Here is a 72,089-nt window from a genome sequence, read left to right as displayed (position 1 = left end):
GATTACATCACCCTATTATTTTATATGTATATGGTTATAAGTTTGTTTCATTGATTAGTTTATATATATATACGTTGGATAGTGATTATATCATTTCATTATTTTTGTTGTATATTGATGACATCACCCCATTATTTAATATGTTGGTTTCATTGATGGGTGGTGGTGACCGCATTGCTAAATAGTATACCCGATTCTTAAATGAATATAACCCAACACCCTGCATGTACAATACTCAATAATCCAGACCAATTTCCGTGCTATGCACAGGCTGAACCGATCCCCAACTTGAAATCCATGTTTGAACTTGAGAACCCTGATAATTCCAGAATTGACAACCAGTACGGAAACGGCGATAACGCACTCTCTGGAAATTGAATGAAGGTGATTCCAAAGCCGATGGAAACTAGATCCATGAGATTTCATTTTCCGTGTTTTAACTGTTACCCGAATCTGAGCTTACGAGCCCTGTTTTGACCCGTGAACAGACCCCTATTACCATTCACAGAAAAACCGAACAGAATGCACAAAAATGCAACTATCTCATTCACCAGACCTTGATTTGCACCAAATCCAAAACCTGAGTAAATTAGACTCATAGTACTTAAATTCTCATGTTTTCACCTTCTCTAGATTTTGGGCCTAAGATCCCCATCCGGGCCCGTGGACAGAACCGATACGCTGTTTCTTGGAAAACAGCAGCACGCCAATAGGTATGTGATAACTTACAAACCGTATGTCGAATGGATGCAGGACCTACACCCATCTCTTTGTGTTGAAAAGATCTACAAGTTCAGTGAAGGAACCCAAAAACAGAAGACGTAGGAAGCCCGAGAGATCTTCTAACACTATGAAACCAAGAATGTTAGAAAAATCTAACGGATGACAAAGTAAAATGTCCAGAAACCAATAATGGTTCTTTGATTAGGTGAACCAGAGTCAAAATCGGGGAAGTTGGTGGTATATACAATGAACCAAAAACCTAAAACTAAGACTGTCTACATTCTTAAATCATTAAAATTGAAGTAATAAAATGTTTAGCTTCTAAATTAAAGAAGGATACCCATGTAGGTGATATGGACGAATTCACAAGAAACGAAATAGAAAGGGTTCTCATAGATTCGACGGACACAGTGCATTGTGAGTGGAATATCGTCATATTATTGAGTTTTACCGCATTTTATGATTACACATGTTTCATTGCATCATGATTTATGTTTAAGTGAGATGTATTATATTATATGCCTTAGAATGTTTTAGATGATATATAAATACATGATCTTATTTATAATGAGATTTTAAGGCTAATATGAACTACATGAAAGAGATATAGAAAGAAATGTTATGGACTCATGGAAATGGAAATGGAAATAAAACGAAAGGAATGGAATGGTAAAGAACCCAAGTGACTATCACCCCTTTCCAGTAGGGGGTTAGTTACTGGATGAGGTGTACAGATACTAGAGTGTGATCCTTCCCGGGGTTACGATGCTCGGAATCAGGAGTAGATCATACCTAGTGTGACAGACGTCCTCCCCGGGGTTACGATGCGCGGAATCAGGAGTAGACTATCCCTTATATACCGATGAGATTAGTCCCTCCCAGGGTTACGATGCCTGGAACTAGGGGTAGACCTTACGTCAATGGTAGTTATGATGACCTCACTTTCTACGTATGAGTGGTAGATCACAATGACCAGACCAAATTAATTAAATGATTTGTCTTAAGAATTAAAAGATGTACTATATTTTCATTGAGCATGTTTTTAGTGTTATTTTCAAATGCCATGCATGATTATATATCTATGATCAAATGTATAATATGTTTCAGATTCCATCATCCATGTTTCTTGCATCATAATATGACTATTCTTCTCACGGGCTAGTTGAGCTCACCCCTCAATATTTTACAGTTACAGAGCAGGTTCATGTGGAGTGTCACTGTACGGAGTGCGTTAAGAAAGCCAGGGGAAAATACTTGATACTTCCCGAGTAGTTGATTACTAGTCTAATGATGTTTAGACTCTTTAGTTTGTGATGGATATTTTGATATCATTCGGGGAACGTCGACATTTAGATAACAATTGGGCGTCTTTAAATGATTTGACTTATGGCATTTTGATTCGAGAAACTTTTATGGTATGTAATATTCCATTGTGATGTAGAACGTATGAAGAATTAAATATGATCCTTTGAACCTATGGTTATGTAAATCTAAAAATTATTTTAATTGTTAATTGGTGACAAAATTACTTAGAATAATTAGATTCTACTGTGACACAAGGAAACGAAAGGCATAGTTTCTGCTGCAATTCTAAGATATGCGATTGATTTATTTTCGTTGCGTATGATGTAAATGTAAGTGAGGGGGAAGACCTGTCGTTGTCACACGGCGGTCCACGAGGGTCAGCACCCATATCTCACCAGGATTTGGGGGCGCTACACTCGGTGACACATGTCTATCCCATCCTACATCTGACAGTAATACATGAGGGAATCAACAAATAAGATTCTTCACCGATGCACATTATAATATGCATTCGCATTCGTATTCCAACATCAACATGTCTAGGCCCGCATACCCAATGCGATGACCCTATGATAAAAGTGCCCAGCCCAAACCCTAGTCGTGACTACCATTATAAGTAAAACTTACCGACACATAATGCTCAAAAGTTTATATCGCATATGATAATATTACACCAAAATGTATAAATGTTCAATACAAAATAAACCAAACCAAATCGGGTTTGATGGACACAATAATCCAATAAAATCCACCGGTCAAACCAATCTATGACAACTAAAATCCAATACATGCTTTCCTTGACCTGTTCACAAAACCTTCAGAACTCTGAGAGCAAAGTTGTTAGACCCCAAATATAATTATTATGAGATTATGAACATGTTCAAATAAGTAAACAAGGTGGGATACACGCACACACTCATGTAATGGGATATCTACTATGCAAACATGAAAAATAATTAAGCAAGAAATAAAATAAATAGCTATTGAGTGCTACCAAGGCATAACTCAAGTAGAGTCATGTTATCCTAGGCATGATTGTCAAGAGTTGGAAAACCATGTCCAGCTATGGATGATCTTCATATCTCCAACTGACAAGCAAGATAGAGGTACACACACATGTTTTTTGTCTCCATAAGGCATTTTTTTTTTTTTTTGACATCTTTTGCTTTTGTTTTTTTTTTTTTTTAGCATCTTTTGTTCATGCTTTCTATCTTCTCAATGGAAGCTCACATGACTTGGATGAACTACTATTTTGCTTGGAACCGATCAAATGCTTTTTGTCCTCAACTCCAACTTGCTATCATGTTGTGAGGTCTTCAAACACAACCAATGTTGTCCACAAAATTGCCAACAGTGACAATAATGCCAAAGGTCAACATAGGATTCTACCTCTTGGCAATATATTTCTCCATTGCAACTTCCTAATACTTTAAGCAATACAAACATAAATTTTGTCTTAGAAGGCAGCCAAAAACTTCAAACAATACACTTAGTAGAATTACAGAGAAGGGCTCTCAAGCTGTTCACCATTTATAAGGAAATCCATTGAAACTCAACAAAATTGTACATCTTTTGCATAACTTTATAGCCCCCCCCCCCCCCAAAAAAAAAAAAAAAAAACCTTGAAAAATATTAAATAATTAAGAGTGAAGAAAAAGATAACAGAGAAAGAAGAATATCCTATAATATTGTAACACCCCAAAATGCGCCTAGGAGTTTAGGTCGTTATCGGTCCACAAGATCGATAGTCTTAGCGAAAGGGAACCAGTGTGAACCCAAAAAAAAATGTCATAGCTTCAAATTTTAGTAGGAGCATATCTAATCACAACCATTCTCATAAATACGGTGGAAGTCTTAAATTTAAACCATTAATCCTTATTACAGATTTACAGTCATCCTCAAAATCCCAAAATAAGACCTTAATAAAATTCTTCCTTAAAGTCTCAAAATAAAACATTATGTCTAAGAATTTTCTAAACTAATAAAATCCTTAATATCCTCTAACAGAAAATATAGCAGGGTCCGTTATTATTTCCATGTGGCTTCCCTTCTTTGTCCACCCATTCACCATAAGCGAGTTCAGGTTCTATGGATTCATTATCTGGAATTTGTAAGGGGTAAGCTTTCGGGAAAAAGCTTATCAAGTAGGCACAACATAATAACCATTCGAGTATTCCAAAATTACAGACACAAATTGAGAAATAGCAGTAGTCAAGATTAGATGGAAATCATGATAATAACGGAATAGAAGATCATAACAAAGATGAGATCATGTTATGCTCATGTTATAAAATAATTTTCTTCTTGAACATTTCCAATTAATTCTTGGTGAACATGAAATATGGCCCCATGACGTAATACAGCCCGTAACATGATACAAACTTTAACCATTTTTAGGTTCCACCAATGCCAAATTCTTATAATTATTCATATATCTTTCAGGATCATGACATAGTGCCTCGTAATGTGATACGGTCTATAACATAATACAACCTTAAACACTATATCATCACCCCACAAATGCCAAAATCTTATAATTAATCATACATCCTTCAGGATCATGACATAGTGCCCCGTAACGTGATACAACCTGTAATGTAATATAGCCTTAAACACTATGTCATCACCATTTGGTATAAATCAATAAATTCTTTATTTCAACCCAAATGTAGGAGAACATAATCTCCAACTCACGTATTAACTTACAAAATACTTTCATAAGATTTCTCTCTTTAAACAAAAGCACAAAGAATAAAACACAATGCTATAATCATCAGATAAAACTTCTATGGTAATTAAACCATAAGATAGATTCGCTGAAACAAACAAATCGAGATCTGAAATTAATCATAGTTTGGTTCAAGATGGATTTACATAAATCAGCATTCTAATAGGAATAGATCATTTAAAGATAAAATCGAGAAGACATGGATCATTAGAGATAAGAATGAGAGCATCGAATCATTGGAGATTAAATCAAATAGGCATATATCATCAAAGATAGAAATCGAAATAGGCATAGATCATTAGAAATACAATCGAATAGGTATAGATCATTAAGGATAGAAATCAAATAGACATGGATCAATAGAAATGAAATCGGATAGGCATAGATCATTAAAGATGACATCAAATAGAGCATCGAGTCTTTGAGGATCAAGAATGCAAGCATGGAACTTAGAAAATGTACTTACGGTTTGAAAAATTCAAAATAATAAAATCCTAACCCCTTTAGATAAAAGGTCTTCCACACCCAAATCCTACTTCCTTTGAATCACCCAGCCTAGGCTTGAAAGGCGATCCAAGCATGTGCAAATATTGGTGGGAAAAGGTATGCTTCTTTCCCCCTCTTCTTTCTCCTTCTTCTTCTCTTTTCCTTTTTCTTCCTTTCTCCTTCTTCCTGTCGGCCCGAACCCGCCATGGCCCGCCCTGAGCCCAAACAAGGTCTGAGATGAGATATTTGGCCCTGAGGGCGGGTCAGGGCTGAAAATTATTGGTCCTATGTTAGGATCAGGTCGGGGCCACGGGCTAAACTTGGCCCGGCTCAACCCAACCCTGATTTAAGTTATACTATAAAATATATATTGATACAATATATACATTATAAACTTTAAACGTCACCCACATTTTTTTATATAATATATTATATATGAAGACAATAAGTGATATAATACATTTTATTATAGTGTTATTTTATGTAAAATTGATAATGTTCTCTCTGGCCCATTCCAGCCAACGGAGTTCTTTCCCCCTCCCCATGATCAGGGCCAATCAGAGTCAGCCCGGCCCGACCTTGAGGGCGGGTCAGGGTTAGATTTTTCTGGCCCTGAGTCAAAGTTGGGGCAGGCCCAGCTAAGGGGACTTAGTGTTGGGCTAAGGTTGTATAAAGTCCGGCCCAACCAGACCCTGTTGCAACTATAGGTAGTAGTATAATTTAGGGGGTTAAGGGTAGAGGAGGGTTCCTTCCTAGTGGGTCTCTAGGTGTCACTTTAGGTATAGATTTCTTTCCTATTTTGTCTATAATATAAAACTAGAAAGTTGTTTAATTAATTGAAAAGCCATCCATGTGCATTGCTTGATTAAAGGAAGTGGGATTTCTACATTTTCAAAGATTCTCCTTCCCTAGTAAAACTTATGATTAATATTTCTTTCCATTACATTAGCCTATATCATATCATACCTACTAGTTAGATTAAACTCAATATTATACATATCTCATACCATTAATATTTCAAGCACTCAAATCATAGAAACTCAAATCAGAAACAGATCCTCTAAATATTTATTTTATAAGAATTTAACTAAAAAGACAATAAAATTGTAGCATAGACTCTTTGACTTTGATAAATCAAATATTGACTCTAGACTGTCACATCATCCTCTAGGGTTTAGGCTATGACCAAACTATCCAAAAAAACCAGAGGTATTACTAATATATCATCTAGTGAGTTGGTAGCTAAGTGATGGAGAAGACTTGTTGGCTGACTTCAGTTGGAGGGACGGGCTTCGCCAAGAACCTAGGCCTATCTTCTCCGGCCATGATAACCACGACTTTTGGGTCGGTGGTGTCCGTCGGTTGAGTCGTGGGGTTTGCCAGATTCTCCTTGGTTTCACCGTGTGACGAGTAATTGGCTGATGACTTCTTGCAAAGGGAGCAGGTGACAACGATTGTGAATGCGAAGATTACGAGACCCAGCATCGCTGCTATACTTGCGTATAGACGGTATGGAGCTGGTTGCAGGCTTCCATCAGCAGCGGCAGCGGTGGTGTTTGTTCGCCTCTCTCTCTCTCTCTCTCTCTCTCTCTCTCTCTCTAGCTTTTCTTGTGCAAGATGAAGATGTACAGGTTGTCATTTATGCCCTCCTATGAGAGGAGCCTACACACCTGACCGGGCAGGGAACTGAGAGTGAGAGGAGAAAAATTCTGTTGTCGGAGCCTTTTATGCTTAGATTATTTCTACAAAATTACAATAATGCCCTTTGTGTTGGAAACAACTGCTATTGAACTCTCAATCTTTTGAGATCGCATTTGAAGGTAAGTTTCTCCATTCAATTCAAAATCATATTTATTTTGCTTTATAAGTGACTTGAGAATCCATTCCAAGGGTATTTATGTAACTTCTTCCCAATAAAAAACTCATGTATCAAGAATAAATGTTGGTTTTCCTCTTCTTGTTGACTGTTAGATTACTTGAATCTGGCCCCTTCTTAATACATTCTCAATTACCACAAAATAAAACAATCTTTATGCCGCCACTAAACGTGCTCCCCAAGGATAAAGTATTCCTTAGATACTTTCCCCATTTAGTGCATGCTACTGCCTGATGAAACAAGAAATATAATTAAGGCAATGACAAGCCCGCCTTTTTCTTCTCTAGAATGACCCTTGAGTACTCGATCCAATTGGTTCCTCTTCACAGCTACATGCCTAAACACTTTTATCCTCCTGGATCCTAATTAATCCATCAAACTACCCTTTCCAGTTCTTTACCATGGTTTTACGTATCGGTATTATCTTATTGCCTATATCGGGTGATACATATCGCTTTTACTAATCATCGATGCCAATATCATGCTAATATTGTTTTCGTGAGACAGTATGAACAAGGGTTAAAACAATAGAAAAAACCTTTTTTTTTAAAAAGGAAAATTAGAGATACGTTCAATCTGTGCCGATATCGTATCGATATCATATCTTGCAGGCGATTGATACCCGAACCGATATCGTGCACTAAAACCATGGTCTTCACAAGCAAATAGAGTATCTTCAATCCATTGTTCTCCATGAATCACATGTTTACATTATAATTTATGTGGTGCATATGATGCATTGTTGGATTTTATCTAATTAAAATCATGTTTTTAAGTTGGAAAATAGAACTTCTTTTCCCCTTGTTTTGTTTTGGGTATCAGTATAGTTGTTTGAGCTGACGAACAATAGTTGTAAAGGTATGGAAGCCTTTTAAGAATAGTCCCACAGTGGTTTTCAACAAGTGGAATGTCAAGTTTATAAGCATCCTTGAGGCTTATAAGGGACATAGGCTTCTAAAGGGAAGCATGCCTTCTCAAAATATTCAAATATCAACATACGTAACCCTTACATGGTCTTGTCCATTGAATTGAAGGGACACACACATTCGTATATGTATGTTGTATGTATACAACATACCTGTATGGCTGTATGTACCTACTACACACTAGCTGTTTTGTTTAACAAAATTTCATAGATTTGAGTACAGTGTTCTTCCTTCAACCATATACATTTTTGGACAATTTTACCCTTCTTTCTCTGATCATCATGTCCATGCACAATCTCTCCCATTCCCTCTCTCCCTTTCTCTATTCCTCCTTCCCCTGATCTTCCTCCTACCCACCTCTCTGCGAAGAGGACAAAGAAAAAAAAGAGGAAGAAACTCAATATCTGGCAGAATTATGTATTCCGAATTGGAGAGACAACTGAGATGAATGTAGAAGTGAAATCTGCCCTAACACAATACAATGCCATGCTCCAAGAAGAAGTCTCCTCCACTTTTGGTTTACGGTCTCGACGATAATACTTTTAATTCTTAAGCTCGAAGAGTTTTTGGTAGTCCACACAAATTCGGCCAACAAGACACACAGTTTCATTTCTTTTCTTGCGTTGTTCAATTGTTGTAGAATGGTTCATTCGCGTGATATTGGCTGCTCGGATTTTTCGATGCCTTTCATTCGGGAGATTGTTCTAAAGAAATAGACATTGAGTCCTCGACAAGAGGAGAAGAATTTGCAATGGAAGCTAGTCGCAGCAAGGGCGGGATGAGGCACAACTTTTAGCAGAAATCAATCCTTCATCGACTGAATCCTACTCTATACTGGAAGTCTCTTTTCGATTCCTGCCCTTGTGAACGCTTCATTCCCATCATGAAAGTTGCAGGGACAGCGAACAAAATGGATTTGTTGTTGGACAAGTGTGTGTCCATCAAACCCGATTCGGTCCGGTTCAACCCGGTTCACCTTTGTATTGAACATTTATACATTTTAGTTTAATATGGACACATGCAATACAAACTTTTTGACCATTATGTGTCCATAAGTTATACTTAAAATGGTAGTCACGGTTTGGGCTGGGCACCCTTATCATATGGTCGTCGCATTGGGTATGCCTAGACATGTGATGTCAGGGTACGAATGCGAGTGCTCACATGTTTGATGTGTGCATTGGCGAAGAATCTACTTTGTCGATTCCCTCATATATTACTGCCAGATGTAGGAAGGGATAGGCATGTGTCACCGACACCCTATACCTGAGGGAACCCTGTCACTGCAAAGTGTGATCGCATTCTTTGGTTCATCAATGACTGAGACTCAAGCGAGTCAAAGCCGGTGTTCTGGGAATGCGTGAACACTTTGTGAGTGAAGGAGTTATCCAACACGGTCACCACTGCCCGATTGGGGAACACCAAGATAGAGACGCCTGTGTATGGTCGGATCGAGACGGATCCGATCTGCTTTTGGAAATGGTTTTGCAAAATTTATTTTACATAAAATGATACATTATTTATAGTTATTTCAAATAAAGTGTTTTATCGAGTTTTGCGGGACCCGATCGGATGCACAGATGCTCTTATATGGACATGTACTATGGATTGGGGTTTGGCAGTACATGTGTACATGCCTTAGATTCCATAAGGATGGTGTTGATTAGTGGGGGGTTTGTATATGATAAATTGTTATCATATAGGGAGTTATTTGGAATTTGCTAATTTAATTGGCTCTTTATTTAATTAATGGATTTGGTGCTAATTGTAATTATCCATTAATAATTAAATAAAGAATCTAATTAATACTTTCCCTATTAGATTCTGCTTCTTCACCTGTGTAGCACTTTGAGTTTAAACAAAACTGCCAGACTGAGAGAGAGAGAGTCAGACTCTCACTAGGGCTCTATTAAATCTATTTAGGATTTAATTAAACCCTATTATTATAAATAGGGGACCAAAAACACGCAGAAGAGCAGCTCTCCACATTTTTGGAGCAGACACTCTCTCTCCTACGTTTTTGGTTTCTCTCTCTCCCTCTTATGATCTCTCTTCTTGTTCTTGCTTCTCTCACCTGTGTTTGAGAGTTAGGGTTTGTGAAACCCTAGATCTATGCTAAGGAGTTTGAGGGCATCTGAGATTGACGTGTAGAACCTTGGTAGCACCATTGGAGGTTCAGATCTATTTGCTTGGACCGCTCATTGGAGGAAGAACCACTGTCTATTGGAGGAGCAACACTTGAGGCTCACCAGGTTAGCAGTTCTTTATTAATTCCTTCTGTTCATTGATTATTAATATTTATGGGATGCGAAAGAAACTCGAATCGATTAATTTCCACTGCGCATTCGAGTATGGGATGGATCCCTCTTGCCATGTGATGGACTAGAGACGAATTTCTCCGTCCCTATTGTGATAATTAATTTTATGGAATGCAATAGGGAAGGAGAAACCCTAATAGGGATGCACCAGGGTTCCCATGGGCGACCATGGGAAACCCTAAAATTAAAATGGGGCACCCATGGGACACCATGGGTTAACCTAGGGCGTGCAAAACCCTAAAGATAAATATCTTGGTCTCCCTAGGGAACCATGGTTTGATCCCTGGACCGTTGTTTGGCCAACAGTGTGGTATCAGAGCCACCTTTCCCACCCATGAATATTAGATAATTAATGGTTAATATGATTATCATGAGTGGGATGCAAGTTGGCACATGAGTGGTTAGGATATGGTTGTTGTAACAACCTTCCCATGTGCACATGGGTAGTTACAAGGTTGTTAGTGTAACAACCTACCCATGTGATGATGGATTTGGTTTGTTTTGTTTATTCCAATTATTGAAGCATGTATCCAATTAGGTTGTGATTACTAATTTTTATTTTAAAATTTTTTAATCATGTTCTATATGGGGGGGGTGGCACACGCTGCCAAGCCTCTACGCACGCCCTTCCCCATGAACCTACCCTTGTACGCATCCCCTTGCGGGCTGCTACCTGCGGGCCTGCAGGCTGCTGTTAGTGGGCCCTGTGCCTATGGGCTGCGCAGGGAGTGCCTGCAGCCTGCGCAAGTGGGCTGCATGCACCCCCCTTGTTTTCCCTCCAGTTTAACAATAAAAATAAAAAAATAAAAAAATAGATTTTTCAAAACAGAATTTTATTATTTTGTTTTGTTTTTGGAAGATGATGATGGGTGAAGAGATTCCCTCTTTACCCACTTGCAATTAAAATGCGATTTTAATTTTATGGGCTTGGATACATGTTATCACATGCGATGTGGTGGTTCAATAATTGAAGGAATCCATGCTTTAATTTTTGGTTCACTTGCTTTAATGCTCATGCATAAAATTATATTATGATGTGATTATGGGAATGGCATTCTAATAAATGGATGGATTATTTATGTATGTGATACATGGGGTTATGGGTGGATGTGATGCTTCTCTCTCTTTCTCTCTCTCTCCCTTTCTTTTTTATAAACAAATGTACTCCACCTCATGGGCAGCCCAAATGGTGGGTTGGTTTCTCCATGCGGGGTTTCTTTATTATTATGGAAAGGAAAGTGTATAGAATTTTTTTAGGTTTCCATTGTAATTTTAGAGGAGTTAGGACTCCCAGGGCATGTAGATGGTGATCCACATGTGACGCTCAAAGCTTATGGAGATGCAAGTCACCTACTTTGAAGACGTGATTGGGCGGAGGAGATGATCGAGGCGTTGCATCCATGACATGATAAATGCACCCAAAGTTATTAGTTTTATTTTTATTGGGAGGGTTCTTAATTGCTTCTGATAAAAATGCCGCCATCCCATAATCACTTTTAATTAATGTTGATTAATTATGTTGTTTAAATCTATCCATGTATGTGAGAGTTAATTAGTCCCTCTTTATTCACAATACATGTATGATATGGACTAGTCTTAATCGGTAGACATCTCCATGGCCTCCTATTGAAGATAAATGTAGAAAGTGTGTGACATGACCCCGCATAAGTCGACAGGACATTGCCAGGACCTCTGTCACACATTTATCTATATTTACCTCTATCTAGATACGTTAGGGTATGGATAGTGAGAGGGCACTACGACAATGAGCCATCTTTCATGATTTCATGATTCTAACTAATGCAATAGGTAAGTACATGACTTGGGTGTATGTCAGCCGACAGGATCTGGACATGACACCCAGGTGACCGAAAATATTGGAAGCCCATGAGGCGGACAGCTTAGTCCACACTACCATGGTGTGTATAATGACTCCCGACAGGGTAAGTTATGCATGCAAGGGTTGTAGGTATCCAATTCATCTTTTGGGCTATGAGGAAAACCCAAATCATGAAAGACCATTGATGTGTGTGTGCTCAATTTATTATTTTCAATGGTCATTAATTAGCATGTGGTTATTTACTTGTGCATGTGTAGATTAATATACGATGGTTGCCGTTAATTCCAACCTGTTAACACTCATTAGCGAATACAAACTTAATGGTACAAACTATGTCGATTGGTACCGGAACATTAAGTTACTCTTGACTGCTGAAGGACTGTACACAGTTCTAGATGAACAAGTTCCTCCTCAACCCGACCCAAATGATTTTGAGGCAAATGAAGAGATGCAAGAGTTCCTCATGAGGGATTCCAAGGCATCACTCTATATCCTAGGATTGTTGGAAAAGTCAGTTGTAGACTCAGTCAAGGATATACGCACTTCTGGGGGTAAAATGGATAAGCTTGCTGAATTATTCAACAGGCAATTGACACACGCACATTCTGATGCGGTGAGTCAAATCCATAACTCCAAGATGTCCCAGGGGACTCCAGTGATGGATCATGTAATGAAAATGATCAATCTGTTTGAAAAATTGGAATCCATGGGGACTGATTTCAGCCTGCGATGCAAAACTGATGTGATCTTAGCGTCACTCACTTCTGCCTATGCACCTTTTAGGATGTCCTACAAGATGTCCGAGAAGGAGATGGAGCTCACCGAGCTTGCTAATGCACTGGTAGAGGCTGAAGCGTCCTTGAAAAAGGACAAGGCTGAGGTCAATGCAACTGAGACAAAGCCTTCTTCAAATGAGAAGAAGAAGAAAAATGGAAGTAAGTATAAGACCCTGAAAGCTAAGGGTGGGAAGTCTGGCAATAAAGGCAAAGGCAAGTGCTCCTATTGCAAGAAGGAGGGTCACTGGAAAAGAAACTGTCGTGCTTACCTGGCAACTTTGAATGACAAGAAGCCGGATGAAACAGAGGCTGTTAAAGAAGGTACATGTGATGTTCATGTTCTTTATGAGTCTAATTTGTCTTTTGAACCGACCAATTCTTGGTTGGTGGATAGTGGATCCACTGTTCACATTTGCAATGATTTGCAGGGGTTCAAGGAGACAAGGAACCTGGAAAGAAATGAAGTGCGTCTTCGGATGGGCACTAGAGCTGAGACCATGGCGTTGGCTGTGGAAACTTTTATTTTAAATTTTAGTTCTGCTAGTTTAGTTTTAAAGGATTGCTATTATGTACCCTCTTTCAAGAGGAAGATAATTTCAGTTTCAAAACTTATTTTGGACAGATATAGTTTTTCCTTTAATTTTAAATTGATTATTTGTTTTAATAATCCCTTTGTGGCATCCGGATATATGCAAAGTGGTTTGTATTTTCTAGATTGCCATATTAGAACGAATGTTGTTTCAAATATTGATTTGAAACGGAAAGCAGCTCTAGTGAACTCAACATATCTGTGGCATCTAAGATTGGGTCACATTAATGTGGACCGAATCAGTAGATTGGTGAGGGATGGGCCCTCAGAGAGTTTGAGGGTGGAACCATTCCCCACCTGTGAGTCATGCCTTCAGGGCAAAATGACCAAGAAACCCTTTAGCAATAAAGGTGCTAGAGCCACAGATCTGTTGGAGTTGATACACACTGACGTGTGTGGACCCATAAACATGCAAGCAAGATATGGGTATGAGTACTTTATCACGTTCACCGATGATTACTCTAGATATGGTTACATATACTTGATGCGGAGGAAATCGAAAGCCTTTGATAAATTCAAAGAATTCCAAGCCGAGGTCGAAAGATAGCTCGATAAACACGTCAAGTCCTTACGATCAGATCGTGGAGGGGAGTATCTATTGGATGAGTTTAAAGAACATCTCATATCCCAAGGGATAATTAGTCAGCTAACTAATCCAGGCACACCACAATAAAATGGTGTATCTGAACGACGCAATCGGACCCTATTGGATATGGTCAGGACGATGCTCACTTATAGTGAGCTGCCTCTTTCTTTCTGGGGGTACGCTTTAGAGACAGCGATATATATCTTGAATAAGGTTCCATCTAAGTCTGTAGCCAAAACACCCTTTGAGTTGTGGAAAGGGTGAAAGCCCAGTATTCAACACCTTAGGGTATGGGGTTGCATAGCACATGTGCGAAAGCAACAGACAGACAAGTTAGAATCCAGGACTTCGAGATGCTATTTCTTAGGCCACCCCAAAGGCACGATAGGCTATTATTTCTATGACCCAGTTGACCAAAAGGTCATTGTAAGTAAACATGTCACATTTTTTTAGGAAGAAATGATGACCCAGAGGTCCGAACCAGTAGTCATAAAAGAGCTATCAGATGGCTCAGAAACGTCACTTCCAGAAGTGAGACCAACTGACATACCTGCTGAAATACCAACACCTGAGGAACCTCAACGCAGTGGGAGGACTATTAGACCACCCACCAGGCTAACTCTTCTAATCGAAGAGGAAACAATGGAAGAGTTCCACATGGTATCGGTTGAATCGGATGATGATCCGATGACATACTCTGAGGCTCTAAAGGATGTTGATGCCACTAGGTGGCTGGAAGCAATGCGCTCTGAAATCGATTTGATGCATTCCAACAAGGTCTGGACTCTAGTCGATCCACCACTTGGCGTCAAGCCGATTGGATGTAAATGGATCTTCAAGAAGAAGAAGGGCGCAGATGGAAAGGTCGAGAGATTCAAAGCGAGACTGGTGGCAAAGGTTTATACCCAGAAAGAGGGTACAGACTATGAGAAAACATTTTCACCAGTACCAATGATGAAATCCATCAGGATTTTATTGGCTATCGCAGCACACTTTGATTATGAGATCTGGTAGATGGATGTGCAGACTACATTTCTAAATGGGTTCCTTCAAGAGGAAATCTACATGGAACAGCCAGAGGGGTTCTCTTCCTTGGAGGAAGAAAGAAAGGTATGCAAATTGCAGAGATCCATTTATGGGCTGAAGTAGGCTTCTAGGAGCTAGAACATCAGGTTTAATCAATCAATCAAATCGTTTGGTTTTGATCAAAACATGGATGAACCATGCGTTTACAAGAAGATCAGTGGGAGGGCAGTATATTTTCTTGTTTTATACATAGATGACAAATTGCTGATTGGTAACGATGTGGGATTCCTTTCAACAGTAAAACAGTGGTTATCCACAACATTTTCGATGAAAAACCTTGGTGAAGCTAGCTATATCCTTGGGATCAAACTCGTAAGAGATGACCAAAAAAGGATGCTAGGCTTGTCACAGGCTACCTATATAAACAAAGTCTTGGCCAGATTTAGTATGGAGAACTCCAAGAGGGGAAGTGTTCCCTTCAGGCATGGAGTCAGTCTTTCCAGATCTCAATATCCTCAGTCTCAGACGGACATTGAAGAGATGAAGAAGATTCCCTATGCCTCAGCAGTAGGAAGTCTAATGTATGCTATGTTGCGTACGAGGTCAGTCGTTTGCTATACAGTAGGTATTGTGAGTCGTTACGAGTCTAATGAGTGGAGATGTCATTGTATAGAGGAGTACAAAATAGAAATCTACAGCCGATCCCTATTTTTATGAACACCTTGTATCATGTGATACGGCTAATAAGGTGTTTGGGTTAGGAAGTTCCTAACATTTTTGGAGTAGTTCCTAATCTTGTGAAGGGCCCCATTCCCCTGTTATGTGACAACAGAGGGGCCATTGCACAAGCTAAGGAGCCTAGGGCTCATCAGGGGAACAAGCACGTGTATCGGAAGTATCACCTCATCAGAGAGATTATCCAGCAGGGTGACGTGAGTATCTCCAAAGTGGACACAACTGAAAATGTGCCTGATGCCATGACAAAGGGTTTGTCACCAGGTGTGTTTGAGAAACACATGGAGGGCATTGGTTTAAAATGTATGGGGAATTGGTTTTGATGTACAAGTGGGAGATAGTTGGACAAGTGTGTGTCCATCAAACTCGATTCGGTCCGGTTCAACCCGGTTCACCTTTGTATTGAACATTTATACATTTTAGTTTAATATGGTCACATGCAATATAAACTTTTTGAGCATTATGTGTCCTTAAGTTATACTGAAAATGGTAGTCACGACTAGGGTTTGGGCTGGGCACCATTATCATATGGTCATCGCATTGGGTATGCCTAGACATGTGATGTCGTGCACGAATGCGAGTGCTCACATGTTTGATGTGTGCATTGGCGAAGAATCTACTTTGTCGATTCCCTCATGTATTCTTGCCGGATGTAGGAAGGGATAGACATGTGTCACCGACACCAGCACTGAGGGAACCTGTCACCGCAAAGTGTGATCGCATTCTTTGGTTCATCAATGACTGAGACTCAAGCGAGTCAAAGCCGGTGTTCTGGGAATGCGTGAACACTTTGTGAGTGAAGGAGTTATCCAACACGGTCACCACTGCCCGATTGGGGAACACCAAGATAGAGACTGCTGTGCATGGTCGGATCAAAATTTGGATCGATACCGTTTTGGAAATGGTTTTGCAAAATTTATTTTACATAAAATGATACATTATTTATAGTTATTTCAAATAAAGTGTTTTATCAAGTTTTGCGGGACCCGATCGGATGCACAGACGCTCTTATATGGACATGTACTATGGATTGGGGTTTGGCAGTACATGTGTACATGCCTTAGATTCCATAAGGATGGTGTTGATTAGTGGGGGGGTTGTATATGATAAATTGTTATCATATAGGGAGTTATTTGGAATTTGCTAATTTAATTGGCTCTTTATTTAATTAATGGATTTGGTGCTAATTGTAATTATCCATTAATAATTAAATAAAGAATCTAATTAATACTTTCCCTATTAGATTCTGCTTCTTCACCTGTGTAACACTTTGAGTTTAAACAGAACTGCCAGACTGAGAGAGAGAGAGTCAGACTCTCACTAGGGCTCTATTAAATCTATTTAGGATTTAATTAAACCCTATTATTATAAATAGGGGACCAAAAATACGCAGAAGAGCAGCTCTCCACATTTTTGGAGCAGACACTCTCTCTCCTACGTTTTTGGTTTCTCTCTCTCTCCCTCTTGTGATCTCTCTTCTTCTTCTTGCTTCTCTCACCTGTGTTTGAGAGTTAGGGTTTGTGAAACCCTAGATCTGTGCTGAGGAGTTTGAGGGCATCTGGGATTGACGTGTAGAACCTTGGTAGCACCATTGGAGGTTCAGATCTGTTTGCTTAGAGCGCTCATTGGAGGAAGAACCACTGTCTATTGGAGGAGCAACACTTGAGGCTCACCAGGTTAGCAGTTCTTTATTAATTCCTTCCATTCATTGATTATTAATATTTATGGGATGCGAAAGAAACTCGAATCGATTAATTTCCGCTGCGCATTCGAGTATGGGATGGATCCCTCTTGCCATGTGATGGACTAGAGACGAATTTCTCCGTCCCTATTGTGATAATTAATTTTATGGAATGCAATAGGGAAGGAGAAACCCTAATAGGGATGCACCAGGGTTCCCATGGGCGACCATGGGAAACCCTAAAATTAAAATGGGGCACCCATGGGACACCATGGGCTAACCTAGGGCGTGCAAAACCCTAAAGATAAATATCTTGGTCTCCCTAGGGAACCATGGTTTGATCCCTGGACCGTTGTTTGGCCAACATTTGTTGCACTTGGAGAGGTCAGAGAGTGATGGTTTAGAGATCTTCGGCGGAGTCGAAGTAAGAAAAGGTGGATTCTGGGTCTCTAATCTTAGAGTTTCTACAAGTTGAGTGTAGGAATAAGCTCTTCTTATGAATTTGGTTGGTTTGTTTTTCTCATCCACAACGAAGAACTTGTGGAAACTCGAATATTTAATTGTCAGGTTGGTTGAGGGTTCATATGGATTTATAGTGGGTTTTACAAGATGGATAAATTTCTGTTGACGGTGCTACAGTGGAATAATTGCAACAGTTGGGCTTGGGCAAGGTTGCAGGGTTGCAGAAGAAGAAGATGCGTGTTCTTGTTCGAAGAAGAAGAAGGTGAGGTGATAGAGGCTGCGATGGAAGGCTGAGGGGTGGGGTGGGGCAAGGAAAAGGCAGGGGCAGGGGTAGGGAGGCTCCGACAGTACTGCTTTGTCATGGTGGTAGCTAATTGTCGAGTGGACATGATGATCACATAAGGGGAGGTGGAGAAAGTGAAGGGTAAAATCGTAAAGAAACGTACAAGCAATACTGTATTGGACAGTTTTGTAAACCCAAACTCAAATTTTGTACAATTTTGTTAAACAAAACATTAAAACCCAAATCTAATAGTGTCTAATCTTGTAATTTTCTCAAAATATTATGCGTAATTGATCATATGAACTATTGGCGGCGGCGGAAGCGATATGATACTAATGCCATTACAAAAATAATAGAAACAAGATCTCAATGAACACATGTAATTACAAATTTATACTGGGTGTAGGTTGCCTAGAATGCACAACAGGGACTTTCCTCCAAAGGAATACAACATGAGGTCACAAACTTCACTTGATTGCATCACTCCAATGGTTGAAACCTTTGCTTGAGGAAGAAGAAGACCTCTATCCTTCTCTTCTCTAAGAGAATAATGTGCAAAATAATGCTTAGTACAATTTAGGGCTTGTGACAAGCTTCTCTTAAATAAAGGTAGTCTTCTTAGGATACCTCTATTTAAATAATATGTAAAATAATCTAACGAACAAAATCATGCAAAACAATCTAATGGACAATTTTGTGCCAAGTGGTGTGTCTTAAGGGTTAGGCTTTAGGTTTTCCTTAATTACACAAAAGAACAATACTACAAAAGACATAACTTGAAAACCTCATGTGGTGGATATTTTCAATAGACTTTTCTACCCCACACAACCAACATCTATAATAGACTTGCAATCATGAAATAAAAATCACTGTCATTCAAACGGATCCATTGCAATCAACTAAAGTAGTGTCATGACTAGTGACTAGACCAAAAAATTTTGAAAACATTTTTCAAATATATTTAATTTTAATATAATAATATACAATAACTTTTGCAAGCCCTTTATAAAACAACTACATAGGTTCAGGATTTAAACTAATCATAATCTGACAACTCACTTACTTGTATGTTCTCCCTTAACGAACTATGAAAATCTTATTGAACGTCATTCTTCTCACCATTTTTACTATGTACATCGAATAGCCGGTATATAGTCAGTCCTATCGATAAATATCAATCATTGGCTCATAACAAGTGCATAAAATATAAATGTAACAGTAAGTGTCTCTCAGCTAAGAGAAAAGTAATTATCAAAAATTTTTGTTGTCAAACACAATTGACAGTGAACTATCAAGAATTTCGAATGAGTCATTATTCAACGTATTAAAGTGCATGTATTCATATTTCATCTAATCCCCATTAAAAAATTTAAAATACAATCCTAGAACAAAGCATCCAAATATGCTCATAATTATGCTCATAATCGTAAACAAATAGTGTACTATTGAATTTTTGCACAAAATATAAACAATTGGAGCACTCAAGGACTCACTCTAAAAAACGATAAGAGGTCATGTTATTGCCTTAATTATATATTTTGTTTCATGGTAGCCACCAGCCTAGCAAGGACAAAATGGGGAAGGTCTCCTGGGAATATTTGAATCGTCAGGAGCAAGTTCAGTGGACCTGTTGGTACTTGGCAGTTCTAAAGTCCGGGCGGCAAACATTACCAAAAGAAAAAGTCAAGGCGGCAAAAATATAAATTTCTTATTGAAATAAACTTACCTAACTACCCTTAGAATGAGATATGTGGTTTCCAATATCAAATGCATTACTGTAATTTTACGAACTAAGCAAAGCATTAAAGGCTCTGTCAATAAGCTCATTTCACTGCACGTCTTCATCTTGCACAAGAAAAGCTATTGAGAGAGAGAGAGAGAGAGAGAGAGATGACGCCAACAAACACCACCACTGCCGCTGCTGATGGAAGCCTAGAATGGAAATCACCAGTCCCATATCTATTCGCAAGTATAGCAGCGATCCTGAGTCTCATAACCTTCGCATTAATAATCGTCTTCTTCTCCCTTTGCAAGTCAAGAACCAACTCGTCACATGCTGAAACCAAGGAGAATCTGGCAAACCCCACGAATCCACGGACGGACACCACCGACTCAAACGTCATCGTTATCATGGCCGGAGAAGACAGGCCCAGGTTCTTGGCTAAGCCCGTCCCTCCAACTGAAGTCAGCCAACAAGTCTTGGTAATTAGAGCTTTTCCATTATTTAGACACTAACTCACCAATCTAGTCCCCCAATGCGCAACGGAATTTGGATCAGATATTTATCTTTGTATTCAAGTTCAAGATTTTTTCCCACATCAAAAATTAAACGGGAAATCTTAGAACCGCAAGTGTAATTCTTGCTCCAGATAATAGTTCTTTTTCTTGTTCTTTTATTTTTTAATTGTATTCAAGGTTTGTCTTTGCTATAAAGTTACACAGAAGATGTACAGTTTTGTTGAGTTTCAATGGATTTTCTTGTAAATGGTGAACAGCTTGAGAGCCCTTCTATGTAGTTCCACTCAGTGGGTGGAAGTTTTTTTTAATGGCAAATAACAACACGTTAATTTGGAAAAAGTGATATGGCTGCCATGCAATCAAAGGGGTTCCTCTTGTATAATTTTTTTTTTCCCAGATGGACTATATCAACCGAGAGAACTTCTCTCTCCATATTTTCTCCAACTACCATGCATGCACCTGTCATTCTGATAGAAGAAGAGGGGGAGGAGTGAAAGGAAATTTATAATAGAGGATTAAAAGGTTAGAAAATGGAAGAGAGAGTTTCAAATGGAGAATAGTTGAAAGATGTAATAGATAATTGGATGAAGGGCTTGTATGAAAGAAACACTATTGTAGAAATAGAACTTTACAATTTTTGAGTAGGATATTGGAACTAGTATTGAACCTAGGAGTTTAGGCTTTCTTGTCAAACCTTTTGTGTTGTTATTCTCTCAAATGGGTGTGGAGATGCCTATTTATAGCCCACACCTTCTCTTTACTTTTCATAGAATGTTCTAGACATAGATTTCTCTTGTCTTTTCATAGAGCATTCTAGACTATGTCTAGAGTTCTCATAGTATATTCTAGACTATGTCTAGAATTCTCATAGTGTATTCTAGACTATGTCTAGAGTTTTCTAGGCACCATATAGGCTTAACAATAAATACATACATAACTCTAGCGTATTATAGAGTAATCATGATAGTACATGAAAAATACATTAATCTCAACACTCCTCCTTAATGTATTTTTCTGATATTCCAAGCATGTTTCGAAGAAACTCGAACTTGGGTCTTGGGAGTGCTTTTGTGAAGATGTCGGCAATCTGTTCTTCTGTCTTGCAGTACTTGAGCTTGACCACTCCTTCTGTTGAAACTTCTCGTAAGAAGTGATGCTTGATGGTGATGTGTTTCATTTTGCTATGGAACACTGGATTTTTTGCCATCGTAATTGCTGACTTATTGTCGTAGAATATTTGTGTCGCTTCGTTCTGTTCTTCACCCATGTCGCTAAATATTCTTCTCAGCCATATTGCTTGACATGCTGAGGTTGTAGCTGCCACATACTCTGCTTCTGCGGATATTGTGCGACTGTCTCTTGTTTCTTAGATGCCCATGAGAATATGCCAAAACCTATTGTGAATGCGTAACTGGAGGTGCTCTTCATGTCGACTACCGATCCGGCCCAGTCACTGTCGGTATATCCATATAGCCTTGAATCTGAACTAGGCTTATACCATATACCGTACTCCAATGTACCTTGTAGGTATCTTAGTATTCTCTTTGCTGCTCCAAGATGTATCTGACTTGGGTTCTGCATGAACCTTGATAGCAGACTTGTTGTGTACATGATGTCTGGACATGTAGCTGTCAGATATAGCAAGCTCCCAATGAGACTTCTGTAGAATGAGGTATCTGCCTTCTTGGATCCATCTTCTTTTCGCAACTTCTCATTGGTTACAAGTGGAGTTGCTACGGTCTTGCATCCATACATCTTGAACTTCTTCAGTAGGTTCTCAGTATACTTCTTATGATATAGGAAGATTCCATTTGCTTCTTGACTTATCTCGATGCCGAGGAAGTAGTGCATAAACCCAAGATCACTCATCTTGAATGTCTTCATCATATCTTCCTTAAAATTCTGGATCATTTCCTCATTGTTTCCTGTATAGATGAGATCATCCACATACAAGGAGACAATAAGGGTATCGAGGTTACCTTGGGTTTTGATGTAGAGTGTTGGTTCACTCTTACTCCTCCTAAATCCCGAGTCAATGAAGTATCCATCAATGCAGCTGTACCACTCTCGTGGTGCTTGCTTTAGCCCATATAAGGCTTTATTCAATCTTAGAACTTTTCTTTCTTCACCTTGCTTTACAAACCCTTGTGGCTGCTCCACATAAATTTCTTCTTCCAGCACACCATTCAGGAATGCTGATTTCACATCGAGTTGATAAAGCTTCCAATTTTTCTCAGCTGCTAATGCCACAAGTGCTCTTATTGTGTCAAGCCATGCTACTGGTGCAAAAGTTTCAGTATAGTCGATCCCTGGCTGTTGAGAGTAGCCCTTGGCTACTAGTCTTGCCTTGTGTTTTTGTATTGATCCATCAGAGTTAAGCTTTGTCTTGTAGACCCACTTAACTCCAATGACTTCTTTATCTTGGGGACACTCTACAAGTTCCCACGTCTTATTCTTTTCTATCATATTTATCTCTTCTTCCATAGCTTTTATCCATTCATCATGCTTTACTGCAATTTCAAAGCTTTCTGGCTCAAGAACTGCTAGATTACAGGTCTCATATATCTCTCTTAGTGATCTTACTCTATTAGGTTGTGATTCTGGAGAGACTATATCTTGCCTAGGTGGTGAGACCTGGCATGATGATGTTGGTGATGTAGTTGAAGTTTCTGTAGGCGTACCTTCTGTATCTGCTTCCACCACATGATTATGTGATGAACTCTTTTGAGGCATCTCGGGCATCATGATGTACCTTTTTACAACTTTTCCTTTTTCCCAGTTCCACATGGCATTCTCATCGAACTCGACATGTCGACTGATCACAAGCTTCTCTGTCCTTAGATTGTATATGCGATAGCCTTTTGACTGAGTGCTATATCCCAAGAATATGCCTTTCTCAGTCTTCTCATCTAGCATATGCCTTTTCACTGATGGAATATGTGCATAGCATATACACCCGAATACTCTGAGATGTCGTGCCAATGGTTTTTGGTCGCTCCATGCCTCTATAGGAGTCTTGTTTTGTACAGCCTTTGTTGGGCATCTATTTAGTATGTAGACTGCTGTGGATACTGCTTCTGCCCAAAATGTATTGGGTAGACCTTTCTCCTTCATCATCGTTCTTGCCATCTCCATTACTATTCTATTCTTCCTTTAAAAAAACTCCGTTTTGTTCCAGAGCATATCCCACCGTCAATTGGTGCTTAACTCCTTCATCTTCCAAGAATTTTTCAAATTCCTTGGAAGTATATTCTTTTCCTTCTTAGAGTTTTGATGTAGTGGCCACTTTGTTTTTCAACATGGTTCTAGAATCTATAGAAGACTTTGAATACTTCTTGATGAGGCATAAAACACCCCACCTATCAGAGGCTGCCACAGGGCCGACCCGACCTCAGTCTGAGAATCGAGTTGGGCCGAGCAGGAAACTAGGCCGACCCCATATCCACTATAAGTCACTTGACAGAGCCAGACTCGCGCAAACTAGCCGGTGGCTAAGGCCGAGCTCATATAGGTCAGTCGTAAACTCCTGGCCGAGCTTACTGCCGAGACAGACCTTTCGGGCCGACCTCCTAGGTCGAGGTGACGACCAAGGCCAACCTCCCAGGCTGAGGTGATGGCCAAGGCCGACCCATCAGGCCACCCTCCTAAGCCGACCTCCGAGGCCGAGCCCTCCTCCTCTGAAGCCGCCATAACGCCCCACCGGGGATCTCCTGGCCACGTCAGCACATCCCAAGAATCACGGGATAAGGATCAAGCCACGATCGCAGCGCAACACGGAATCGCACTCTACATGGACTCTTACCTTAATAAGAGTCCGACCCTGAAAATAGCTCTCCACTCCGCTCTACGCGAGAGAACCTTCCGAAAGAAGGACTCCTACCATACTAGGACTCTCCCAACCGCCTCATCTCCTCCTCACTCTATAAATACCCAGGTATGGAGCACCATTCCTTATCTTGCTTGTACTACGCAGTTACGTTGTTGCATTGGAGACCTAACTTGAGCATCGGAGAGTCCTAGTACGACTTTGATTTAGGAGCTTGTGAGTACGTTAAGTGGTGGAGAAAGACTTTATTTAATTGAATCAAATGTCGGAGCTGAAGTCGAATACAAGCATGCTCAGTTATTGAAAAAACTTCTTCAAATTTTCTGAGTTCCAAGGTCTCGGTACCTTCTTGCCCCCCAGAGTCTGCAAGCGATACGTGCCAGGGCGAATTTGCTTGGAGACTATGTACGGGCCTTCCCAATTTGGTGCTAACTTTCCTTGCTGCCTCGGCTGGGATGCGCTGAGTTTTTTGAGGACAAGGTCCCCTTGACGGAAGTGCCGCTCTTTGACTCTTGAGTCATAGTACTTTGCCGTCCTTTGTTGGTATGCCGTGTTTCAGAGTAGGGCATTTTCTCAAACTTCGTCAAGGAAGTCCAGGTTGGCTCTCAGTCCATCTTCATAGGTCTTCTCATCGAAGTTGAGCACTCGGTACGACGATGCCATAATTTTGACCAGGGCGAGGGCCTCGGTCCCATAAGCGAGGCGAAAAGGACTCTCCCCGATTGGTGTTCTTACTGTCGTCCTATATGCCCATAGGACACTTGGGAGCTCTTCTACCCATCTCCCTTTGGCCTCGTCTAATCTTCTCTTAATGCCGGCGAGTAATGTTCGATTGGACACTTCTACTTATCCATTTGCTTGTGGATGAGCTACTGAGACGGGTCAGAAGTCAATGTAGCAGTGTTCGCAGAATTCTCGGAAGGCTGGGTTGTTGAATTACGTGTCATTATCTGTGATGAGCACTTTCGGTAGCCCGACTCGGTAGATGACCTTATCTCGGAAGAATTTCTCCATGTTCTTCTCGGTGATGGTTGCAAGGGGCTCAGCCTCGACCCACTTGGTGAAGTAATTGATTGCCACTACCACGTACTTTCTGTTTCCCGATGCCAGGGTGAAATTTTCGAGAATGTCCATTCCCCACATAGCGAAAGGGATTGGGCTCAGCATTGAGGTCAACTTTGTTGCTGGTCGGCCTGGGATTGGTGCGAATAGTTGACACTTCTCGCACGTCTTCACATACCTCATGGCCTCTTCTTGCATTCTTGGCCAATAGAATCCTTGCCGAAGTATCTTGTATACAAGAGCTCGGCCACCCATGTGACTCCCGCATATTCCCTCATGCACCTCGGCCAAGGCATACTCGGCTCCTTTCGGTCCAAGGCATCGGAGAAGAGGGGCCGATATTGCTCTTTTGTAGAGCACTTCGTCGATCATGGTGTACTTGGCAGCTCGGATCTTGACCTTTCTTGCTTCGTCTCGGTTCTCCGGGAGTAGGTTATTCTCCAAGTAGTTGACAATGGGGTCCAACCAGGTCGGCCCGTCCTCTTCAATGTGCTTTATGCTTTCTTCTTGTAAGGAGGGCTTCTCCAAGATTTCTATGTATACTGAGCGGCTCAGATATTGGAGCTCGGCCTCAGCCACCGGCTAGTTTGCGCGAGTCTGGCTCTGTCAAGTGACTTATAGTGGAGATGGGGTCAGCCCGGTTTCCTGCTCGGCCCAACTCGGTTCTCGGACTGAGGTCTGGTCGGCCCTGTGGCAGCCTCTGATAGGTGGGGTGTTTTATGCCTCATCACAGGCCCCCCCACTCATCAGGGGTCGGCTCGGCACTGATGAGTGAAATTTCCTAGTCTGCTTGTTTGGAAGATTTTTGTGGTCCAGCCGAGCTTATTTTTTTTGCCACGGATTTGACGTTGCACGGTCTGACGGTTGGGTATCAGTGCCACGTCAGCGGAGTCATTATGGTAGGCTCAGGAATTCGAAATGTCCTTTGATCTGGGCTGTTGAATTATGCTGAGTTCTGCTCGGCCGTTGGATTAGTTCAAGCCAAGAATTATAAATAGGCGACTCCTAACTATTCATTCTTCACTGCTCTAAATTATTGACTCCTCGGCAAGCTCGGATTCTTTAGCTCTATAGCGCTCTGGGTTTATTGGTTCGTGATCAGCTCGGCCTTTGCTTCGTCCGCGCTCAGCTCACCCTCAGCACTTCTTCAACCAGTAAGTCTTCTCCGCCCAGTATGTCAGTTGGTAGTAGTCTTATGGGCGAGCTGTTCGCCGGGGCAGCGGAGGGCGCTAGTCCAAGCTGAGAGCTCCCTGCTCGTTCTCCCACCATAGACTTGTTGGGCTCGACTTCGGATGAGCCCGATGTAGTAGAGCCTCATCAGGCCTAGGTGGCCGAACCTCCGTTGCTCCTAGAGTTCTACCACGTGGCCCAGCCAATTGCCACGGATCGAGCCGAGAACTCTGGGTCGTCCTCATCCGATGAGGAGTCTAGTGAGGGAGATTCGTCCGAAGTGGGGGTTGGCTCTATCAGCTCGTCCGCTGACGCCCCTGAGCTCGAAGAAGGGAGTGTCGGCACCGTTCCAAGCAAGATCATGGATGTCGACCTTGACTATCTAAGGACGACCTACGCCATCCCCGAGGACATCCAGCTCCGAGCTCCTAACCCAGGGGAGATGGCCTACTACATTAGGCCCGGCGAGGTGGCTTTGTACGAGCTGCCCTTCAAGTATGCGTTCAGGCTCCCAGTCCTCGGCCTGGTGGACCAAATCTTGGACCACTTCCATCTGTCCCCGGGTCAACTGGTGCCGAACTCCTGGCTGGTCATGTACGGCTTCTACGCCCTATTTTGTGAGATGGGCCAAGGCACAAGCGTAGCGCTCTTCTCTCGGCTCTTCTTCTTGAAGAAGTCTCCAGAAAAGGGGTGGTATTATTTCAGCCGCCGATCTGGGAAGAGTGCGTCCCTGGGCGGCCACAAGTTTTTGGTCGACACGTCGAGCTTCAATAAGCAGTGGAAGCCCCGCTTCTTCTTTGCTTTGATCCCGAACAGCCCTCTCCGAGCCGAGTGGAAGGAGATCCATTTGAATTATGTCAATAGGATACTACCCCTGCCCGAGAACGAGATGACCTCGCTTGACCTGATTCTCCAACGTCCGCCCTTCGATGTCCTCCAGCTTCAGGACGAGGGGTTTCTTCAGAGGTGGCATATGACCCCTGGTAGGAGCCCGAGCCGAGCCCATCTCTGTTGTTCGAGCTGACCCCTTTACTTAGTCTTCTTTTCTTTTTCGACTTATTTTTTATGTTCTCGGTTTCTCTTGCAGTGGTTGGCCACATTCCCCCTATGGATACAGCTCGGCTAAGGGCCGAGACCCTCGCAGACTGAAGGAAGAAGAATGCAGAGAAGAAGTCCCGGGGCGAGTCCTCCAAGGCCCCCAAGGGCAAGGCCGTGATGCTGGGCCCTTCGGACGCTGTGGTCGGCCTTGAGGCTGAGAAGAGTACGGGCCCAGCGGGGTCTCCGAGAACAAAGGAAAGAGCCGATTGAAAGGCACGCGACAAGACAAGGAGAAGGATCTCGTCATACCCCCCGGCGTCAAAGCTCGCCTCCCCGAGAAGAACAACAGGGGAGCCCCCGTGGGTCCAACTTCCAGGAGGAAATAAGAACAAGGAAGGATGGTGTGGACCGAGCTGACCAGAATGGCCGACCACAACGGGACGATCGACCCTACTGACCCCGGGCTGAGGAACTGGTTGGCCGAGCACCTGAAACTGAGCTAGAGAGGCGGCTACGAGACTTGGCGGAGCAAGTGGAGGGGTTGAAGAAACAAGCGACCCCGGACGCCTACTCGTTGGTCGGGCGTCACCCATATCCTCCCGAGATCATGACCGCGCTGCTACCAAACGGGTTCAAACCTCCCCCGTTTGACCGATATGACAGGACGACCGACCCGACAGATCACATCAACTACTTTAATGCGATGATGACCATGTACGGAGGAACCGAGATCGTTTCTTGTCGAGCCTTCCCTGCATCCCTCAAGGGCGCGGCGACCTCATGGTTCTCCTGGTTGCCGCTGAACTCTATAACAAGCTTCGCTCAACTCTGTCGAGCATTCATCACGCGCTTCCAAAGTAGTATGAAACACAAGAAGACAATAGTCAACCTCCTCAGCGTGAAGCAAAGGCCCGACTAGTCGATTCGAGCATTCGTCTCCCGCTTCAACAAGGAATCCTTAGACATCAAGGATTTGGATGAGGCCACGGCCCATACTGCTATGAGCAACGGGCTTGCCGACATGGACCTCATCAAGGACTTGGCTGAGCTCTTAGAGAGATGCAATGAATTTGCAAATATGGCCGAGGTCCTCCAGGCTCGGAAGGGAAATGAAGGTCGACCCGATAAGAAAAGGCCGACAACAGACGACCGTAGGGAAGACAAGCGACCCAGGACGGATCGTCGAGCTAACAGGTCGGATCGGGCTCGGAGCCTGACTACACTCCACTGAATACCTCACGCAAGGAGATCTTGATGCAAATACAGGATGGGGGGTACATCCGTCGACCCCGACCGATGCAAGCGGGGTCATCTCAGAATCCCAACAAATATTATCAGTTCCATAAGGACACCGGTCACGACACCGAGGATTGCTATCAGCTGAAAAGAGAAATCGAAGAGCTGATGAAAGTGGGTCATTTGAAGCGATATGTCAAAGGAGGCCGAGAAGATCGTGGGGGTCGACAGCTTGAAGAGCGGGATCAAAGAAGAGCCGAGCTAAGGCCCAAAAATAGGCGAGTCAAACGAGAGGAAGATAAAGTCCGAGCTGAGAAGAAAGAGGACGGGTCCGGGCCGAGTAGTGATAAGGGAGCCCCCATATACACTATCCTCGGAGGGCCCGGATAAGAGACTACTCGAAAGGCTAAGGCAAACGCACGGTTCATCGGAGTTGCCGAGATGCCCACCAAGAAACTCAAGCCAGCGGCGACGATCTCCTTCACCGAGGCCGACCTCGAAGGTATAAGTTTACCTCCTGATGACGCTTTAGTGGTGCAAGTAGAAATTGCGAAGAGACCCGTCCACCGTGTATTGGTCGATATCGGCACATCCGTGGACCTTATGTCACTAGAAGCATACCGACAATTTGGCTTCGGAGACGAAGCGCTCAAGCCAGAAGGCACCTCACTTCACAGGTTCTCGGGAGCTGCCGCGACCATCAAGGGCTCAATCAACCTGCTGGTCACGATTGGGTAAGCTCCATGCCAGGCGATGATCCAAGTCAAATTCATGGTGGTATGGTCGGTAATGGCTTTCAATGCCATACTCAGCCGTCCTTCATTGACCGCTCTCCAAGCCATCATCTCCCCGACACACTTGAAGATGAAGTTCCCCACCGAGAACGGTGTCGGCGAGGTCCGAGGCGACCAGAAGAAGGCGCGGGAGTGCTATGCTACTTTTATCAAGCAAAACAAAGGTAATGTTCGAGGAATGGCAATGTGCATCGAACACCTATCCGAGGATCAGTGGGATGAGCTTATCGAAAGGAGAGGACGACCCGTGGAAGACTTGACCCCATTTCATCTTAGCGAAGATGACCCAACAAAGGTGGTCCAGCTCGGATCATTACTGAGTGAAGATCAAAGGAATCAGCTCGGAGCCTTCTTAAAGGCAAACGCCGATGTCTTTGCCTGGTCGGCCATCGACATGACGGGCATACCCAGGCATATAACCGAACACCGGCTCCACGTAGATCCATGTCGAAAACCAATTCGGCAGAAGAGAAGGAACTACGCACTTGATCGACAAACCGCGATCAAAGAAGAGGTGGAGAAGCTTCGCCGCTCAGGGTTCATCCGAGAAGAAAAATTCTCGACTTGGCTGCCTAACGTCGTCATGGTCCCTAAACCGAACGGGAAGTGGAGAATGTGTGTCGACTACACCGACCTCAACAAGGCTTGTCCAAAAGATGAGTACCCGCTACCTTGAATCGACCTCTTAATCGACGCCACGGCAGGTCACGAGATGCTGAGTTTCATGGACGCGTATTCCGGCTACAACCAAATCATGATGCATGAGGAGGATGAGTCATACACGGCATTCCGAACTGACCAAGAAAATTTTTGCTACAAGGTCATGCCATTTGGATTGAAAAACGTCGGAGCGACATACCAGCGGCTTGTGAACTATATATTCCGCGGGCAGATCGAAAGAAATATAGAAGTCTACGTGGACGACATGTTGGTGAAAAGTTTGAAGGCCGAACGCCACTTGGCTTACCTGGAAGAAGCCTTTGGCGTATTAAGGAAGAACCAAATGAAGCTGAACCCCGCCAAGTGTGCATTCGGTGTGACCTCGGGAAAGTTCCTCGGCTTCATGGTCTCTGTCCGAGGCATCGAAGCCAATCCGAAAAAAATCAGGGCCATCCAAGAGATGAGCCCTCCAAGGACGATCCGAGAAGTACAGAGGCTAAACGGACGAGTAGCGGCGTTGGCACGATTCATGTCGAGATCGGAAGACAAATGCCTACCGTTCTTTAAAGCCCTCAAGAATATCCGGAACCCAAAGGACTTTATTTGGTAGGACGAATGCCAGGAAGCTTTTGAAGAGCTGAAGAAATATTTGTAGAACCCGCCTCTTCTCAGCCGACCCGAACCAAAAGAGGAGCTTCAAGTTTACTTAGCCGCTACCCCTGTAGCGGTCAGCGCGGTGTTGATTAGGGAAGAAAGTCAAACTCAAAGACCCATATACTACATCAGCCACATTCTTGTCGATGCCGAGACGAGGTACTCCGGGTTCGAGAAAGTAGCGTTCGCTCTTGTTACGGCCGCAAGGAAACTAAGGCCGTACTTCCAAGCTCATCCGATCGCGGTACTGACCGACCAACCACTCAAGAAGATATTGCACAAACCCGACATTTTGGGACAGCTGATCACCTGGGCGGTTGAGTTGAGTGAATACGATATAAGCTATCGTCTGAGGACGGCGATAAAAGGACAAGCTCTTGTCGACTTCATTGCCGAATGCACAGGGCCCGACCTTGAGGTCGGGGAAGAAAAGATAGTAGAAGAGGTCAGGGCTACAGCCGACCCGACTTAGACCATGAATGTCGATGGCTTAAGCAACTTCGGAGGAAGCGGGGCCGGCCTGATACTGGTAAGCCCCGAAGGGTTTCTGATCCAATATGCCCTGAGGTTCAAGTTTCCCGCCTTGAACAACAAGGCTGAGTATGAAGCCCTCCTAGCTAGACTTCGAGTCAGCAAAGCAATGGGCATAAAGCGGTTGAAGGTGTGAGGAGACTCCCAACTCATGGTCAACCAGGTCAATGGAGACTATGAGGCGAAAGAAGAAAGGATGATAGCTTACCTGAGCCGAGTCCGAGATCTGATTTTCGAACTCGAGCACTTTGAGATGACTCGAATACCGAGAAAAGAGAATGTCGCGGCTGACTCCTTGTCCAAGTTGGCCGAGGCCGACCTCCAATATCTGAGCCACTCAGTATACATAGAAATCTTGGAGAAGCCCTCCTTACAAGAAGAAAGCGTAAAGCACATTGAAGAGGACGGGCCGACCTGGTTGGACCCCATTGTCAACTACTTGGAGAATAACCTGCTCCCAGAGAACCGAGACGAAGCAAGAAAGGTCAAGATCCGAGCTGCCAAGTACACCATGATCGACGGAGTGCTCTACAAAAGAGTAATCTCGGCCCCTCTTCTCCGATGCCTTGGACCGAAAGGAGCCGAGTATGCCTTGGCCGAGGTGCATGAGGGAATATGCGGGAGTCATATGGGTGGCCGAGCTCTTGCATATAAGATACTTCGGCAAGGATTCTATTGGCCAAGAATGCAAGAAGAGGCCATGAGGTATGTGAAGACGTGCGAGAAGTGTCAACTATTCGCACCAATCCCAGGCCGACCAGCAACAAAGTTGACCTCAATGCTGAGCCCAATCCCTTTCGCTATGTGGGGAATGTACATTCTCGGAGATTTCACCCCGGTATCGGGAAACAGAAAGTACGTGGTAGTGGCGATCGATTACTTCACCAAGTGGGTCGAGGCTGAGCCCCTTGCAACCATCACCGAGAAGAACATGGAGAAATTCTTTCGAGATAAGGTCATCTACCGATTCAGGCTACCGAAAGTGCTCATCACAGATAATGGCACGTAATTCAACAACCTAGCCTTCCAAGAATTCTACGAACACTTCTATATTGACTTCTAACCCGTCTCAGTAGCTCATCCACAAGCAAATGGACAAGTAGAAGTGTCCAATCGAACATTACTCGCCGGCATTCAGAGAAGATTAGACGAGGCCAAAGGGAGATGGGTAGAAGAGCTCCCAAGTGTCCTATGAGCATATAGGACGACAGTAAGAACACTAACTGGGGAGAGTCCTTTTCGCCTCGCTTATGGGACCGAGGCCCTCGCCCCTGTCGAAATTATGGCATCATCGTACCGAGTGCTCAACTTCGATGAGAAGACCTATGAAGATGGACTGAGAGCCAACCTGGACTTCCTTGACAAAGTTTGAGAAAATGCCCTACTCCGGAACACGGCATACCAACAGAGGACGGCAAAGTACTATGACTCAAGAGTCAAAGAGCGGCACTTCCGTCAAGGGGACCTTGTCCTCAGAAAACTCAGCGCATCCCAGCCGAGGCAGCAAGGAAAGTTAGCACCAAATTGGGAAGGCCCGTACATAGTCTCCAAGCAAATTCGCCCTGGCACGTATCGCTTGCAGACTCCGGGGGACAAGAAGGTACCGAGACCTTGGAACTCGGAAAATTTGAAGAAGTTTTTTCAATAACTGAGCATGCTTGTATTCGGCTTCAGCTCCGACATTTGATTCAATTAAATAAAGTCTTTCTCCACCACTTAACGTACTCTCAAGCTCCTAAATCAAAGTCGTAAGACTGGTCCTCATTGACCTGGCCGACCTCGAAGACCGACCCTCATAGGTTGGCAGCCAAGTCGTAAGACCGGTCCTCATAGACCTGGCCGACATCGAAGACCAACCCTCATAGGTTGGCAGCCAAGTCGTAAGACTGGTCCTCATAGACCTGGCCGACCTCGAAGACCAACCCTCATAGGTTGACAGCCAAGTCGTAAGACCGGTCCTCGTAGACCTGGCCGACCTCGAAGATTGACCCTCATAGGTCGGCAGCCAAGTCGTAAGACCGATCCTCATAGACCTGGCCGACCTCTCAAGAGAAAACTCCCCCTGTGGCCGAGCCTATTAAAGTTTGAAACTAAGCCAAGGCATTACGCACGGCCAGGAAGACTGCTCGGTCACGCGTCCACTTATATGATAGCATGTCCAATCGGACTGATGGGACGGCAAATTAACCAACCAAAGCAAGGATCACATTGACCTCGGGCATGGCATGGCCGAGCCGCTGACCACGTGAAGCATGGGTAAAAAGGAGACAAGTTCCTAAGCTCGGCTAGTGGAACGACTCGGTAGTTCGGCCACAACCTCAAATAGAACAGCGTACGCAAGAAAGAGAAGGTTAAGAGCGCTGAGCTAAAACACTTGGACAAATTCTGGCAAAAATAGATTTTTTCATTCATTATAATCAGACTGCTCGGCACGGTTACAAGATGGGCAGTCCGGCCCCAAAAAAAAAAAAAAAAAAAAAAACAACAACAATAAACAAAATTTTACATCTCGATCTCCTCGGCGTTGGACTTGGAGGCGACCTCGGCGGTATCCACGGCAATAGGCTCGGCAGGGGGTCTTTTGGTCCAGCGTTAAGAGGGAGGACGTCGGCCTGAGTAGGTCCCTCAAGGGGCAGAGCCTGGGTGACCTCGGCTCCCTCCTCATCTCCCAACTCCCCGGCAAAGGTAGTCGCGTCATCATCAAAATGGGAGAGATTGAGATCGGGGTAGACTGCCTTGATCTAAGCCAAGAGCTTAGCCCGGCCTACCTCAAAACCTTCGGCGTAGGGAGGCTTCCTGATCTCATGACACACATCAGCGTATTCCTTCGATTGGAGATAGTCGCTGATCGCCTCGTCCAGAGCCATGGCCAGGTCTTACTTGGCCTTCTCCCTCGTCTCGGCAAGCTGAGCCTGCAGAGCCCGGACCTTCTCCTTCTGCCTGATCACCTCGGCCAGAGAGCTCTCCACTTCGGCCTCGGTGGAAGTAAGCCTCTCTTGGGTCTCCCGACGCCTCTGAACGGTATCCTGGGCATCCTGGTAGGCCTTCTTGCACTGGACACCCAAGGAGTGGTTCTCGGTCAGGAGCCGCTCAAAGCGAAGCATGGTCTCCACTGCCTTGGCGAAGCCCTACAAAAAAGCATGAGAACAAAAGTTAAGACAGACTACACAGATCAGATCTAATCAAAAGAGCCAACCAGGAAACTTACCATGTTGAAATCCTGAAACAGGGTGGAGAGGAGCTCGGGGTCAGACAGTGCCTCGAGCTTCTCCTTGTCGATTGGAAGCCGGCCTGCATCCAGCCATTCCTTGGCGTGTGCAGCCGACGTCAAGGCCGAGTCTCCTGGGAAGAGGCGCCAGGTTGGCCTCACAGGAACGTTGCTAGCCAAGGCCCTCCCCAAGACGTATCGGGAGATGTTGGGAGGCGAAGCCACGGGCGGAAGACCACCACTCATCAGATGGACCGAGAGCTTCTGACGCTTGTTGTCTTTCGGCGGGCTTCTCTCACCTTTTCGGCCTTTCCCCTTCCTTGGAGACCCCGCTGGGCCCGTACTCTTCTCGGCCTCAAGGCCGACCACAGCGTCCGATGGGCCCGGCATCACGGCCTTGCCCTTGGGGGGCTTGGAGGACTCGCCCCGGGACTTCTTCTTTGCATTCTTCTTCCTTCGGTCCGCGAGGGTCTCGGCCCTTAGCCGAGCTGTATCCATAGGGGGAATGTGGCCAACCACTGCAAGAGAAACCGAGAACATAAAAAATAAATCAAAAAAGAAAAGAAGACTAAGTAAAGGGGTCAGCTCGAACAACAGAGACGGGCTCGGCTCGGGCTCCTACTAGGGGTCATATGCCACCTTTGAAGAAAGCCCTCGTCCTGAAACTGGAGGACATCGAAGGGCGGATGCTGGAGAATTAGGTCAAGCGAGGTCATCTCGTTCTCGGTCAGGGGTAGTACCCTATTGACATAATTCAAATGGATCTCCTTCCACTCGGCTCAGAGAGGGCTGTTCGGGATCGAAGCAAAGAAGAAGCGGGGCTTCCACTACTTATTGAAGCTCGACGTGTCGACCAAAAACTTGTGGCCGCCCAGGGACGCACTCTTCCCAGATCGGCGGCTGAAATAATACCACCCCTTTTCTGGAGACTTCTTCAAGAAGAAGAGCCGAGAGAAGAGCGCTACGCTTGCGCCTCGGCCCATCTTGCAAAATAGGGTGTAGAAACCGTACACGGCCAGCCAGGAGTTCGGCACCAGCTGACCCGGGGACAGATGGAAGTGGTCCAAGATTTGGTCCACCAGGCCGAGGACGGGGAGCCTGAACGCATACTTGAAGGGCAGCTCGTACAAAGCCACCTCGTCAGGCCTGATATAGCAGGCCATCTCCCCTGGGTTAGGAGCTCGAAGCTGGATGTCCTCGGGGATGGCGTAGGTCGTCCTCAGATAGTTGAGGTCGGCATCCGTGATCGTGCTCAGAACGGTGCCGACACTCCCTTCTTCGAGCTCAGGGGCGTCAGCGGACGAGCTGACCGAGCCAACCCCCACTTCGGACGAATCTCCCTCACTTGACTCCTCATCGGATGAGGACGACCTACAGTTCTCGGCTCGGTCCGTGGCAATTGGCTGGGCCGTGTGGTAGAACCCTAGGAGCAATGGAGGTTCGGCCACCTCGGCCTGACGAGGCTCTACTACATCGGGCTCATCCGAAGTCGAGCCCAACAAGTCTATGGTGGGAGAACGAGCAGGGAGCTCTCGGCTCGGACTAGCGCCCTCTGCCGCCCTGACAAACAACTCGCCCATGAGACTACTACCAACTGACATACTAGGCGGAGAAGACTTACTGGTTGAAGAAGAGCTAAGGGTGAGCTAAGTGCGGACGAAGCAAAGGCCGAGCTGATCACGAACCAGTAAACGCCGAGCGTTACAAAGCTGAAGAATCCGAGCTTGCCGAGGAGTCAATAATTTAGAGCAGTGAAGAATGAATAGTTAGGAGTCGCCTATTTATAATTCTTGGCTTGAATTAATCCAACGGCTGACCAGAACTCAGCATAATTCAACGGCCCAGATCAAAGGACTTTTCGAATTCCCGAGCCTACCATAATGACTCTGCTGACGTGGCACTGACACCCAACCGTCAGACCGTGCAACGTCAAATCCGCGGCAAAAAAAAAAAAGCTTGGCTCGACCACAAAAATCTTCCAGACAAGCAGACCAGGAAATTTCACTCATCAGTGCCGAGCCGACCCCTGATGAGTGGGGGGGCCTGTGATGAGGCATAAAACACCCCACCTATCAGAGGCTGCCACAGGGCCGACCCGACCTCAGTCCGAGAACCGAGTTGGGCCGAGTAGGAAACCGGGCCGACCCCATCTCCACTATAAGTCACTTGACAGAGCCAAACTCGCGCAAACTAGCCGGTGGCTGAGGCCGAGCTCATACAGGTCAGTCGTAAACTCCTGGCCGAGCTTACTGCCGAGACAGACCTTTCGGGCCGACCTCCTAGGCCGAGGTGACGGTCAAGGCCGACCTCCCAGGTTGAGATGATGGCCAAGGCCGACCCATCAGGACGCCCTCCTAAGCCGACCTCTGAGGCCGAGCCCTCCTCCTTTGAAGCCGCCATAACGCCCCACCGGGGATCTCCTGGCCACGTCAGCACATCCCGAGAATCACGGGATAAGGATCAAGCCACGATCCTAGTGCAACACAGAATCGCACTCTACATGGACTCTTACCTTAATAAGAGTCCGACCCCAAAAATAGCTCTCCACTCCGCTCTACGCGAGAGAACCTTCCGAAAGAAGGACTCTTACTATATTAGGACTCTCCCAACCGCCTCATCTCCTCCTCACTCTATAAATACCCAGGTATGGAGCACCATTCCTCATCTTGCTTTTACTACACAGTTACGCTGTTGCATTGGAGACCTGACTTGAACATCGGAGAGTCCTAGGCCGGAGCCACACCGGCTCTCTTGTGCTCATCGCTTGGTTTTTGCAGGCTCATCTATGGGCGAACCGGGCATCGGAGGTTTTCACCCGCAACACTTCTCTTCTCTCATGAAGAAAATATACCCATGTCATTCTTGAGTAGTCATCTATGAAGAGGATGAAATACCTGCTTTGATTGAGTGACGGAGTCCTCATAGGGCCGCAAATAAACTAAATAGCTATTGAGTGCTACCAAGGCATACCTCAAGCAGAGTCATGTTATCCTAGGCATGATTGTCAGGAGTTGGAAAACCATGTCCAGCTTTGGATGATCTTCATAGCTCCAACTGACAAGCAAGATAGAGGCAGACACACATGCTTTTTGTCTCCATAAGGCATTTTTTTTTTTTTTTTGGCATCTTTTGTTTTTTTTTTTTTTTTTTTAGCATCTTTTGTTCATGCTTTCTGTCTTCTCATTGGAAGCTCACATGACTTGGTTGAACTCCTATTTTGTTTGGAACTGATCAAATGCTTTTTGTCCTCAACTCCAACTTGCTATCATGTTGTGAGGTCTTCACACACAACCATGTTGTCCACAAAATTGCCAACAGTGACAATAATGCCAAAGGTCAACATAGGATTCTACCTCTTGGCAATATATTTCTCCATTGCAACTTCCTAATACTTTAAGCAATACAAACATAAATTTTGTCTTAGAAGGCAGCCAAAAACTTCAAACAATACACTTAGTAGAATTACAAAGAAGGGCTCTCAAGCTATTCGCCATTTATAAGGAAATCCATTGAAACTCAACAAAATTGTACATCTTTTGCATAACTTTGTAGCCCCCCCCCCCCCCCAAAAAAAAAAAAAAAAAAACCTTGAAAAATATTAAATAATTAAGAGTGAAGAAAAAGATAACAGAGAAAGAAGAACATCCTATAATATTGTAACGCCCCAAAATGCGCCTAGGAGTTTAGGTCGTTACCGGTCCACAAGATTGATAGTCTTAGCGAAAGGGAACAAGTGTGAACCCAAAAAAAAAACATCATAACTTCAAATTTTAGTAGCAGCGTATCTAATCACAACTATTCTCATAAATACGGTGGAAGCAAGTCTTAAATTTAAACCATTAATCCTTATTACAGTCATCCTCAAAATCCCAAAATAAAACCTTAATAAAATTGTTCTTTAAAGTCTCAATATAAAACATTATGTCTAAGAATTTTCTAAACTAATAAAATCCTTAATATCCACTAACAGAAAATATAGCAGGGTCCGTTATTATTTCCACGTGGCTTCTCCTCTTTGTCCACCCATTCACCAATAGCGAGTTCATGCTCTATGGATTCATTATTTGGAATTTGTAAGGGATAAGCTTTAGGGAAAACAGCTTATCAAGTAGGCACAACATAATAACCATTCGAGTATTCCAAAATTAGAGACACAAATTGAGAAATAGCAGTAGTCAAGATTAGATGGAAATCATGATAATAACGGAATAGAAGATCATAACAACGATGAGATCATGCTATGCTCATGCTATAAAATAATTTTCTTCTTGAACATTTTCAATTAATTCTTGGTGAACATGAAATATGGCCCCATGACGTAATACAGCCCGTAACGTGATACAGCCTTTAACCATTTTTAGGTTCCACCAATGCCAAATTCTTATAATTATTCATATATCTTTTAGGATCATGACATAGTGCCTCGTAATGTGATACGGCCTGTAACGTAATACTGCCTTAAACACTATATCATCACCCCACAAATGCCAAAATCTTATAATTAATCATACATCCTTCGGGATCATGACATAGTGCCCCGTAACGTGATACAGCCTGTAACGTAATACAGCCTTAAACACTATGTCATCACCATTTGGTATAAATCAATAAATTCTTTATTTCAACCCAAATGTAGGAGAACATAATCTCCAACTCACGTATTAACTTACAAAATACTTTTATAAGATTTCTCTCTTTAAACAAAAGCACAAAGAATAAAACACAACGTTATAATCATCAGATAAAACTTCTATGGTAATTAAACCATAAGATAGATTCACCGAAACAAACAAATCGAGATCTGAAATTAATCATAGTTTGGTTCAAGATGGATTACATAAATCAGCATTCTAATAGGAATAGATCATTTAAAGATAAAATCGAGAAGACATGGATCATTAGAGATAAGAATGAGAGCATCGAATCATTGGAGATTAAATCAAATAGGCATATATCATCAAAGATAGAAATCGAAATAGGCATAGATCATTAGAAATACAATCGAATAGGTATAGATCATTAAGGATAGAAATCAAATAGACATGGATCAATAGAAATGAAATCGGATAGGCATAGATCATTAAAGATGACATCAAATAGAGCATCAAGTCTTTGAGGATCAAGAATGTAAGCATGGAAATTAGAAAGTGTACTTACGGTTTGAAAAATTCAAAATAATAAAATCCTAACCCCTTTAGATAAAAGGTCTTCCACACCCAAATCTTACTTCCTTTGAATCACCCAGCCTGGGCTTGAAAGACGATCCAAGCATGTGCAAATATTGGTGGGAGAAGGTATGCTTCTTTCCCCCTCTTCTTTCTCCTTCTTCTTCTCTTTTCCTTTTTCTTCCATTCTCCTTCTTCCTGTCGGCCTGAACCCGCCATGGCCCTCCCTGAGCCCGAACAAGGTCTGAGATGAGATATTTGGCCTTGAGGGCGGGTCAGGGCTGAAAATTTTAGGGCTGAAAATTTTTGGTCCTAAGTTAGGATCAGGTCGGGGCCACGGGCTAAACTTGGCCCGGCTCAGCCCAACCCTGATTTAAGTTATACTATAAAATATATATTAATACAATATATACATTATAAACTTTAAACGTCACCCACATTTTTTTATATAATATATTATATATGAAGACAATAAGTGATATAATACATTTTATTATAGTGTTATTTTATGTAAAATTGATAATGTTCTCTCCGGCCCATTTCAGTCAATGGAGTTCTTTTCCCCTCCCCATGATCAGGGCCAATCAGGGTCAGCCGAGCCCGACCTTGAGGGTGGGTCAGGGTTGAATTTTTTTGGCCCTGAGTCAAGGTCGGGACAGACCCAACTAAGGGGACTTAGTGTTGGGCTAAGGTTCTATAAAGCCCGGCCCAACCTTCAACTCTAGGTAGTAGTATAATTTAGGGGGTTAAGGGTAGAGGAGGGTTCCTTCCTAGTGGGTCTCTAGGTGTCACTTTAGATATAGATTTCTTTCCTATTTTGTCTATAATATAAAACTAGAAAGTTGTTTAATTAATTGAAAAGTCATCCATGTGCATTGCTTGATTAAAGGAAGTGGGATTTCTACATTTTCAAAGATTCTCCTTCCCTCGTAAGATCTATGATTAATATTTCTTTCCATTACATTTGCCTATATCATATCATACCGACTAGTTAGATTAAACTCAATATTATACATATCTCATACCATTAATATTTCTAGCACTCAAATCATAGAAACTCAAACCAGAAACAGATCCTCTAAATATTTATTTTATAAGAATTTAACTAAAAAGACAATAAAATTGTAGCATAGACTCTTTGACTTTGACAAGTCAAATATTGACTCTAGACTATCACATCATCCTCTAGGGTTTAGGCTATGACCAAACTATCCAAAAAAACCAGAGGTATTACTAATATATCATCTAGTGAGTTGGTAGCTAAGTGATGGAGAAGTCTTGTTGGCTGACTTCACTTGGAGGGACGGGCTTCGCCAAGAACCTAGGCCTGTCTTCTCCGGCCATGACAACCACAACTTTTGGGTCGGTGGTGTCCGTCGGTTGAGTCGTGGGGTTTGCCAGATTCTCCTTGGTTTCACCGTGTGACGAGTAATTGGCTGATGACTTCTTGCAAAGGGAGCAGGTGACGACGATTGTGAATGCGAAGATTACGAGACCCAGCATCACTACTATACTTGCGTATAGACCGTATGGAGCTGGTTGCAGGCTTCCATCAGCAGCGGCAGCGGTGGTGTTTGTTGGCCTCTCTCTCTCTCTCTAGCTTTTCTTGTGCAAGAAGAAGATGTACAGGTTGTCATTTATGCCCTCCTATGAGAGGAACCTACGCACCTAACCGGACAGGAACCTGAGAAAAGAAAAATTCTGTTGTCAGAGCCTTTTATGCTTAGATTACTTCTACAAAATTACAATAATGCCCTTTGTGTTGGAAACATCTGTTATTGAACTCTCAATCTTTTGAGATCGCATTTGAAGGTAAGTTTCTCCATTCAATTCAAAATCATATTTATTTTGCTTTATAAGTGACTTGAGAATCCATTCCAAGGGTATTTATGTAACTTCATCCCAATAAGAAACTCATGTTCCAAGAATAAATGTTGGTTTTCCTCTTCTTGTTGACTGCTAGATTACTTGAATCTGACCCCTTCTTAATACGTTCTCAATTACCACAAAATAAAACAATCTTTATGCCGCCTTTACTTGCCGTAGAGCTGCCAACAGTATAAACTTGCTCCCCAAGGCTAAAGTATTCCTTAGAGACTTTCCCCATTTAGTGCATGCTACTACCTGATGAAACAAGAAATATAATTAAGGCAATGACAAGCCCGCCTTCTTCTTCTCTAGAATGACCCTTGAGTACTCGATCCAATTGGTTCCTCTTCACAGCTACAGGCCTAAATACTTTTATCCTCGTAGATTCTAATCCATCAAACTACCCTTTCCAGCTCTCTACCATGGTTTTACGTATCGGTATTATCTTATTTCCTATATTGGGTGATACATATCGATTTTACTAATCATCGATTTTGATACCATGCTAATTTTGTTTTCGTGAAACAGTATGGATAAGGGGTAAAACAATAGAAAAAACCTTTAATTTTTAAAAGGAAAATTAGAGATACGTTCAATCTGTGCCGATATCGTATCGACATCATATCTTGCAGGCGATCAATACCCGAACCGATATCGTGCACTAAAACCATGGTCTTCACAAGCAAATAGAGTATCTTCAATCCATTGTTCTCCATGAATCACATGTTTACATTATAATTTATGTGGTGCATATGATGCATTGTTGGATTTTATCTAATTCAAATCATGTTTTGAAGTTTGAAAATAGAACTTCTTTTCCCCTTGTTTTGTTTTGGGTATCAGTATAGTTGTTTGAGCAAACGAACAATAGTTGTAAAGGTAAGGAAGCCTTTTAAGAATAGTCCCACATTGGTTTTCAACAAGTGGAATGTCAAGCTTATAAGCATCCTTGAGGCTTATAAGGGACATAGGCTTCTAAAGGGAAGCATGTCTTCTCAAAATATTCAAATATCAACATACCTAGCCCTTACATGCAGGGGTGTAAATGAATAGCCGAAATCCGTTTTCGTATCCGTTTAGCACTATCCGAATCCATCTGAAGCTAAACGGATGCGGATGCGGATATAGCACTATATTTACATGTAAACGGATAAAATATCTGATCCATATCCGTGTTCGTATCCGTTTAGCACTATCCGAATCCCTCCAATAGCTAATCGGATGCGGATGCGGATATAGCACTATCCGAGCCGAATCCGATCCGTTTACAGCCCTACTTACATGGTCTTGTCCATTGTGATAAAGCACAAAATCACCTCACCAGCCAAAAGATGCCACGTGGCCAAGCCGTGGTCACCCCAAGAACCGAACTGAGCTGAATCGAAGAACGGGCCGACCCAATCTCCGTCAGGTCGCATAGCTGGGCCGAGCACTCGGTCGAGCCCGCGACACATCATCCAAGTCAGCCTTAAAACTCCGGCCTAGCATACACAGGACGGCCTAGGCCGAGGTGACTGTGGAGATCGACCTCCCATGCCAACCTCCATAGCCGACCTCTGAGGCCGAGCCCTCCACCAAAGTCCTCATAACGGCCTGCCGAGAATCGCGGAGCCACGTCAGCACATCCCTAGAATCGCGGGATAAGGATCGAGCCACAATCCCAATGCGATACGAAATCACGCCAAGTATGGACTCTTACCTTAACAAGAGTCCGACCCGAAAATAACTCTCCACTTCGCTCTACCCGAGAGAGACTTCCAAGAGAAGAACTCCTACCATACTGGGACTCTCCCAACCGCCTCACCTCACTCTATAAATACTCAGGTATGGAGCTCTATTGATCATCTCACTTTTTACTAGCAGTTACGCTGTTGCACTGGAGACCTGACTTGAGCGTCGGAGATTCCTAGGCCGGAGCCACACCGGCTCTCTTGCGCTCACTCATCGTTTTGCAGGCTCATCCATGGGCGAACCGGGCGACGAAGGTTTTCACACGCAACAGATTTGGCGCCGTCTGTGGGAACGACATCAGCAAGCCATTGTCGTTTCTACCAACTTCAAGAGCAGGAACAATGGTGCAAACAAGATTAGGACAGCACGGCTCTGCCTCCCGCGGGGATGAGCTGCAACCTGATAGGCAAGCGAGACGTTCGCCGCCCCCTGAGGCATCACGACAAGGTGCAACCGAAAGACCCCTTCGGGCAGGGAGTGTGTAGCCCAGCACAGGCGCCGCGACCAATCCAACTCCCCCACCGAAGGGTGGGAATGGCGAAAGTGTGTTAGGCACAGCCACGGCTGACCGGACACAGGTCGAGCCAAACTTTAACGGGCTGAGCCTACCACTGCCACCACCCTTACCGAAGAATTTAGATCCGAAAGCCCCAGTGAATAACCGACAAGTTATGGATTTACAGCTACATATGCTCCACACCAACGAGATGCTGCGTACTTTCATGACCCAGATGGCCCGAGGAGGGCTGATGCGTTAACCACTGACCGAGCCCCCTCCAGCCCCGGTCCACTTAGAGGGAAACTTGCCATAGAATGGTGGCCGACATCAGGCCGAACCGAGCTGAGTTGCATCGTCACATCCGCCTCGTCAGAAAACTCCTCTACGTCCCAACAGGAGCGCTCGGCGGGGTGAATAGGAGCATTGTCGAAGCCCAAAGATCGGGCAAGAGATAGAACCAGTGGCATCGGTAGTAAGGAGAGCAGTATTTTTGGGCCGGCTCGGAGAGGACGGACAGCCGAGGGCACACCGAGAATAGCAGGAGGTAGCCCCCCGGCGCCGAAGCCCGCCGCCTCTTTGAGAAGAACAGCCGAGATGGAAAGAAGAATATGGAGGGGTGATGTTGACCGAGCCCGAGCTAAAGGACAAAATGGCCGACCTCGGCCGGATGAACGCGATAATTTGCATCAAGTGGACGAGCCGAACGGCCGAGCACATGAAACTGAGCTGGAAAAGTGGCTACGAGACTTGGCCGAGCAGGTTGAGGGATTGATGAAATAGGTGACCCCAGATGCCTATTCACTGGTCAGACGACACCCTTATCCTCCCGAGATCATGACCGCACCACTACCGGTCGGGTTCAAGCCTCCTCCCTTCGACCGGTATGATGGGACGACCCACCCGACGGATCATGACAGCTACTTCAATGCGATAATGACCATGTACGGGGGAACAGAGATTGTCTCTTGTCGGGCTTTCCCTGCATCCCTCAAGGGCGCGATGACCTCATGGTTCTCTTGGTTGCCACCAAACTCCATAACAGGCTTCGCTCAGCTCTGTCGAGCCTTTGTCACGCGCTTCCAGAGTAGTATGAAACACAAGAAGACGACGGTCAACCTCCTTAGAGTGAAGCAACGATCTGATGAGTCGATCCGAGCTTTCATCTCATGTTTCAACAAAGAATCCTTAGACCTCAAGGATTTGGATGAGGCCACGGCCCATACTGCGATGATCGCTGACATGGACCTCATCAAGGATTTGACTCGAAAGCCGACTAGAAACCTGGCCGAGCTCTTGGAGAGGTGCAATGAGTTTGCAATTATGGCCGAGGTGCTCCAAGCCCAGAAGGGAAACGAAGGCCGAGCCAAGAAGAAAAGGCCGACGACCGATGATCGTAAAGAGGACAAGCGGCCCAGGACGGATCGTCGAGCCGAGAGATCAGACCGAGCTCAGAGTCCTGATTACACCCCACTGAATACCTCGCATAAGGAGATTTTGAGGCAAATACAGGACGGCGGGTACATCTGTCGACCCCAACTGATGCAAGCCGGGTCATCTCGGAATCCCAAGAAGTATTATCAATTCCACAAGGACACCGGTCATGACACTGAGGATTGTTATCGGTTGAAAAGAGAAATTGAAGAGCTGATAAAAGTGGGGCACCTGAAGCGATATGTCAAGGGAGGCCGAGAAGAACGTGGGGGTTGGCGACCTGAAGATCGCGATCAAAGGAGAGCCCAGCTGAGGTCCAAAAATAGTTGGGCCGAGCGTGACAAAGATAAAGCCCGAGCTGAGAAGAAAAGTGACGGATCCGGGCCGAGCAGTGACAAGGGAGCTCCCATATACACTATCCTTGGAGGGCCCGAATAAGAGTCCACTCAGAAGGCCAAGGTAAATGTGCGGTTCGTTAGAGTTGCAGAGATGCCAGGCAAAAGGCTGAAGTCTGAGGCGACGATCTCCTTCACCGAGGCCGACCTGGAAGGTATAAGTCTACCTCACGATGATGCTTTGGTGGTGCAGGTGGAAATTACAAAAAGACCCTTTCATCGTGTATTGGTCGACACAAGTGCATCCATGGACCTTATGTTGCTAGACGCATACTGACAATTTGGCTTTAGCGATGAAGCACTCAAGCCGGAGGGTACCTCACTTCATGGGTTCTCGGGAGCCGCCGCCACCATCAAGGGCTCAATTGACCTACTGGTCATGTTCGGACAAGCTCCATGTCAAGCGACGATCCAAGCCAAATTCATGGTAGTGCGGTCGGTGGTGGCCTTCAACGCCATACTCGGCCACCCATCATTGACCGCTCTCCAAGCCATCATCTCGCCGACACACTTGAAGATGAAGTTCCCAACAGAGAACGGCATTGGAGAAATTTGAGGTGATCAAAAGAAAGCTCGGGAGTGTTACGCCACATTTGTCAACCAAAATAAAGGCAACGTCCGAGGAATGGCGATGTGCATCGAACACCTCCCAGAAGACCAGCGGGATGAGCTCACAGAAAGGCGCGGAAGACCTATAGAAGACCTCACCCCGTTCTCCCTCAGCGATGAAGATCCGACGAAGATGGTACAACTCGGGTCATTGTTGAGCGAGGAACAAAGGAATCGGTTCGAAAACTTCTTAAAGGCAAATGCCGACGTATTCGCCTAGTCGACCGTCGACATGCCTGGTATACCTCGGCATATAGCCGAGCATTGACTACATATAGATCTGAGTCAAAAATCGATTCAGCAGAAGAGAAGGAACTATGCCCTTGATCGCCAAGCCAACATCAAGGAAGAAGTAGAGAAGCTACGCCGATCAGGATTCATTCGAGAAGAAAAATTCCCGACTTGGCTGGCGAACATCGTTATGGTTCCCAAGCCGAACGAGAAATGGAGGATGTGCGTCGACTACACCAACCTTAACAAGGCCTGCCCAAAGGACGAGTACCCACTACCTCGAATTGATCTCTTGATTGATGCCACAGCAAGGCATGAAAAGCTGAGCTTCATGGACACATACTCCGGCTACAACTAAATCATGATGCATGAGGAGGATGAGTCGTACATGGCATTCTGAACTGACCAAGAAAATTTTTGCTACAAGGTCATGCCATTCGGATTGTAGAACGTCGGAGCGACATACCAGCGGCTCGTGAACTATATATTCTGTGAGTAGATCAGAAGAAACATGGAAGTCTACATGGACGACATGTTAGTAAAGAGCTTGAAGGCCGAGCACCACTTGGCCGACCTGGAAGAGGCCTTTGGCGTATTGAGGAAGAACCAGATGAGACTGAACCCCGCCAAGTGTGCATTCGATGTGACCTCGAGAAAGTTCCTCGGCTTCATGGTCTCCATCAGAGGCATCAAAGCCAATCTGGCAAAAATCAAGGCCATCCAAGAGATGAGCCCTCCAAGGACGATTCGAGAAGTACAAAGGCTAAACGGGCGAGTGGCGACATTGGCACGATTCATGTCGAGGTCGGGCAATAAGTGTCTGCCATTCTTCAAGGCCCTCAAGAACATTCGGAACCCGAAGGACTTCGTCTGGTCGGATGAGTGCCAACAAGCTTTTGAAGAGCTAAAGAAATACTTGGAGAACCCACCTCTTCTCAGTCGACTCGAGCCAAAAGAGGAGCTTCAAGTTTACTTAGCTGCTACCCCGGTGGCGATCAGCGCAGAGTTGGTTAGGGATGAAGGCCAAGCTCAGAAGCCTATATACTACATCAGCCATGTTCTTGTCGACACTGAGACGAGATACTCCAAGTTTGAGAAGATAGCATTCGCTCTTGTCACGGTCACGAGAAAGCTAAGACCATACTTTCAAGCTCATCCGATCGCGGTGCTGAGCGACCAACCTCTCAAGAAAATATTGCACAAGCCTGATGTATCAGGTCGGCTGATCACCTGGGCGATCGAGCTGAGTGAGTACGATATAAGCTATCGCCCGAGGATTGTGATAAAAGGGCAAGCCTTTATCGACTTCGTCGCCGAGTACACAATGCCCGACCTCAAGGTCGAGGAAGAGAAGATAGCAGAAGAAGCCAATGCAGAAGCTAAGGCCGACCCGACCTGGACCATGAACGTTGACGGCTCAAGCAATCCCAGAGGAAGCAGGGCTGGGCTGATCCTGGTAAGCCCCGAGGGCTTTTGCGTCCAATATGCCCTAAGGTTCAAGTTCCCAGCCTCAAACAATGAGGCCGAGTATGAGGCTCTCCTGGCCGGACTCCGAGTCAGCAGAGCCATAGGCATAAAGTGATTGAAGGTGCGAGGAGACTCCCAACTCGTGGTCAACCAGGTCAATAGAGACTATGAGGCAAAAGATGAAAGGATGATAGCTTACCTAAACCGGGCATGAGATCTGATCTCCGAGCTTGAGCACTTTGAGGTGACCCGAGTACCGAGAAAGGAGAACGCGACGGGAAACTCCGTGTCAAAGTTAGCCGAGGATGACCTCCAACATCTGAGCCGATCAGTGTACATAGAAATCCTAGAGAGGACCTCATTGCAGGAAGAAAGTGTCAAACACATTGAGGAGGACGGGCCGACCTGGATGGACCCCATTGTCAACTACTTGGAGAATGACCAACTCCCGGAGAATCGAGATGAAGCAAGGAAAGTCAAAATCTGAGCTCCTAAGTACACCATGATCGACGGGGTGCTCTATAAGAAAGTCGTCTCAGAGGTCCTTCTCCGATGTCTCGGTCCGAAGGGCGCTGAGTACGCCCTGGCTGAGGTGCACGAAGGAATATGCAGGAGCCACATGGGTGGCCGAGCCCTAGCATTCAAGATATTGCGATAAGGTTTCTACTCACCAAAAATGCAAGAAGAGGCCATGAAGTACGTGAAGACATGCGAGAAGTATTAGCTCTTCGCTCCAGTGCCGAACCGACCTACAACCAAGCTGACCTCTATGCTGAGTCCAATTCCTTTTGCCATGTGGGGGATGGATATACTTGGAGACTTCACCCTAGCTTCCGAAAATCGAAAGTATGTGGTCGTGGCAATCGACTACTTTACCAAGTGGGTCGAGGCTGAGCCCCTGGCAACCATCACCGAGAAGAGCATGGAGAAGTTCTTCTCGGATAAGGTCATCTACCGGTTTGGACTACCAAAAGCGGTCATCACGGACAATGGCGCGCAATTCAACAATCCGGCCTTTCGAGAGTTCTGCGAGCACTTCTATATTGACCTTCGACCAGCCTCGGTAGCTCATCCACAAGCAAATGGACAAGTAGAAGTGTCCAACCGAACACTACTTGCCGGTATCAAGAGAAGGTTGGATGAGGCCAAAGGAAGATGGGTGGAAGAGCTTCCAAGTGTCCTATGGGCATATAGGACGACTGTAAGAACACCAACCGGGGAGAGCCCCTTTCGGCTAGCATACGGGACTGAGGCCCTCACCCCGGTCAAGATCATGGCATCATCATACCGAGTGCTCAATTTTGATGAGAAGACCTATGAAGATGGGCTGAGAGCCAACCTTGACTTCCTCGATGAAGTTTGAGAAAATGCCCTACTCTGGCACACAACATACCAACAGAGGACGGCAAAGTACTACGACTCAAAGGTGAAGGAGCGACACTTCCCCCAAGGGGACCTCGTCCTCAGAAAGCTCAGCGCTTCCCAGCCAAGACAGCAAGGAAAGTTAACACCAAATTGGGAAGGCCCGCAGATAATCTCCAAGCAGATTCACCCAGGGACATATCGCTTGCAGACTCCGGGGGGCAGGAAAGTACCGAGACCTTGGAACTCCAAAAATTAAAAAAAAAAAATTTCAGTAATTTTCTAAGTATTCTGCCCGGCATGATTTATGACGAGCATATTTGTATTTGTCATCAGCCCCGACGTTTGATTCAATTAAACAAAGTCTTTCTCCACCACTTGGCGTACTTTTATAGCTCAAAAACCAAGTCATAAGACCGGTCCTCATAGACCTGGCCGACCTCGAAGACCGACCCTCATAGGTCGGCAACAAAGTCATAAACCAGTCCTCATAGACCCAGCCGACCTCGAAGACCGACCCTCATAGGTCGGCAACCAAGTCGTAAGACCGGTCCTCATAGACCTGGCCAACCTCGAAGACTGACCCTCATAGGGTGGCAACAAAGTCGTAAGACCAGTCCTCATAGACCTAGCCGACCTCGAAGATCGACCCTCATAGGTCGGCAACCAAGTCATAAGATCGGTCCTCATAGACCTGGCCGACCTCAAAGACCGACCCTCATAGGCCGACAACAAAGTCGTAAGACCGGTCCTCATAGACCTAGCCGACGTCAAAGATCGACCCTCATAGGTCGGCAACCAAGTCGTAAGACCGGTCCTCATAGACCTGGTCGACCTCGAAGACTGACCCTCATAGGTCGGCAACAAAATCATAAGACCGGTCCACATAGACTTGGCCGAGCTGAACGAATACCAAAGTTCAAGAAAATTTTTTAAGGCATTGGGCTCGGCAGCATAGCGACTCAAAGGGTATCCAACCTGAGCTTGGCTATAAGGCCGAGTCGGCAGTTCAATCTCAACATTTAAAACAAATTCCCAAAGAAAGGAAACCAAAACAACTGCCGAGCTCAAACACTTAGACAAATTTAGAAAATAACGTTCTATTCATTGAAGGCCAACACCTCGGCAAGGTTACAAAAAGTGGGCAGCTCGGCCCTGTATATTAACAACAAAAAAAAAGAGAGGGAAAAAGATAAAAATTTGCTCAAAACCCCACGCAAGGGGACATATACATCAAAGAGGAAAAAAGGGGGGCCTAGAGTTCGGCGGTATGGAGGGGGTCCTTGGCGGCAGGGTCCTCAAAAGCAGGGTCCTCGGCGGCAACCTCCTTGTCAGCGACATCCTCTACGAAAGGGCCAACCTCGTCCCGGGGAGCGGCCTAAGCCAAGTCGGCCTGGTCAACCTCCACCCCAGCCTCGTCTCCCAACTCCTCGACCACAGTGGTCGCGTCGTCATCAAATCAAGAAAGGTTGAGAGTGGGGAGGGCGGCCTTTATCTACTTCAGGAGGTCGGCTCGGCCCGTGTCATAGCCCTCTCCGTACGGCGGCTTCCTTATCTCATGACACACCTCGACGTATTCCGCTGACATGAGGTAGTCGCTAACGGCCTTTGCTCCAGCCCGATCTAGGTCGTCCTTAGCCTTCTTCTTGGCTTGGCTGGGCTGAGCCCTCAAGGTCTTAACCACCTCCTTCTGCTTCGCCACCATCTCCTCCAGGCCCTCGACTTTCTCCTCCACCTCGGCAAGCTTCGCGGCAGTCTCGCGACACGCTACGACGGCCTCGCGAGCCTCTTTATTGGCTTGCTTGACCTGAACCTCGAGAGAATCATTCGCGGTCAGAAGCCGCTCAAAACGGAGCATGGTCTCCTCCGCCTTGGTGAAGCCCTGCCAGAAAACATCCAACTAAATGTTAGATCAGACTCCACAGGTCGGATCCATTCACAAGAACTGAGCAGAAAGCTTACCATGTTGAAGTCCTGGAACAGGGAGGAGAGGAGCTTGGGATCAGATAACTTCTCGAGCATTTCCTTGTCCTTGGGGAGCTGACTTGTATCAAGCCACTCCTTGGCATGAGCGGCAGACATCAGAGCCGAGTCCCCAGGAAAGAGCCGCCAGCTCGGCCAAACTAGAACATTACTGGCCGAGGCCCTCCCCAAGACGTATAAGGAGATGTCGGTCGGTGAGGCCACAGGCGGAGGACCACCACCCGTCAGGTTGATCGAGAGCTTCTGGCATTTGATGTCCCTCGGTGGGCTCAGCTCACCCTTTCGACCCTTCCCTCTTCAGGAGGGGCTCAGCGGGACTCTATCCTTCTCAACCTCGAGGCCGCCCACCGTGTCGGTTGGGCTCGACAGTGTCGCCTTACCGTTCGGCACCTTGGAAGACTCGCCCCAAGATTTTTTCTCGGTGTTCTTCCTCCTTCTGTCCTCAATGGTCTCGACCCTAAGCTGAGCTGAATCCATAGGGGGAATGTGGCCGACCACTGCAAGAAGACAGAACGTTAGAAACATACCAAAAAGAAAAAAGATCAAGTAAAAGGGTAAGCTCGGGGAATAGAAACCGGCTCAGCTTGGATACCCTACCCAGAGTCAGGTCCCACCTCTGGAGAAACCCTTCTTCCTAAAGCTGGAGGACATCAAAAGGCGGGTGCTAACGAATCAGATCGAGCGATGTCAGCTCGTTCTCATTCAGAGGCAGAGTCCTATTGACGTAGTTCAGATGGATGTCCTTCCACTTGGTTCGAAAAGGGCAGTTTGGGATGGAAGCAAAGAAAAACCGAGGCTTCCAGTGTTTGTTAAAGCTCGGCGTCCAGACCAAAAACTTGTTGCCGCTCAGGACCGCACTCTTCCCAGTTCGGCGGGTGAAATAGTACCACCCCTTCTCCTACTACCTCTTTAGAAAGTAGAGCCAAGAGAAGAGGGCCATGCTAGCAACTCGGCCCATTTCGCAGAAGAGGACGTGGAAGCCGTACAAGACTAGCCATGAGTTCAGCACCAGCTGACCTGGGGAGAGGTGGAAGTGGTCCAAGATCTGATCCACCAGGCCAAGCATGGGAAGCCTAAAGGCGTATTTGAACGGGATCTCGTACAAGGCTACCTCGTTTGGCCGGATGAAGCAGGCCATCTCTCCAGGAGAAGGAGCTCAGAGTTTGATGTCCTTGGAGATGGCATAGGTTGCCCTGAGGCGGTGGAGGTCTATGTTAGTAATTGTACTTGGGACGGTGCCAACAATCCCCTCTTCAGGCTCAGGAGCGTCAGCAGACGAGCTGACTGAACCAACCCCACCTTAGGAAGAACCTCCCTCGTCTGACTCCTCGTCATCTGTCGAAGACGATCCCAAGCCCTCAGCTCGGTCTTTAGGGATCGGCTGGGCCTCAAGGCCGGACTCCATGGGTAAGGGAAGCTCGACGACATCGGCTTGACACGGCTCCGCTACGGCGGGCTCGTCCGAGGTCGAGCCCAACAAGTCTATTATGGGAGAACGAGCGGGGATCTCTCAGCTCGTGCCCTCTGCCGCCCCGTCGAACACCTTACCCACATGACTACTACCAACTGACATACTGGGCGGAGAAGATTTACTGGTTGAAGAAGAGTTGGAGACGAGCTAAGCACGAACTAGAAAGCGCCGAGCACTGGAGAGCTGAGAAATCCGAGCTAGCCAAGCGGTCAATAACTTGAAGCAGTGAAGAATGAACAGGGAGGAGTTGCCTATTTATAACTTTTGGGTTGAACCGATCCAACGGCCGAGGAGACTCCAGCGAGAATCAATGGTCCAGATCAAGGGACGATTCGAATTCCCCAGCCCGCTATAATGACTCCTACTGACGTGGCACTGACGCCCCAACTGTCAGACCGTACAATATCAAATCACCGACAAAGGGAGCTCGGTTTGGCAGCAAGGAGGTTTCAGACGAACAGACCAAGAAACTTCACTCATCAGTGTCGAGCCGACCCCTGATGAGTGGGGGGCCTGTGATAAAGCACAAAATCACCTCACCAGCTAGAAGATGCCACGTGGCTGAGCCGAGGTCACCCCAAGAATCGAACCAAGCTGAATTAGAGAACGGGCTAACCCGATCTCCGTCAGGTCGCATGGCTAGGCTGAGCACTCGGCCGAGCCCGCGACACATCATCCAAGTCAGCCTTAAAACTCCGACCGAGCATACACAGGACGGCCAAGGCCTAGGTGACTGCCGAGATCGACCTCCCATGCCAACCTCCATAGCCGACCTCCGAGGCCGAGCCCTCCACCAAAGTCCTCATAATGGCCCGCCGAGAATCGCGGAACCACGTCAGCACATCCCGAGAATCGTAGGATAAGGATCGAGCCACAATCCCAACGTGATATGGAATCATGCCAAGTATGGACTCTTACCTTAACAAGAGTCTGACCCCGAAAATAACTCTCCACTTCGCTCTACGCGAGAGAGCCTTCTAAGAGAAGAACTCCTACCATACTGTGACTCTCCCAACCGCCTCACCTCACTCTATAAATACTCAGGTATGGAGCTCTATTGATCATCTCACTTTTTACTAGCTGTTACGCTATTGCATTGAAGACCTGACTTGAGCGTCGGAGATTCCTAGGCCAGAGCCACACCGGCTCTCTTGCGCTCACTCGTCGTTTTGCAGGCTCATCCGTGGGTGAACCGGGAGACGGAGGTTTTCACACGCAACACATTGAATTGAAGGGACACACACATTCGTATATGTAGGTAGGTATGTACCTACTACACACTAGCTGTTTTGTTTAACAAAATTTCAGATTTGAGTTTGGATTTGCAAAACTAACCAACACAGTGTTCTTCCTTCAACCATATATATTTTTGTTCAATTTTACCCCTCCTTCTCTGATCATCATGTCCATGCACAACCTCTCCCATTCTCTCTGTCCCTTTCCCTATTCCTCCCTCCCCTGATCTTCCTACTACCCACCCCTCTGCGAAGAGGACAAAGAAGAAAAAGTGGAAGAAACTCAACATCTGGTAGAATCATGTATTCCGAACTGGAGAGACAACTAAGATAAATATGATTTTGAATTGATATAATATATACATTATAAACTTTAAACATCACCCACATTTTTTTGTATAATATATTATCTATGAAGACAATAAGTGATATAATACATTTTATTATAGTGTTATTTTATGTACAATTGATAATGTTTTATCCGGCCCATTCTAGCCAATGCAGTTCTTTCTCCCTCCCCATGATCAGGGCGAATCAAGGTCAGCCCGGCCCGACCTTGAGGGTTGGTCAGGGTTGGATTTTTCTGGCCCTGAGTCAGGGTCGGAGCAGGCCCAGCTAAGGGGACTTAGGGTTGGGCTAGGGTTCTATAAAGCCCGGCCCAACCCGACCTTATTGCAGCCCTAGGTAATAGTATAATTTAGGGGGTTAAGGGTGAGAGGAGGGTTCCTTCCTAGTGGGTCTCTAGGTGTCACTTTAGGTATAGATTTCTATCCTATTTTATCTATAATATAAAACGAGAAAGTTGTTTAATTAATTCAAAAGCCATCCATGTGCATTGCTTCATTAAAGGAAGTGGGATTTCTACATTTTCAAAGATTCCCCATTACATTGGCCTATATCATATCATACCTACAAGTTAGATTAAACTCAATATTATACATATCTCATACCATTAATATTTCAAGCACACAATCATAGAAACTCAAACCAGAAACAGATCCTTTAAATATTTATTTTAAAAGAATTTAAATAAAAAGACAATAAAAATGTAGCATAGAATCTTTGACCTTGATAAGTCCAACATTGACTCTAAACTGTCACGTCATCCTCTATGGTATAGGCTATGACCAAACTATCCTAAAAAACCAGAGGTATTACAAATATATCATCTAGTGAGTTGTTGGCTGACTTCACTTGGAGGGACGGGCTTCGCCAAGAACCTAGGCCTGTCTTCTCCGGCCATGATAACCACAATTTTTGGCTCGGTGGTGTCCGTCGGTGGACTCGTGGGGTTTTCCAGATTCTCCTTGGTTTCACCATGTGACGAGTAATTGACTGATGACTTCTTGCAAAAGGAGCAGGTGACGACGATTGTGACTGCGAGATTACGAGACCCAGCATCGCTGCTATACTTGCGTATAGACCGTATGGAGCTGGTTGCAGGCTTCCATCAGCAGCGGCAGCGGTGGTGTTTGCTGGCCTCTCTCTCTCTCTCTCTCTATAGCTTTTCTTGTGCAAGATGAAGATGTGCAGTGAGCCAGTGACGCGTTTCTTGTTTTTTGTTTTTATAGATAGAGGAGAAGAATTTAACTCAATTAAGGCATGTTGTCGGAGCCTTTTATGCTTAGATTACTTCTACAAAATTACAATAATACCCTTTGTGTTAGAGACAACTGTTATTGAACTTTCCATCTTTTGAGATCGCATTTGAAGGTAAGTTTGTCCATTCAATTCCAAATCATATTTATTTTGCTTTACAAGGGAAATGAGAATCCATTCCAAGGGTATTTATGTAACTTCACCCAAATAAGAAATTTATGTTCCAAGAATAAATGTTGGTTTTCCTCTTCTTGTTGACTGCTAGATTACTTGAATCTGGACCCTTCTTAATACATTCTCAATTACCACAAAATAAAACAATCTTTATGCTGCCTTTACTTACTATAGAGCTGCCAACAGTATAAACGTGCTACCCAAGGCTAAAGTATTCCTTAGAGACTTTCCCCCATTTAGGCATGCTACTCTACCTGATGAAACAAGAAATATAATTAATGCAATGACAAGCCCGCCTTTTTCTTCTCTAGAATGACCCTTGAGTACTCGATCCAATTGGTTCCTCTTCACAGCTATATACCTAAACACTTAATCCTCCTAGATCCTAATCCATCAAACTACCCTTTCCAGTTCTTTACCATGGTTTTACGTATCGGTATCTTATTGCCTATATCGGGTGATACATATCGGTTTTGCTAATCATCGATTTCGATACCATGCTAATATTGTATTGGTGAAACAATATTGACCTTAGTTAGTAAGTTCGGGAACGGCAATTGAACGGGAATGGATACGTACGGCAATTAAATGGACTAGACGGCAATAATACTTTTCAAAAATCCGACTTAATAAAATACATACGGCAATAATACGATACGCATTTAATACGTGTTTAATACGACCTAGACGGCAATAATATTTTTTTAAAAATGGGCATATATTCATTATGTAACATACATTCACCACCTAATAAACAAAATAATGTCATGATTTTATGAACTAAAATAAACACAATAATATGATATCCTATATTACATCTCTAAGATTATCATTTAACATACCAAAATATCAATAAAATAGTCTCTAAATCATAAAATATCAATAAAATAGTCTATTACATCTCATCAAACATAAAAAAAAGTGAGACATGGTCTGAAAAACTCAGAATCAGGTACGGGATTGATCTTCATTAATTCGCTTACATTCCGATTCAATTCTGAGTGGACAGTCCAGAATCGGAGAGAATCGATCTCCCATGTCCCTGCCCCTTAAATCTCAGACTTAGCAACTTAAAACCTACAATAGTGCTAGAAGTAGAGAAAGAAAGGCAAAGAACTTAAGTAATGCAAGTGAGGAGTGATGGAACAACCTTCTCTTGACTCTGCTTTAGTAATCTCTCTTCTTCACCAACTAAAGCATCAGACAGTGAATTAGTGAAGGGTTCCTTGCCGACTCCAAATTCGTACACTGGGACTGGAGGAGCACTTCAAAGAGCTTTCAGACACAGAGTTTGAAAGATTGCAGAGACTCCCATCTGAAACTGACAAGGAAGGAAGAATTAGATGAAGAGGAATTTGGAAGAGTGAGCTTAAAGTAGAGCAGCAGAGTAGAGGTTCTAGTTCTTAGAAGAGACCCAATCATGGAGAAATTTCAGGGTAAGCTTTAAGAACAATTTTCTTTGCAAGATGGGTCATAGACTAATAGGAATCGTGAGATCAAACAAGGAAAAAATACAAACCTGCTGTGTATTCTCTTGTTTTTGAAGACTACGAAGAGAAGAGAAGCCGTCGCCGTTGAGGATTTGATGATCGTCGGTGGCTTTTGAACGGAGATGGTGAGGATGATTGGAGATTGGGGGGGCAGCTGCTAGGGTTTGAGTTCGGCAGTTCGTAAATCACAGAGAATGGAGAACGGGAAAGTGAAACGATATTTCTGTTTGGGTTTTTTTTTTTTTTTAACATTAGGGTTAAAAAGTATAAAATTGTATAATACGTTAATTATACGCGTTTAATACTCGAATGTTTAAAGAATGTATTTTTTTGTAAAAATACGAGAAAATGCAGGGACGGAAGTTTTTTTCATCTAAACATTCGGGTACACGTATTACACGCGTACTTACTAACTAAGGTATTGACAAGGGGTAAAACAATATAAAAAACTTATTTTTTTAAAAAAAAATTAGAGATACGTTCAATCCGTGCCGATATCGTATCGATATCATATCTTGCAGGCGATCGATACCCAAACCGATATCGTGCACAAAAACCATGGTCTTCACAAGCAAATAGAGTATCTTCAATCCATTTATCTCCATGAATCACATGTTTGCATTATAATTTATGTGGTGCATATGATGCATTGTTGGATTTTATCTAATTAAAATCATGTTTTTAAGTTTGAAAATAGAACTTCTTTTCCCCTTGTTTTGTTTTGGGTATCTGTATAGTTGTTTGAGCTAACGAACAATAGTTGTAAAGGTAAGGAAGCCTTTTAAGAATAGTCTCACATTGGTTTCTAACAAGTGGAATGTCAAGCTTATAAGAATCTTTGAGACTTATAAGGGACATAGGCTTCTAAATAAGGGAAGCATGCCTTCTCAAAATATTCAAATATCAACTTACATACCCCTTACATGGTTTTGTCCATTGAATTGAAGGGACACACACATTCGTTTTTGTATGTTATACGTATACAACGTATTTGTATGTACTTATTACACACTATTAGGTTTGGGTTTACCAAATTAGTCACTCGCCGTTTTGTTTAACAAAATTTCATAGGATTGAGTTTGGGTCTGCAAAACTAACCAACACAGTGTTCTTCCCTCAACCATAAACATTTTTAGACAATTTTATCCTTCCTTCTCTGATCATCATGTCCACGCACAACCCCTCCCAACCTCCGTTCTCTCTCTCCCTTTCCCAATTCCTCCCTCCCCTGATCTTCCTACTGCCCACCCCTCTACGAAGAGGACAAAGAAGAAAAAGAGGAAGAAACTCAACATCTGACGGAATTATGTATTCCGAATTGGAGAGACAACTGAGATGAATGTAGAAGTGAAATCTGTCCTAAAACGAAACAATGCCATGCTCCAAGAAGAAGTCTCCTCCACTTTTGGTTTACGGTCTCGACGATAATACCTTCAATTTTTAAGCTCGAAGAGTTTTTGGTAGTCCACACAGATTCGGCCAACAAGACACACAGTTTCATTTCTTTTCTTGCGTTGTTCAATTGTTGTAGAATGGTTCATTCGCGTGATATTGGCTGCTCGGATTTTTCGATGCCTTCCATTTGGGAGATTGTTCTAAAGACATAGACAATGAGTCTTCGACAAGAGGAGAAGAAACCCGATGATCGTAAGGGTTGCAACGGAAGCTGGTCGCAGCAAGGGCGGGATGAGGCACAACTTTTAGCAGAAATCAATCCTTCATCGACTGAATCCTACTCTATACTGGAAGTCCCTTTTCGATTCCTGCCCTTGTGAACGCTTCATTCCCATCATGAAAGTTGCAGGGACAGAGAACAAAATGGATTTCTTGCACTTGGAGAGGTCAAAGAGTGATGGTTTGGAGATCTTTGATGGAGTCGAAGTCAGAAAAGGTGGATTCTGGGTCTCTAATCTTGGAGTTTCTACAAGTTGAGTGCAGGAATAAGCTCTTCTTATGAATTTGGTTGGTTTGTATTTCTCATCCACAACGAAGAACTTGTGGAAAATCGAATATTTAATTGTCAGGTTGGTTGTGGGTTCATATGGATTTATAGTGGGTTTTACAAGATGGAGAAATTTCTGTTGACGTTGTTACAGTGGAATAATTGCAGGGGTTGGGTTTGGGCGGGGTTGCAGGGTTGCAGAAGAAGAAGATGCTTGTTCTTGTTCGAAGAAGAAGAAGAAGAAGAAGAAGAAGGTGAGGCGATAGAGGCTGCGATGGAAGGCTGAGGAGTGGGGTGGGGTGGGGTGGGGCAAGGAAAAGGCAGGGGCAGGGGTAGGGAGGCTCCGACAGTACTGCTTTGTTATGGCGGTAGCTAATTGTCGAGTGGACATGATGATCACATAAGGGGAGATGGAGGAAAATGAAGGGTAAAATCGTAAAGAAATGTACAAGCAATACTGTATTGGACAGTTTTGTAAACCCAAACTCAAATTTTGTACAATTTTGTTAAACAAAACATTAAGTGGATAATTTGGTAAACCCAAATCTAATAGTGTCTAATCTTGTAATTTTCTCAAAATATTATGTGTAATTGATCTTATGAACAATTGGTAGCGGCGGAAGCGATATGATAGTGTAGGGATAAGAATACCGGCTCGGTCAGAACGAGCTACGGAGATCGAGAAATCCAGGCCCAGCTTGAGAGTTCAATCGAGGGACAAAGATGTCATTGCATTTGCCAAACAAAAGAGATATCCTATGAAGCTTAAGTAGGACACTCCAAGTCTATCATGGATTGACATGGTCCTAGACTTCCGCCCACGTCACACCTAATCAGGCACGTGGGAAGCGACGGATAAACATTATCTCCGAATTACACTCTCCAACGGTCTCACTCCACTCCGGGATTTCAGCTTTCCAATTCCGGCACAACTCGAACTCTCCACCACCTTAAATAAGGGAGGTAACACACGTCTAAGCCATCTGAATTCTCATTATTCTGACGATTGCTCAGAGATCTAACTTAAGCATCGGAGTGCGATCACCGGCGACGCCCGGTATTCTCTGCTAATCTTTGTTTTGCAGGCAGAGTTTACTCCATAAGGATTTCTGACGCAACAGTTTGGCGCCGTCTGTGGGAACGATACAATCCTCAAAGCCTTAGACTCTCTATCTGACTGAACTTGAGATCATGGTAGGAGAACCCAATGTCGTTCCATCCAATGCTCAAGCCCCATCAGCCGTGGAAAACCTAGTGACTCGTCAGACAACGAAGAACACGCACGGCGGTGGGAATGCGGGGAAGAAGACCCAAATGTGGCAGACAGCAACTACGTCCGTCGACCCCCAGCTACCCACGGCAGGGGAAGCGGCGAGAACTCAACCCTCTATCGCACTAGAGGTTGATCAAGCGGCGATGCAAAATCAGGGCCAGTCCAGCCGCGGCATTCAGGCTTTGCCACCTCCGCCGTCGCTCCCCCAGGGATTTGTCCCCGAGACAGATCCCGGCGCACCGACCAACGTCGGCCAAATCCAGGACCTACAACTGCAAGTTCTCAATTAGAGTGGGATTCTAAGGGATACAGCTCGTGAGGTGCGAGCGTTATGGATGGTCACTGCGGCTGCGGCACTGCCACCAACACCGATACCACCTCTGGCACTGTTGCTGCCTTCAGTTCTCCCAAGGACTGCCCCAGGGAACCCGAGGATGACCAGGGACGACTTACGAGCGTCAGGAAGTAGAGCCGAGTCATCGCATCCCTCCAGGCGAGAGCTACCTCCCCTAGGAGTGGTGCGTACGGGGAACCTGCCCACCAGGAGTTGACCTTCACGTGTGGACGAGCAGTCAGTATCCACCAGCCGAAGAAGTCACAGCCGGTCAGAAAGGACTCGTTCCAGGATCTCCGACATACGCACTGATCGGGTGGACCCACCAAGGCCACCCCGTCAGGATCTTAGAGACGAATTGAATGTACGACGAGCCCAAACCGACGTCATCAACAACCAGGTTGTGGAAAGCGAGCTTGACCGTAAGCTCAGAGAGATGAACACAAAGATTGCGGCCCTGGAAAGGGGAACAGCCCCAGAAGAAAGCTTCAGGTCAGGACAACATCCCTTTACAAGGGAACTTATGAGGGCAGAACTTCCAAAGGGTTTTAAACCCCCGACGTTCGAGGCCTATGACGGGAAGGGCGATCCTAACGACCACATCAGTTACTTCAATGCCATGATGACGGTCTATGGTGGGTCCGATGTAGTATCCTGTCGATCTTTCCCCACCTCTCTCAAGGGGGCCGCGGTGTTGTGGTTCGCCAAATTGAAACCTAATTCAATCAGAAGCTTCACAGAGTTGGCCAAAGCCTTCATTAGCTACTTCTAGAGTAGTGTGAAGCAGAAGAAAATTGCAGCCAATTTGCTGGCTGTCAAGCAGCACGTTGACGAGTCCATCAGAGATTATATTACCCGCTTTAACGTCGAGAGCCTAGAGATCAAGGACCTGGATGATGCGATGGCCTTCAATGCCCTGCACAACGGGGTCACGAACCACGATCTAGTAAAGTCGCTTGTGCTAGAACCGGTGATGACCATGCCACCACTACTAGATCATTGTTACCAATACGCCAACATGTTCGATATCATGAAGGCGAGAAAAGCAGTGGATGGAAGAGCTCCCGAGAAAAAGAGGACGAGTGAAAAAGAAAATAAGAAGAAAGACAGCAAGAGAGCGAGGTCAGAGAGGGATTCAAGTCCCGAGTATACCCCGCTCCATACCAGTAGGACTAAAATCCTGATGGAGGTATCAGATCGAGGGCTGCTGCAGCGACCCCGGCCAATGCTCTCAAAACCGGAGGATTGGAACCCGAACAAGTTTTGCGAGTTCCACCAGGAGGTAGGCCATTACACGGAAGACTGCAGACAGCTGAAGAGGGAAATAGAGGACGTGATCCAGAAGGACCACCTGAGGCGTTACGTCAAGAAGGAGGCAAGAGATAACCCCCGAGGCCGAGAACCCCCAAGGAATGACTGGCAAAGAAGTGATAGAGCCCGAAGAGGGGGAGACCGGGATTGCCAAGGCGACCAACGTGGCGATCATCGGGAAGTCAAGAGAAATCAGGACGAGGCCAACACGTCCACAGCCCCGACGATCCTCTCCATCTTGGGAGGACCAGGGCAAGAGTCAACTTGCAAAGCTAAGGCAAAAGCGAGATTTGTAGCAGTAGCGGAAGTCTCCGAGAAGAAAGCACGCACGGAGCCCGAGATCACCTTCTCAGATAAAGACATGGAGGGGCTAAGCTGGCCACATGACGATTCCGTCGTGGTTTAGGCAGTTATAGCCAATCGACTCATCCACAGGGTCTTAGTGGATACAGGAGCATTCGTGGATATGCTATCCTATGATGCATACTTTCAGTTCGGGTTCGAGCCCGGTACGCTGAAGCCCAAGACCGCACCATTGTACGGATTCTCGGGAGCGCCAGCACCAATTGAAGGATCTGTAGAGCTACTGATGACGATGGGAACAGCCCCATGCCAAAAGACCGTAAAGGTCAACTTCATGGTCGTTCGAGCGGCCACAGCCTACAACGCCATACTGGGCAGACCTAGTCTGAACAAGTTGGGAGCGGTAGTTTCTACTAAGCACCTAAAGGTCAAGTTTTCCACCCCTAATGGCATAGGGGAGTGCCAGATAGAACATAAAAAAGCCAGGGAGTGCCACGCAGCGTTCCTGAAGGGCATCAAGGGCAACTGTAGAGGAATAGCCTATCAGGTAGAGGTCGTAGCCAACCGCGAAGGAGATAGATGCTATCAGTGGGGCAAACCAGTGGAGGAGCTCGTGGAAGTCCCGGTGGATGAACAGAACCCAACCAGGATAGTTAAGATCGAGTCCTCGTTAAGTCAGGAAGAAGCGAGGGAGCTCACCCTATTCCTACAAAAGAACAAGGACGTGTTCGCCTAGTCAGTAGCGGACATGCCAGGCATACCCTGTCACATCACGGAGCACGCCCTACACGTAGACCCCAATAGGAAGCCAGTACAACAAAAAAAAAGGACGTTTTCCCCAGAGAAGCAGGCCGTGATGAAAGAAGAAATAGAGAAGCTAAAAGCATCTGGCTTTATTAGAGAAGAACAATTTCCTACCTGGCTCGCGAACGTAGTAATGGTCCCCAAGCCGAATCGGAAATGGAGAATGTTTGTTGACTACACCGACCTCAATAAAGCTTGCCCCAAAGATGAATATCTACTGCCCCGGATTGATCTGCTGATAGATGCAACAGCAGGGCACGAGAGGCTAAGCTTTATGGACACATACTTTGGATACAACCAGATCCTCATGAAGGAAGGAGATAAGCTGTACACAGCATTCCGATCAGACCAGGAGAACTTCTGCTACCTGGTGATGCCATTTGGTCTCAAGAACGCAGGCGCGAGTTATCAGAGAATGGTAAATAAGATTTTCAAGGCCCAGATCGGCAAAAATATAGAGGTGTACGTGGACGACATGCTCGTAAAAAGCATTAAGGCCAGGATCACCTAGCCGATATAGACGAGGCGTTCCAAGTATTACAGGCCCACCAAATAAAGCTGAACCCTGCCAAGTGTGCCTTCGGGGTCAGCTCAGGCAAGTTCCTGGGTTATATGGTGTCCCAGAGAGGAATTGAGGCCAACCCAACAAAAATCAAAGCCACACAGGAGATGAGCCCGCCCAAGACCATTCGCGAAGTAAAGAGGCTGAACATGAGAATAGCAGCACTAGCATGCTTTGTGTCTCATTCGGGAGACAAATGCTTGCCGTTCTTCATAACTTTAAAGAACTTGAAAGTCGAGAGGAGTTTTCAGTGGACGAAGGAATGCCAAAAAGCCTTTGAAGACCTCAAAGCATACCTAGCCAATCCTCCACTATTGATGAGACCAGTACCTGAAAAGGAGTTACTCCTGTACTTGGCAACGTCACCGGTGGTTGTGAGCGCCACATTAATAAGGGAAGAAGATGGAGTCCAAAGACCGGTGTACTACGTCAGTCACGTCCTGCTGGACGCAGAAACTCGATATCCCCAGATCGAGAAGTTTGCATTTGCACTGGTGAAAGCAGCCTGGAAGCTTAGGCCGTACTTCCAAGCCTACCTGATTGTGTTCATGACGGACTAACCTCTAAAAAAGGTACTTCATAAACCAGACATATCCGAAAGATTGACAGCCTGGGCGATTGAGCTGAGCGAGTACCAGATCGAGTACAGGCCTAGATCGGCCATAAAAGGCCAAGCTCTAGCGAATTTCGTAGCTGAGTGCACCCAAAGTGAGAACAAGCTAGAGGAGGAGATCGGGCCGAAAGAAAAAATCAGCCCAGAGACATCTTGGATAATGTTCGTAGATGGATCAAGTAACGCAGAGGTCAGGGGAGCAGGCTTCATCCTAACAAGCCCGAAAGGGTTCAAAATACAGTTCGCTCTACGCCTGTACTTTCCTGCCTCCAATAATGAGGCTGAGTACAAAGCGCTGATTGGGGGGCTATGAACTGCAAAGGCTGTATAGGTCAAGAATCTAGCCGTACGGGCTGACTCATAGCTGGTCGTAAACTAAGTCAATGGGGATTATGGGTCCAAGGATGATCGCATGGCAACATATTTGAAAGAAGTGAAACAGTTACTGAGCTCGTTCGAGAGCTTCGAGATAATCAGGATTCTGCGTTGCGAGAATGAGAAGGCAGACGCAGTTTCGCGTTTGTCTAAAGAAGAACTATCACAGCTTGATAGCTTGGTATATATTGAAAAACATTATGGACCCGCTCATCTAGCCCGAGAGGTCGCTCAGGTCGAGGTCGAGCCCAGCTGGATGGACCCGATTGTCGCTTAACTGAAAGACGACGTCCTACCCCAAGATAAAACGGAGGCACAAAAGGTTCAAGGTCGTGCCGCCCGGTATACTTTAATAGAGGGAGAGCTTTACAAAAGGTCAATCACAGGCCCGTTGCTGAAACATTTGACTCCTACACATGCCCTGAACGCCTTGACAGAGGTCCATCAAGGTATATGCAGCAGTCACATGGGGGGACGCCACTTGGCCTATAAAGTACTAAGAGCTGGATTCTATTGGCCCAACATGTAGAAGGATGCCATCCAGTATGTAAGAAGGTTCGAGCAATGCCAAAAGTTCGCAAACATACCACGGCAGCCTGCTATGGAGCTGGCTTCGATACTTAGTCCTATCCCCTTCGCCATGTGGGGAATGGACATATTGGGCAACTTCACCCCAACCTCGGGGAGAAGAAAATATCTTGTGGTCGTTGTGGACTACTTCACCAAATGGGTAGAAGCTGAGCCTTTAGCCAAGATCACGCGGCAACAAATGGAGAAATTCTTTAGAGATAAGATTATCTATAGGTTTAGCCTGCCAAAGATTCTGGTGACGGATAACGGGAAACAATTTGACAACCAGTGGTTCGATGCGTTCTGCGCCCAATACGGCATTGAACATCGAACGACCTCCGTCGTATATCCTCAGGCAAATGGCCAAGCAGAAGTCACAAACCGCACCCTGCTCGCAGGGGTGAAAGGAAGGCTAATTGAGGCGAAGGGAAAATGGTTTGATGAATTACCCAGCATACTATGGTCGTACAGAACTACAGTTCGAATGCCCACGGGGGAGAGCCCGTTCAGGCTAACCTATGGAACCGAAGCATTGGCCCCACTTGAAGTGGTAGCAGGGTCACTCAGAAGTCTGAACTTCAATGAAAGAACATAGCAAGATGGGCTGAGGGCAAACCTGGATTTCTTAGATGAAGTCAGGGAGGACGCACTAATGAGAAATGTGGCGTACAAATAGAGAACAACTCGTTATTACAATTCTAAAGTCAAGGAAAAGACATTCAAAGCTGGAGACTTAGTGCTAAGAAAAGTTAGCGCTTCCCAACCACAGCACCAAGGCAAGCTGGATGCAAACAGGGAAGGACCATATGTGATCTCCAAGCAGATCAGGCCAGGGACCTATTGCTTGAAGACCCCGGGGGGCAACAAGATACCACGACCATGAAATTCAGAGAATCTGAAAAAAATTTATCCGTAAGTGATCGTCATAAAGTTATCTTTAATCAATGAAGTATCACTTCGTGATCCAAATATTGTGCAAGCATCCATGAAAGTCTGGCTCGCTGAGTTAGCAAGAAAGTCTGACTCCCATAGCCAGCACGAAAGCCTAGCTCGCCAAGGCTAGCACCAAAGTCTGACTCCCGTAGTCAACACAAAAGCCTAGCTCGCCAGGCCTAGCACCAAAGTCTGACTCCCGTAGTTAGCACGAAAGCCTAGCTCGCCCGGGCTAGCACCAAAGTCTGACTCCCGTAGTCAGCACGAAAGCCTAGCTCGACAGGGCTAGTACCAAAGTCTGGCTCCCATAGTCAGCACAAAAGCCTAGCTGGCCAGGGCTAGCACCGAAGCCTGACTCCCATAGTCAGCACGAAAGCTTAGCTCGCTAGGGCTAGCACCAAAATCTGACTTCCATAGTTAGCATGAAAGTCTAACTCGCAAGGGTGAGCACAAAAGACTGGCCTCCATGGTTAGCACGAAAGCCTAACTCGCAAAGTTAGAAGAAAGACATGATCTCCTCGGTCAAGAATAGATTTTAAACATCCAAGACGTGATACAAGACAAGCGCAAGTCAAAAATAAAAGAATCTTTTATTAACCTTTTCGGAAGGTACAAGTCCAGGCAAAGATGGCAATATACAGAAAAGTTACAGAGATCGTTCTGAGTACAAACACAACAACCTGTAAAGAGAAAACGTGGAAAACTAAGAGCTCCACAGCCTTGCAAGTCCAAGGAAGAACACCTTGGCACACTCGAACAGGAGAAGCTGATGAAGCGCGAGCACCAGGGGTCATCAACTGTGAAACAGGAGTAGCATTGATAACAACAACGTCAGGCAGGCTGATATAGAGCCCATCAAAAGTTGCACTCCCTGAGTGACCCCGAAAATCAAGAGAAGACCGCCCTGCTAAATGGGATTCACCATACAAATGCTCTGGGCCCCAAGAAGCTCAGTCATCACCTCCCCCTCTTCGACTGGGAAGAAGGGTTAGGGAAACATGAATGTGAGGAGGCTTAGGGTCCTTCAACATCTCTGATAGCTCCACTTCATAACCTCTAGGCACGTTAATCGGGGAGGGTAGCAGTAGCGGCCTCCTCAAGATTCTCCACCTCTTTGATGTTACCTTACCACCCTAGAGAGATTGGTATGGAAGGAAACACAAAGGGGATACCCCACAGCCAATCACCCGAAGGACAAGACATGTCGATCGAGGATTGAAGCCATGAAGTTCAATGTTGATGGAAGATTGAAGCCAAAAATAGAACCAAGCCAAGTCTCCAAAATTTGCAACCTCTGCGTCTGAAATAGCGGAGCCACGTGCAGTGGTAGGAGCATGAGTCTTTAGAGGGAATGAAGAATGGTGAACTAGCAGAGGGAGCCATAACCCCATGAACGATGAAAGAGTCAAAGCATGCAATCCCTATTTAAAGGAAAAAAATGACGGTTCGATAACCTAAACTACCCAAGAGACATATAAAGCCTCAAGCCATGTGGACTAATCCCACTGGCTCACATTTTTCGTAGACATTGGAAAGGATACAGGCGCAGAAGGATGACGATTCAAAACCCAGAGCAACATAAATGGCAAGTCACATTGTGGGCCACGTGGCCAGATCCTACTAAATCGCACGCCTCTCCTAGAAGCTATAAGCGGCGTGAATACAGGGATAATGATTCAGTTCCCATATATCCAACGGCATGTGCCCAACCCTTATTGGCTCAAGGGTTCCCAGAAAAACTTGAAGAGCGTCATTATCGAGAAAGCAGTTCAAAGGTCAGTTCCCATAAGTGGCAAAAGAAATCAAAGGTCAATCGAAAAGAAAAGGCAATAAAGGCCTGTTGGGAAGATTCGCAGAAGATATTTGGGGAAAGACTCAACGTCATAATGACGCTTGCGTCACGAAGAAGGTGAAACGTCATAATTTCAAAGGGAAGAAAGAACGACATGACCTAAGAGTCAGTTAGCTCGAGTGAAAGAATCCTCTGTCATGGTGCTTTCAAAGGCTACCACACCGATGGACCTCGCCGAGGCACCCTCTTCCTCCTAAACTCCGGAGGCACTGTCACTGTCGATAATGCGCTCAACAGAAGTTTCGGATGCTGCTCTCTCACCTCTAGGCTGAGCAACAGTGTCTTGGGTCAAATGACAGACCCGGGCAGAGAATCTCTTTGACCCAAAAAGTATAGACCGTTCCTGTTGGGTCTCCTCAGAGCTCACCTTAGGGTCGGAACCCCCACTCGTTTGGGCAACATTGTCAGAATCCCTGTGGGACTCCACTTGGGAAGAAGAAGAAGAAGACATGATCGAAGAAACTTACTGATAAAGGTCAAGAGGGGTCGAGAATGGAAGAGCACTATGCAATCGACGCAAAGCCACAGGTGAAGAACTTTGTCCGAGGGCCCGTAAATGCGACGGCAATGGAGTAAGATGCTATGACAAAAGACAGGAATCACGAGAGGCGCAAAGCTCAGAAACGGAAGGAATCAGCAGAAGATTGCCGTAAAAGTGAAGTTTCAATTTATGCACACGAAGAGGAGGGGACGTTTCCAAATCCAACGGCCAAAGGACGCGACCCATCGGATGGCTAGGGGTAGTTGGCGTTTGGCGTCTCCCAGAGAATTTAATGTTCATGCCACATGGATGAACCACATTGGAAGACTTGACACGACCAGGATCAATCAACTATAGGCTTAGCCTAGAGATCATAATGCCTACGGACACGCATCCGTACATTGGAGGAACGTCGAACGTCTCCTCAAGTCGAGACATCTTCAGGGTTTTTTGGCCACGTGGCTTGTGACGACTGATTCAAAAAATCACACTCAGCCGCCAACTTGTCAGATCACACGTGCCGAAGAGATAATCATAGAGCAATCTTAGCTTAACCCCCCCGGATGCACACGTCTAGGGGAGTGGGGGGCTCGTGTTGGGATAAGAATACTGGCTCGGTCAGAACGAGCTACAGAGATCGAGAAATCCAGGCCCAGCTCGAGAGTTCGATCGAGGGACAAAGATGCCATTGCATATGCCAAACGAAAGAGATATCCTATGAAGCTTACGGAGGACACTCCAAGTCTATCATGGATTGACATGGTCCTAGACTTCTCCCACGTCACACCTAATCAGGCGCGTGGGAAGCGATGGATAAACATTATCTCCGAATTGCACTCTCCAACGGTCTCACTCCACTCTGAGATTTTAGCTTTCCAATTCCGGCACAACTCGAACTCTCCACCACCTTAAATAAGGGAGGTAACACACGTCTAAGCCATCTGAATTCTCATTATTCTGACGATTGCTCAGAGATCTAACTTAAGCATCGGAGTGAGATCACCGCCAACACCCGGTATTCTCTGCTAATCTTTGTTTTGCAGGCAGAGTTTACTCCATAAGGATTTCTGACGCAACAGATAGTAATGCCATTACAAAAATAATGGAAACAATATCTCAATGAACACATGTAATTACAAATTTATACTGGGTGTAGGTTGCCTAGAATGCACAACAGGGACTTTCCTCCAAAGGAATACAACATGAGGTCACAAACTTCACTTGATTGCATCACTCCAATGGTTGAAACCTTTGCTTGAGGAAGAAGAAGACCTCTTTCTCTCTTTTCTCTAAGAGAATAATGTGCAAAATAATGCTTAGTGCAATTTAGGGTTTGTGCCAAGCTTCTCTTAAATAAAGGTAGCCTTCTTAGGATACCTCTATTTAAATAATGTGCAAAATAATCTAACGGACAAAATCATGCAAAACAATCTAACGGACAATTTTGTGCCAAGTGGTGTGATCCTAAGGGATAGGCTTTAAGTTGTCCTTAATTGCACAAAAGAACAATACTACAAAAGATATAACCTGAAAACCTCATGTGGTAGATATTTTCATTAGACTTTTCTACCCCATACAACCAACATCCGTAATGGACTTGCAATCTTGGAATAAAAATCATTGTCATTCAAACGGATCCATTGCAATCAACTAAAGTAGTGTCATGACTAGTGACTAGATCAAAAAATTTCGAAAACACTTTTCAAATATATTTAGTTTTAATATAATAATATAAAATCACTTTTGCAAACTCTTTATAAAACAACTACCTAGACTTAGGATTTTAACTTATCACAATTTGACAACTCACTTACTTGGATGTTCTTCGTTAATGGACCATGAAAACCTTATTGAACGTCATTCTTATCACTATTTTTACTGTGTATATCGAACAGACGATGTGTAGTCAGTCCTGTCGGTAAACATCAGTCATTGGCTCATAACAAGTGCATAAAATAAAAATATAACAGTAAGTGTCTCTCAACTACAGGAAAAATAACTACTAGAAATTTCTGTTGTCAAATACAACCGACAGTAAACTATCAAAAATTTCGAATGAGTCATTATTCAACGTATTAAAGTGCAGGTATTCATATTTCATCTAATTCCCATCAAAAAATTTAAAATACATTTCTAGAACAAAGTGTCCAAATATGCTCATAATTATGCGCATAATTGTACTATTGGATTTTTGCACAAAATATATACAATTGACAATTGGAGCACTCAAGGAGTCACTCTAAAAAACGATAAGAGGTCATGTGATTGCCTTAATTATATATTTTGTTTCATGGTAGCCACCAGCCTAGCATGGACAAAATGGGGAAGGTCTCCTGGGAATATTTAAATCGTGGGGAGCAAGTTCAGTGGATCCTGTTGGTACTTGGCAGTTCTGATGGAAGTTCTACGGCAAGTCAAGTCAAGGCGGCAAACATTACCCAAAGAAAAAGTCATGGCGGCAAAAATATAAATTTCTTATTGGAATAAACTTACCCAAATACCCTTAGAGTGAGATATGTGGTTTCCAGTTTCCAATATCAAATGCATTATTGTAATTTTACGAACTAACCTATGCATTAAAGGCTCTGTCAACAAGCTCATTTCACTGCACGTCTTCATCTTGCACAAGAAAATCTATTGAGAGAGAGAGAGAGAGAGAGATGACGCCAACAAACACCACCACTGCCGCTGCTGATGGAAGCCTAGAATGGAAATCACCAGTCCCATATCTATTCGCAAGTATAGCAGCGATCCTGAGTCTCATAACCTTCGCATTAATAATCGTCTTCTTCTCCCTTTGCAAGTCAAGAACCAACTCGTCACATGCTGAAACCAAGGAGAATCTGGCAAACCCCAAGAGCCCACGGACGGGTACCACCGACTCAAACGTCGTCGTTATCATGGCCGGAGAAGACAGGCCCAGGTTCTTGGCTAAGCCCGTCCCTCCAACTGAAGTCAGCCAACAAGTCTAGGCAATAAGAGCTTTTCCATTACTTAGATACCAACTCACCAATCTAGTCCCCCAATGCGCAACGGAATTTGGATCAAATATTTATCTTTGTATTCAAGTTTAAGATTTTTTCCCACATCAAAAATTAAACGGGAAATCTAAGAACTGCAAGTGTAATTCTTGCTCCAGATAATAGTTCTTTTTCTTGTTCTTTTATTTTTATTTGTATTCAAGATTTGTCTCTGCTATAAAGTTACACAGAAGATGTACAGTTTTGTTGAGTTTCAATGGATTTTCTTGTAAATGGTGAGCAGCTTG

Source organism: Telopea speciosissima, chromosome 6 (genome assembly GCF_018873765.1).
Source record: "Telopea speciosissima isolate NSW1024214 ecotype Mountain lineage chromosome 6, Tspe_v1, whole genome shotgun sequence".
NCBI lineage: Eukaryota > Viridiplantae > Streptophyta > Magnoliopsida > Proteales > Proteaceae > Telopea > Telopea speciosissima.
This window is presented reverse-complemented; position numbering follows the sequence as displayed.